A 53,338-nucleotide genomic window follows, 5' to 3' on the forward strand; every position below is an offset into this window, starting at 1 on the left:
TCTGAGGCATGATGGATCACTGGTTAGTCAAGTGATGTGTTTCAGAACAGTTTTTGACAGCAGCATGACTTTCTAGTTTCATTTTTCATATTCCTTTTTGATATTAAGAAATACACAATTCAGTAGTCATTTTTTTACTTGAGTAATATAAAGTTTTATATTTTATTAGGGAAAATCCTTGTAATAGTCGATTAATTAAATACAGTGATGTTTTTAAGATCTTGTTCCCTAGTGGTGTCACTTTATTAATTAGTGATTCTGGAACTTAAATTTCATTACATGGCAAAAAGAGGAATGTTAAAATATTTAATTTAATTACAAAAGTCAATACAAAAAAGTTTTTGATATAGTACTTTTCAGACACAAATATTGGAATTGTATTTTTGAGATACATGAATGGGTCTTCAAAAAATTTATGAAAGTATTATGCAAAAGCTATGCATAGATTATGAAATTCTTGCACCAATGTAAACTTATCTTTTCATCCCATTTTTCCACAAATGTTTGAAATACTCGTATTACATGTAGTGAAAAGGAAAAACAATTCACATTATAAAGCAAATAAATACATGAGTAAATACAAATTCTTCTGTTCACCATTAGAGCCAGCGCCCAAGATGGTCCCAGTAATTCCCATCCCTGATTTCTCAACTTTGTGTGATTCTCTCTGATTTTGCACCACGTTGAGCCTGTGTGACCAACAGCAAGTGGTGGAAGTGACGTCACTCCTTAGGATTAGGATCTAAAAGATGGCAGCTTCTGTTCTAGGTTATTTCTCTCTCTCTTTCTCAATGCCATTACTCTGGAAGAAGCCAGATACCACTTTGTGAAAACTTTATAGCATCCTTTAGAAAGCCCCACATGGTGAGGAGAGAAGCCATCAGCCAACTTCCAGCAAGGAAAAGTGTCCTATCAACAGCTATGTGCATGTGCTCAGAAGCAGATCCCCAGCTGCATCAGAGCCTTGAGGTAACTGCAACCCTGGTGACTGCTTAACTACAGCCTGAAGAGTGACCCTGAACCATAGTGATCCAACTGAGCCACCCTGAGATCCTGACTCTCAGAAACTCTAATAAATTTTTGTTGTGTTAAGACATTAGTTTTGGTATTATTTGTCATACCACATGGATAATTAATACCATTGTCAGTGCTGAACAGAAGAGAAGCATACAGCCTTTTTTCCATCTTCAATATTTCTACTTTAAATTAAAATTATATCACAATATTGAGGCCTGCCTCTGGGATTCCTGTCCCTAAATACATGATGAGAGTTCTTATTTTCAGTTAGATCTTTTTAAAAAAAATTGCTTGATTTCACAAAAGCATAAGATGGTATTTAAATATTTTCCAGGAAAAGTGGCTGTCACAAAAAATGTTTCTTTCAAGATGATGTATTGCTGATGTGGGTCACTGTTTCTGGTAACCTTCTGTCCTTTGTAGAAGGCCATGTTTGGTACAGTATGAGGCTAATGTTAATGATGACTGATAATTCATCAATTGAGAATTATTTTGATTTGGCCTAGGATTTACAATGTCTATATCCATAAAGTGCCTGGGTTCGATTCTTAACTCTGGTTCCTGACTACAGATTCCTATTGCTAATGCATAGGCTGAGAGACAATAGTGATTTTTTTCTTCAAGATTTATTTTTATTTATTTGAAAGACAGAGTTACAGAGACAGGTAGAGACACAGAGAGAGGGAGAGGTCATCCATCCACTGGTTCACTCCCCAAATGGCTGCAGCAGCCGGAGCTGCACCGATCTGAAGCCAGCAGTGAGGAGCTTCTTCTGGGTCACCCACATGGGTGCAGGGGCCCAAGGGCTTGGGCCATCTTCTGCTGCTTTCCTAGGCCATAGCAGAGAGCTGGATTGGAAGAGGAGCAGCTGGGACTAGAACTGGCACCCGTATGGGATACCAACACTTCAGGCCAGAACTTTAAACTGCTGCACCACAGCGCTGGCCCCAGTGAAGATGTCTTGTGTAATTGGGTTCCTGCCACCAACATAGTAGACCTGATTGAGTTTCTGGCTCCCAGCTTCAGCCCAGTGGCCACTGTTGGGCATTTGAAGAGTGAACTAACAATGAAAGCTCTTTGTCTCTTCTCAAAAAAAAGCTACGTTCTCTGTTTCACTAAATCATCAAATGTCAACTAATTTCACTATTTCTGAAAATAATATTTAATGTCAGATAAACATATAACTTTATAAATATATCTTTGTGATATCCTAATTATAGAGGATATTGTAGTATGGTGGTTTCATTATCAAGCTATCGGCAATCCTTCTGTAAGGATGTTTGTTAGAGTCTTGGGAACCCAGACCAGTTGGATATTCTTAGTAAATGACCCATTTTGATTCAAGCTTCCGGTTATGCTGGAAAATGGTGCTGGGAACAGGGAAGAGAGAATTGGAATTTGTATGAGTATCCTCCAGTCTGAGTGTCTTAAACACGGAAATTTTATTATCTAATGATCCTCGAGGCTAGAAGTCCAAGGTCAAGTTGTCAGCATGGTTGGTTTCTTCTGAGGACCCCTCTATAGGACTTGAGGATGGTTTTCTTCCTCTGTGACTGCATATGCTCTCCTCTCTGAGCGAGTCTATTTCCTATATCCTAATCTCTTCTTATAATAACAACTGGATTAGAGTACACCTCATTTCAATTTAATTACCTCTGGAGGTGGTGACTTTAAAATGTAAATTTTGGGGGACACTATTCAGCTCACAGAAGAATTGAAATGTATTATTTAGGTAAGTAACTAAGCACAGCAAACAAATAAAACTCTTTAGAAAATTTAAGCATAATGGAATAAGAGATATGTGTTTTAATAAAAGTGGTAAAGATTACAGACTTGGGAGGCTGACACTGTGTAGCAAGTAAAGACGCCACCTAAAGTGCCAGCATCCCATATGGGTGCCGGTTCGAGTCTTGGCTGCTCCACTTCTTATCTAGCTCTCTGCTATGGCCTAGGAAAGCAGTAGAAGATGGCCCAAGCCCTTGGGCCCCTGCCCCCTGGGTGGGAGACCCAGAAGAAGCTCAGATCCAGAAGAAGCTCCTGGCTCCTGGCTTCAGATCGGCACAGCTCCAGTCATTGTGGTAATTTGGGGAGTGAACCAGCACATGGAAGACCTCTCTCGCTCTTGGCCTCTCCTTCTTTCTCTGTGTAACTCTTTCAAATAAATAAATAAATCTTTAGAAAAAAAGATTTCAGACTTAAGTGTATTTTAGAAGAGATTTGATGTAATTTTTATTTCTTCTGCAGAAAGCATTTGTGAGTCCAATTTGATATAAACAGCCCAATTTCAGGAAAGAACAAAGCTCAAATAGTTTTTTAAATTAATACATATATTGATATGTGTTCTTCTAAACAAAGACAAGTGTATATTTGTAATTTAAAAATACCACAGGGCCGGCGCTGTGGCTCACTTGGCTAATCCTCTGCCTGCAGCACTGGCACTCGGGTTCTAGTCCTGGTTGGGGCGCCGGTTCTGCCCCGGTTGCTCCTCTTCCGGTCCAGCTCTCTGCTGTGGCCCAGGAAGGCAGTGGAGGATGGCCCAAGTCCTTGGGCCCTGCACCCGCATGGGAGACCAGGAGAAGCACCTGGCTCCTGGCTTCGGATCGGCACAGCGTGCCAGCCGTAGCGGCCATTTGGGGGTGAACCAACGGAAAAGGAAGACCTTTCTCTCTGTCTCTCTCTCTCACTGCCTAACTCTGCCTGTCAAAAAAAAAAAAAAAATACCACAGGCCACTATTTGCAAAATCCAAGACAATCCTTTTCTCATCCACCATATTTTTAAATTATCCCAAATAAAAGAGAGGAAATATATAATTATCCTACCAAAATAAAAAGCACACAATATTTATTACAACTGTTAAAATGATTCCCAGGGCTTGTGCTGTGAGGTCTGAGGAAGCATCTGATGCCTGATCCTTCTCATACAACCTTCCAAACAGAGTTACTGTTAAGACAGGTGCAGATGTTGGCTTCAGGCTCATCAGGCGTCCATCACTAGACACCTAGTTAGAACACAGAAAAGTAGACAGGTTTTACCTTTAAAACACATAATGTCATCATACTTTTGAATTCCAGCAGCACTGGATTAACAAACAATAAAAATACTGTTCAAATTCTATTCCATCAAAGATATTTGAGAAATTGGAGCTGCGGAACTGATACTGATTGATTTATTGCTGAAGTGCCTATAATCCATATCATATGCTTTATTTACTCAAGAAAGCATTCCATGAGTTAATAAACATAAAACAATGGAATTGATAGTATATAAAGGAGAAATCTAGTCCTCTCAGGCAGTATAAAGATGCCCTTAAATAATCAGACATTATTGAATAAGGGGAGGTTGAACTTCGTATCTACCACCCCCACCACACACCCACGACAATCTCCCAACAGTCCCATGGTTCTCCCTCACCCAGCAGTTCTTCAAACCAGGAAAGGGCGTATAGTAGACCCTGGAGGGAAAGTTAAGGAGAGAATGTTGCTGGGCAGACATATAGGCTCCAAGGAATTGTTTTGGGGCTTTAAAGTTTTTGCTTCCTTGCCAAAATCAAACCCTATTGCGCTCTCTGTCCTTCAGCTTTCTGCTGTGGTCACACTGAGCTTTGACCCACACAATAAGAGTGATTTCTTCCAACTTCCCTATTCCCCAGTGATCCTATGGGACTTCTGGTGGGACTAGTCCTGAAACTATTCTTGTTAAATCTTCTTCCTACTTAACAGATCTTAAGTACTCCAGCCTCCTTGCATATGAGGCTCATTTCTTAATTCTTAATTAGCTTAAGTAATTTCTTAATCACATTTATTATTATACTAAGAAATTTAGTTTGCTCAATATCCTCACACACCTAAGGATAATCTTACCCTTTCCAAATGGATATTTTTATTGATATTTGTAAGCACATGAATAGGTTTTGATATTAAAAAATTTCCTCTTATGTGAAATTAATTGTTAGTATCTGGCAAAGATTCTTACCTGAAATTCTTCAGGGGCAAGCTTAGTGTCACTCAGCAATACCTCAGGGAAGACATACTGGGTTCCAAAAGTACCACTGAGGGAGAACATCTCAAACCTAGTAGAAGCTGTTTCAACTGAGTGCCCACAAGTGTTTAAGTCAGTCGTTCTACACTTCAGAAGAGTACAGATCTAAGGATATAATGCAAGAAAAGTCACAATTAGTATGTTCATTAGCTTGATTTGATCATTCTCAGTATACAATGTATACATATAACAAAGCATCATGTTGATACCATAAATATACACTTTTTAAATTTTAATTAACCTTAATGAAACTGGGAAATAATATAAAATAAGGTTAATTAAATTAAATAGAAGCTGCTTTTAAAAACAATAAAGTCACAAGAAAGTCAATTGAATACCACTCTCCTGAACTTTAAAAACTCCCATACTCCATTTGGCAAAATATTGTATTTCCTCATAAAATTCATACAGTTAATTGCTGAATAACAAATGCAACTAGTTATTGAAATAAAGAATTTCAGACTCCAGTGTTTCTGCAATTCGTGTCAAACAGATTAACCACATAAAGAGATCATGAGACACTTGACCTGTAGCCATGAAAAACCATATAGTCCTGGTTCTTACATTAGAATGTTTTAACTATCAAAAGTGTTCATTTAAAAGAAAGTTTAATTTAGACACTAGTGAAATCTGTATTGTTGCTTATCTCATAAAATAGAAGAACTTCAGGGTAGTAATGAACATTAGAGTTGACCCAGAGATAATCCTGGTGATCTGATAAAGTCACATCTTTCATATTTGTGTAAGGACTGAACCAGTTCTCCATTAAGTTTTTCTTCCACTATAGTATGGAACTGCTTGAACTTTACATGTAAGTATGAGTCATCTAACTATGCAGATTGAAAGTTCCCAAAAGGAAGACCCATGTTCATTTAGCTTCATGTGTACACACAATCCAAGCCACCCTCATCCTTGCCTGATTAAAGCATGAACCTTTAATTTGTCTCCATGCTTCAACTTTTGCTGGTGAAAAGCCAGCACATTGGAGTATGTGTATTTAAGGTAAAGGTAGAATGAATATGTTTGTATTTTGTTCCCTTGAAATCCTGCAGAAACGAATACAAATTTTTAAAGATCCCATAAGCAGAAGAGAGCAGGAAGACAGACAACAGCCCAATTGTAGAGACTCAGGAGTTGACACAGTATGTGGTAATTGATTTAGTAGACCTATTACCTAAATTGGCAGTGGAACAAGCCATATCCAAGCCTATATACACTGCAGAATACTCAAAACATTCCATCACTACCTTAGAGCTGGGAGTAAAGCTGCAGTGGTTAAAGTTGGGAAAATCGGTTCAAAATTGTGAAGGATGCCTTAAATATGTAGTCTCTAATACAAACTGGCCACTGCCCCCTTTCCTATTCTAGTAAGAGACTGGGTATGGACCGAGATTTTAAAGACTTAGGTAAAGAGGATTACATGAATGAATTGTATTGAATGCTGAAAACAACTCCTGCCATCAGCTCCCCTATACCATGAAAGGCCATTTTCTCTAGTTCATTCCTAAATACCTTCAGCAAGGGATTTATCTTTCAGGAATTGTTTGACCAAATAAAATAAAGGACAGGAGTCCCAGTTAAATTTGAAGTTCAGATAAATAACAATGACTTTTTAACATGAAGTATCCCAAATATTGAAGGAAATATACACTAAATTTTTTGTTGTTTATCTGAGCCTCAAATTTATCTGGGGATTCTGTATTTTTCTTCTTTAAATTAGGCAGTTCTCTTCAAGAAGGAAATTAAATAGGGTCAGCATTGTGTTGTAGCAGGTAAAGCCACCACCTGCGACACCAGCATCTCACACTGGCACTGGTTATTGCCCTGCCTCTGCTCCACTTCCAATCTAACTCCCTGCAAATGGACCTGGGAAAGTACTAGAGGATGGTCCCAGTGCTTAGGCCCCTGCCCCCAAGTGGAAGACCTAGAATCTCTTCACTCCTGGCTTCAGCCTATCCCGGTGCTGGCTTTTGCAACCATCTGGGCAGTGAACCCATGGATGAAAGTTTCTCTCTCTCTCTCTCTCTCTCCCTCTCCCTCTCCCTCTCCCTCTCCCTCTCCCTCTCCCTCTCCCTCTCCCACTGTAATGCTTTCAAAAAAATGTAAATCTTGGAGGAAGGAAGGAAGGAAGGAAGGAAGGAAGGAAGGAAGGAAGGAAGGAAGGAAAGAAGGAAGGAATTTAGAAGAATCTTGAAACCTGACCATCCCAAGAGCAGATCTCTGAAGACAGTTACTTTGGAGGTCTCCCGAATAACAGGTCTATCCAGATAACCTTACTAAAACTTCAAATTGGCAAGTGTCATCCACATGCTCAAAACTTTCAATCAGTTTCTGCTACAATCTCCAGGTTACAAAAATGGTAGGAAAACTTGTAGCACCAAACAATTGGCAAAACAACCAGATAACTGCAACTTGAGGAAACTAACTATTCAGGCAGAAGCATCAAGAAGTCTTTTCTTGGGGCAGGTGCTGTGGCTTAGTGGGTAAAGCCACTGCCCACAACATTGGCAGGTTCCAATACCAGCAGCTCTACTTCCAATCCAGCTCCTTGCTAATGTGCCTGAGAAACCAGTGTAACATGGACCACATGCTTGGGCCCCTGCACCCATGTGGGAGATCTGGAAAAAGCCCCTGACACTTGGCTTAAGTCTGGCCCATCCCCAGCTGTTGTGGCCATCTAGGGAGTGAACCAACGGATGAGATCTCTCTCTCTCTTTCTCTCTCTCTCTCTCTCTCTCTCTCTCTCTCTCTCTCTCTCTCTTTCTGTAACTCTTTCAAATAAATAAATAAATCTTTAAAAAATAATTTTATTTAATAACTTCAGAGAGATAGGAGAAAACACTGCATTCATGAAATCAACAACAAAAATGTTTTTTTTTAAAAATAAAAAACTCAAATAAAAAAGAGCTGTTGAAAATTAAAAACATATTCACAAAAATAAAAGATTCAATGCAAGATTTGGAAGATGAAGTAAGGTGTATTTCTCAGAAAGTAAAGCCCTAAGTGGGGAGCATTCGGCTCAGCAGTTAAGAAGCCATTTGGAACACCCACATGCTTTATCTAAGTGCCTGGTTTGACACCTGCTCTATTTCCCATCTGGCTTTCTTCTGACACACATCCTAGAAGGCAGCAGGTAATGGCCCAAGTACTTGAGTTCCTGCCACCAGTGTGGGAGACTCAAACTGAGTTCTGGGCTCCTGGCTTCAGAATGGCCCTACTCTGGCTGATGTGGTCATTTGGGAAATGAACTGAGAGATAGAAGATCTCTCTCTCTCTCTCTCTCTCTCTCTCTCTCTCTCTCCCCCATCTCTTTAAAATAAATAGATAGATAAATAAATAAATCTTTTTTATAAAAAAAAATAATTTTATAACTCATTTCACATTAAAACCTAACTTAAACTAACACAATTCATAACATATCTATGTGAACTGCTTATGGTATATATTCCCATGTTTTCCAATAGGTGTACAGTATTAACATGTTTGATACTGGGTGTTACTGCAGACTCTGATAGTAATATTAGGTAATATGCATTATTGTCTTTGTAAAACTGGAATCCAACTGTCACCCAATAGGCTCCTCTTCTTTTATCTTCATGTGCCAGAGAGATCTCATCCACTTAAGCTACTCTTGCCAGAAAGCGGACATATTCTAGACTCCTCCTTCCACTTTCCTTTTCCATAACATGAATCTTGAATTTAGTTTCCTAAATATTTCTTGGCTCTGTGCTCTACCATTATCCCTACGTACATAATTTTTGTCTAGATCCTAATAGGACTATTACAATAAACAGTCATTTTTAACTTAATTACATAACCTACAGTGTAACCAAAATGATCTATTTGAAGAAGATCTGACCATATCATTTCCTTGCTGAAAACTTTCCAACAGCTGACCATCACTGAACAAGAAAGTCTCAATCTTAAGCATGTCCAGTAAGATCCTACAGAATGTTGTGCTGCTTCTAGCCTTATCCTTGCACCTCATGTTATACCTTAATATCGAACTTGTTCTTCCCTGTGTACTCTGCTCTTCCACACCCACGCCCTTGCTCATGCTCTCCACTCTACCTGGTATTCCTTCCACGTTTTTTCACCTGGAGAATAGCATCAGCTCAAACATTGTGTCTCTAGAAACTTCCCTGGATCCTAAAATTAGGCTAAATCCAGCACCTTTGTACTCCTATAGCAAAACATGTATTCTACGTTCTATCACATGCCAACCTATACTGAAGCTATCTGTTCAAATGTCTTTCACTTTTACTAAACAATAGAAGAGGGTCTTATTTATTTACCATCATATAATTATCACTGGAATATACACCCAGCATATTTCAAGAACTCAACAATTGTTTATTAAAATGAAAAACCATTAGTACAGCATTTATCAAAAGCAAACAAAAGGTTACACAGTGGGTATTGTCCCTGCACTCAGGGAGTTCCCAGTCTCAAAATTATATATATGATTAATATTATATGATGTATCTTTGATAAAGTAAGCATTGAGTGTTATGGGGACACATAAAAGAGATACTTAATGAAGCTGAAGAAGTAGAAGGAGTTCTGTGGGAAATGTCTGGGAAGCTCTTCTGGTGAACGGTTGCACAGTGTTATGAAAGGTGAGTGGATGGAGGTCACCATAGAAAAAGGAAACAGCCTATGCAAACTTCCAGAACTTCTGCAGATGTTAGTGAATTGCAGGAGGAAAGTGTCTCAGTATAGCAAAAACTTAGGACACAAGCAAACAGAAGTGAGAAAAGAAGACAGAGAGTAGGGGAGGAGCAGTCTTTTATACTCCAGAATTTGATTTGTTAGTAGTTAGTGAGGAATTTTAAGCAATATTGATTTAATCAGAAATGGCTTTTTGTGTGTTTTTTTTAATTATAGAGGAGGGAATGGACTAGATGGAGTTGTGACTGTCAAAAGGAAAGCCTATCAGGAGAATATTACAATAAATAGAGTGAGATAGAATGAGTGCCAGACCAAGGTAGAGAACAGTAGAATGAGAGGTACATGGGGCCACTTGTTCTTAAGAGATCCATCTCAGCATGCTGTAGTAACTCCCTTTTTATGTTAATAACTATGAGATGTCTAATCTTTGTAGCCATAACCCATTTTACTGGACAATCCCAAAGGTCAATGCCATCAGTCTGCAATACATGCTTAGTGTCAAGCTCTGTATAACGTGAGACAGATATTAATGAAAACAGAGGGAAAATAACTCAATTTATAATTTGAACAATTTTAAATACAGGTATTGCAAACAAAATTAAAGCTAGACTGATATCTAAGATTACAAAATTTACCAAATAAAAATACAGTCTACCAGCCATATTTATATTCCAAATAAACAATAACTTTTTAAGTATACATATATTTCCCCAGAGTGGGACATACTTGTACTTAAAAATCATTTATTGTTTATCTGAAGTCAAACTTGATCATATTTAAACTGAAAACTGACACCAACACATTACCTGTAGATAATAGCGCCCTTCAACAGTGTGCAGTCCATCAAATGCCCCTAGGGCATAAACTTCATCTGATCTCTTCTCAGACATCTTGTAGCTTAGGTGACAGCAGAGATCTTTCTGACAAACTGTGTAATTTCCTGTGGCTTCTGTGAGCCCCACGAAAGTGAATTCATCAAAAAAGACAGTGCCCTTAAATTCCTGGTTTCCCTTTGAAAGTGGTTCTATGCTGCTGGCATGAGAAGCCCAATTCACTACTGCGTGGTGTGGGTGGGAATCCAGTTGTGCAAGGAGGAGTTTTCCCTCCTCTGTCTTCATGTCATAATGAAATGCTCTGGGAGAATCAGGTGCATATATGCCACTTCCTGGAAATGCCATCAGAAAAAGGAAATAGGAAGGTGAAAAGGGACTCCTATCTTGTTATTTTAAATCCATACTAGCATTTAATTCCCTTTAAGCTGTATATTTAATTTAGTAAAATTTGTGTATAAGGACAGAGAGGTGAGGGGAAACCCAATAAAATATGACATCAAGGAAGCCAAGAAAGGAAACAGTGTTGTGGCACAGTGGTTTGGGCCACCACCTCACCACCTATGACACCAGCATCAAATATGGATTCTGTTCAAGTCTGAGCTGCTGCTCAGACTTGCATCAGCTCCCTGCTGATGCTTGGGAAAGCAGTGGAAGATGGCTCCTGCTTCCTGTGTGGGAGTCCCAGATGAAGCTTCTGGCTCCTGGCTTCATACTGGCCCAGCCCTGGCCATTGCAGCCATCTGGGGACTGAACCAGCAATGGAAGATCTCCCCCCCACCTCTTCCTCTCTCTGTAAGTCTGCTTTTCAAATAAATAGATAAATCTTTAAAAGGGGAAAAGAAGAAGCCAAGACAGGGGTCCCGTTTTGTGCTACAGTGGGTTAAGGCACTGTCTGCAACACTGGCATCCTGATTGCTCCTCTGATCCAGCTCCAAGCTAATGCATATGAGAAAGGAGAGGAAGATGGCTCAAGATTTGGGCCCCTGCCATCAATGTGGGAGACCAAGATGAAGTTTCAGCCTCCTGGCTTCAATCTGACCCAGCCTTGGGCATTGTGGCCATTTGGAGAGTGAAACAGCTGATAGAAGATCTATGTCTCCTTGTGTTGCCCCTTCTCTCTCTGTAACCCTGCCCTGTAAATAAGTAAATAAATCTTAACAAAAAGAACTCAAAGAAGAAAATTTCACTATATGAATTGGTAAATTTGGGAGGAGGGTAAGACAGAGTAAACGTTCAATTTGAATAAATCAATCTGAAAAACTGTTTGGATTGAAATTGATTCCATAGCACATCACCAGATAGATATACAGTAAATAAGAGTTGTAAAATGTTCTGTTACAGATTACATGTTAATTAGTAACAATTTTTTTGTTTTCATTTGTTCTGACTACATCAAACTCATAAATCTTAAAGATCATACCTTACCTGTCATTTTCTTTGAAGGACAATGTGTATTGGCTGCAAGAAAATTGACTCCCATGCCCATAGCCCAAGCTGAATGGAATTCAATAGCTGATAAATGTGGTAAAACATTCATCCACGCTGTTGGGAAGAGTATGGTGTCCACATGAAGATCTTTCACCAGGGTAACAGCAGGATCATGGAAGAGTATATCAAAGCATGTGAAAATGCCAAACTTTCCAAAAGTGGTGTCAAAGGTCACAACCTCAGGCTCCTTTGGGACATTGAACTGTTCTTCACCCATAAAAAGGTTTTGCTGCAATGTACAGAACATGAAGAAAAAAGAAGGTCTTTTAGCAAGCCTGGACATCACTATGTCTGAACAGTGCAAGCTCTCATCTGTTTGACAGTTCCAATTGCATCTTGATCCCTGTTTCACAGGGATAGAGCAGTGCATTAGGGAATTGGAGGCTACGCCAACTGAAAGGAACTTTTGGTTGAATTTCCATATTTTTACAAGACATATGAGTGAAATAGACAACTATTTGCCAATAACACGTTTAACTGCTGTCTGTGGGTAAAGAACTTTGTTTTCTCCTTTCTTCTCATGACCAATTCTATTAGTAAGGAGAATTTCACTTTAGTCCTTTACCCATTATCAAGTCATGTCTTTAAAAGAACAAAGTTGGGGTAGGCATTTGCCTTAGTGGTAAAGATGCCTGCATCCCATGCCAGAGTACCTAGGTCCCATACTCTGGCTCCAGACTCCAGCTTCCTGCTACTACAGACCTCAAGAGTTAGCAGAAATGGGTCAAGTAGATGGATTCCTGCCACCTATGTGGGAAACCTGGATTTTGGCTTCTAACTTGGCCCAACACTGACCATTTCAGACTTTGGGGAAGTAAACTATCAGATAGGAAGATGGGAGCTTGCTCTCTCTCTTTCCCTCTCTCTCTCTCTCTCAAATAATTAAACTTAATTTTGTTTTTTAAAAGATAAATGATAGATTCCACTAGATGACATTAAATTTCAATGCAGGTAGTTCCTGTTGATTCTCATATACTCTAAGCAACACACTCCTATGTCTAAACACAGAAGGAAGTCCTTGAAAATCTTTGTAGATATTTTTCACACCTAATCATTGCTTTCTGTGCTTTGTATCTGCTCTGATTCTAAAGTACGCTTATTAGTAGTAACAATAATAATATTTTCCCACTTGCCCACTTTATTTCATAAGCATTCGGTAGCTTAACTTGCAATTAACTTGCAAGTTAATTTTACCTTGTGGTAGCGCGCTACTAGTTTTCCCTGAGAATCAAACACCACATCTGTGTTATATTGGTACCAGCCATCAGGAGGACACTGAGGATCACTGGCATTGCAGAGCTTCTTGTCTCCAATATTTGCCACGACATAGATAGAGTTGTCCTTGGCCAGGCAGCTGAGTCTTTCTTGTACTGGAGTTTGGCCAAATCTGGTTCATATTCATTTAAAAATGAAACAAAAAATTTAACTCAAGCTTAACTTTTAACAAAATTCAGGATCATCACTTGAATATATTATTTGATATATACAAAAATAAATTCTAAATAACAGAAGGTAGTAGAGAAGGATAAGGACAGGAAGAGAATTGAGAAGAAGTCCATGTTTTTTGGTTGTCAGAAACTACTTTCAGGTAATATTCCAGGCCATATATTTTTATAGTCTCTATCATAATTTATAAGCATATAGTATATGCTTATATGTATATATACATATTTATCTTGGTCTATAGCATCCTATAAGTATTATGGTCCCATATATCCTAGTCACTGGACCCATGACTGACAGAAAAGAAGCATTAAAAAGTAAATCTAGTGAGTGGGCCAAAATTTGGAATTAGGGTAATCCTGAGAAGATGGCCAAATATAAAGCACCAAGAATCTGTTTCCCCACCTGGGTAACAATTGCATGGGCAGAATCTGTCTGAAGTAACTTAGAAAATTGGAGTCAATTCAAAAGCTTTCAATTTCTAAGGGAAGTCTTGGGAGGTAAATTGTGGTTAATTTGAGTTCATTTCAGCTCCTAGCTCCAAATTATCTACCAATCCCACAGCCCTGCTGCAGGCCACCACAGATATGGAAGCAGGGGAGACAGCAAGCACCCTGCCATCTGAGTAGCAGGGCTCTGTTTACAGATCACTGGTTGCTGCTTCTGAGCACGGCCATGCAGACACAGAATTAGGCAACCCTTATTGCATATGCACCTTCATACACCCATTGTCACAAGTCCTGCCTCTCTGACCATGAATTCCAGGTGATTGAAAGAGCCAGTGTATTTTTTTCCTTTTTCCTTTCTGTGAGACAGTCATTTAAAGACAAAAACATATAGAAGCAATTAGATATCCAGGGGAATTTAGAAAGTCACCACATATGTTCAGGAAAGGGTAAAGACTCAGAAAAGACCTGAGAAGACTTTAAGTTTACACCTCAAGCTGATACCAATATAGAAACAGCCTAAAATAATCAAAAAAGGAAGAACAAACACAATAAATCCCAATGAAGGGAGAGAATCCAGTTATTGAAGTTAATGCATTATAAGATTCAAATGCACAGTTATCAACAACAATGAAAAAAATCATTAAGACACACAAAGAAAATATAGCCCATTCAAAAAGAAAGAAACAGAAGCCATCCCAGACAAAATCCACATGGCAGATATACTAGACAGAGACTTTAAAACAACTGTCTTAAAGATACTCAAAGAAATAATGGAAGATGTGGAGAAAGCTTTTTTAAAAAATGTATGAGGGCATTAGTGTTTAGCACAATGGTTAAGATGCCAACTGGAAAAACTATATCCCATATCCCATATCTGAGATCTGGTTCTGGTTCTGTTTCCCCGTCGCAGCTTCCTGCTAATGGACACCTGAAGGTAGCAGGTGATTACTTAAGTACTTGCGTCCTTGATACCCATGTGGGAGATCCAGACTGAGTGCCAGTTCTTAGCTTTAGCTTGGCCCATTTCCAACTATTGTGATTTGCAGGCATTTGAAGAATTAACCAGCAGATGAACAATATCTATCTATCTATCTATCTATCTATCTATCTATCTATCTCTGTCTATGTGTCTGACTCTCTTTCAAATAAAGATAAATTAATTTAAAAAGCAATTTATCAACAGAGAACTATCAATAAAGACAAAAATGAAAATAAATTCTGTAGCTCAAAATTCTAATAGTTGAAATAAAAGTTCATGAGAGAGATTCAAAGACAGATTGAGCAGCAGAATAAAGAATCAATGAACTCAATAACAAAATGAAATATGATTCAAAAATGAGCAAAAACTTGAATACATATTTCTCCAAAGAATGTACACAAATAAGTAACAAGCACATGAAACTATGCTCAGCAGACTAATTATTAGAGAAATGCAATCAAAACCATGAGATACCACTTTACACCCATTAGGATGGCTACTATTTTTTATTAAACTTTTATTTAATGAATATAAATTTCCAAAGTACAGCTTATGTGTTACAATGGCTTCCCCCCCCATAACTTCCCTCCCACCCACAACCCTCCACTTTCCCGCTCCCTCTCCCCTTCCATTCACATCAAGATTCATTTTCTATTCTCTTTATATACAGAAGATCAGTTTAGTATATATTAGGTAACGATTTCAACAGTTTGCCCCCATATAGCAACACAAAGTGAAAAAAAATACTGTTGGAGTACTAGTTATAGCATTAAATAAGAGTGTACAGCACATTAAAGACAGAGATCCTACATAATATTTTTTTTTAAAATTAATTAATTTTCTATACCATTTCCAATTAACACCAGGGTTTTTTTTTTCATTTCCAATTATCTTTATATACAGAAGATCGATTCAGTATATAATTAGTAAAGATCTCATCAGTTTGTACCCACGCAGAAACACAAAGTGTAAAAATACTGTTTCAGTACTAGTTATAGCATCACTTCACATTGGACAACACATTAAGGATAGATCCCACATGGGATGTAAGTACACAGTGACTCCTGTTGCTGACTTAACAATTTGACACTCCTGTTCATGGCATCAGTAATCTCCCTAGGCTCTAGTCATGAGTTGCCAGGGCTATGGAAGCCTTTAGAGTTTGCTGACTTTGATCTTATCCCAATAGGGTCATAGTCAAAGTGGAAGTTCTCTCCTCCCTTCAGAGAAAGGTACCTCCTTCTTTGATGGCCCCGTTCTTTCCACTGGGATCTCACTCACAGAGATCTTTCATTTAGGTCTTCTTCTTCTTTTTTTTTTTTTTCTTTTCCATAGTATCTTGGCTTTCCATGCCAACAATACTCTCATGGGCTCTTCAGCCAGATCCGAATGCCTTAAGGGCTGATTCTGAGGCCAGAGAGTTGTTTAGGACGTCTGCCATCCTATGAGTCTGCTGTGTATCCCACTTCCCATGTTGGATCTTTCTCTCCCTTTTTCATTCTATCAGTTAGTATTAGCAGACACTTGTCTTGTTTGTGTGATCCCTATGATTCTTTGACCTATCAGAGCCATCGATTGTGAACTGAAATTGATCACTTGGACTAGTGAGATGGCATTGGTACATGCCACCTTGATGGGATTGTATTGGAATCCCCTGGCACATTTCTAACTCCATCATTTGGGGCAAGTCTGATTGTGCATGTCCCAAATTGTACATCTCCTCCCTCTCTTTTTCCACTCTTAAATTTAACAGGGATCATTTTTCAGTTAAAATTTAAACACCTAAGAATAATTGTGTGTTAATTACAGAGTTCAACCACTAGTACTAGAACAACAACAACAACAACAAATACTAAAAAGGATAAAGTATTACATGGTACATCTAGAGTCAGGACAAGAGCTGATCAGATCATTGTTTCTTATAGTGTCCATTTTACTTCAACAGGTTTCCCCTTTGGTGCTCAGTTGTCGCCGATCAGGGAAAACAAATGATATTTGTCTCTTTGGGACTGGCTTAATTCACTCAGCATGATGCTTTCCAGATTCCTCCATCTTGTTGCAAATGACTGGGTTTCATTGCTCCTTACTGCTGTATAGTATTCTATGGAGTACATGTCCCATAATTTCTTTATCCAATCTACTGTTGATGGGCATTTGGGTTGGTTCCAGGTCTTAGCTATTGTGAATTGAGCTGCAATAAACATTAATGTGCAGATGGCTTTTTTATTAGCCAAATTAAGTTCCTTTGGGTAAATTCCAAGGAGTGGGATGGCTGGGTTGTATGGTAGGGTTATGTTCAGGTTTCTGAGGAATCTCCAGACAGACTTCCATAGTGGCTTAACCAGTTTGCATTCCCACCAACCGTGGGTTAGTGTCCCTTTTTCCCCACATCCTCTCCAGCATCTATTGTTGGTAGATTTCTGAATGTGAGCCATTCTCACCGGGGTGAGGTGAAACTTCATTGTGGTTTTGATTTGCATTTCTCTGATTGCTAGTGATCTTGAACATTTTTTCATGTGTCTGTTGGCCATTTGGATTTCTTCTTTCGAAAAATGTCTATTGAGGTCCTTGGCCCATCTCTTAAGTGGGTTGTTTGTTTTGTTGTTGTGGATTTTCTTGATTTCTTTGTAGATTCTGGTTATCAACCCTTTATCTGTTGTATAGTTTGCAAATATTTTTTCCCATTCTGTTGGTGGCCTCTTCACTTTGCTGACTATTTCTTTTGAAGTACAAAAACTTCTCAATTTGATTCAATCCCAAATGTTAATTTTGGTTTTGACTGCCTGTGCTCCTGGGGTCTTTTCCAAGAAGTCTTTGCCTGTACCTATATCTTGCAGGGTTTCTCCAATGCTCTCTAACAATTTGATGGTTTCAGGTCGTAGATTTAAGTCTTTAATCCATGTTGAGTGAATTTTTGTGTAAGGTGAAAGGTATGGGTCTTGCTTCAAGCTTCTGCACGTGGAAATCCAATTTTCCCAGCACCATTTATTGAATAGGCTGTCCTTATTCCAGGGATTAGTTTTGGGTCTTTGATCAAATATAAGTTGGCTGTTGATGTTTGGATTGATTTCTGGTGTTTCTATTCTGTTCCATTGGTCTATCCACCTGTTTCTGTACCAGTACCATGCTACTAAGAGACTACTGGAACTCATCGAAGAGTTTGGCAAAGTAGCAGGATATAAAATCAATGCACAAAAATCAACGGCCTTTGTATACACAGGGAATGCCACGGCTAAGGAAGAACTTCTAAGATCAATCCCATTCACAATAGCTACAAAAACAATCAAATACCTTGGAATAAACTTAACCAAAGACGTTAAAGATCTCTACGATGAAAACTACAAAACCTCACAGAAAGAAATAGAAGAGGATACCAAAAAATGGAGAAATCTTCCATGCTCATGGATTGGAAGAATCAATATCATCAAAATGTCTATTCTCCCAAAAGCAATTTATACATTCAATGCAATACCAATCAAGATACCGAAGACCTTCTTCTCAGATCTGGAAAAAAATGATGCTGAAATTCATATGGAGACACATAAGACCTCGAATAGCCAAAGCAATCTTGTACAACAAAAACAAAGCCGGAGGCATCACAATACCAGATTTCAGGACATACTACAGGGCAGTTATTATCAAAACAGCATGGTACTGGTAGGATGGCTACTCTTAAAAACAAAACAGGGGCCGGCGCCCTGGCTCACTTGGCTAATCCTCCGCCTGCGGTGCCGGCATCCCATATGGGCGCTGGGTTCTAGTCCCGGTTGCCCCTCTTCCAGTCAAGCTCTCTGCTGTGGCCCGAGAGGGCAGTGGAGGATGGCCCAAGTGCTTGGGCCCCTGCACCCACATGGGAGACCAGGAGGAAGCACCTGGCTCCTGGCTTCGGATCGGCGCAGCGGCCATTTGGGGGGTGAACCAATGGAAGGAAGACCTTTCTCTCTCTCTCTCTCTTTCTCTATCTCTCACTCACTTTCTATAACTCTACCTGTCAAATAAATTTAAAAAAAGAAAAAAAATAAGAAAATAACATGAATTTACCAGGATGCAGACATATTGAAATCCTTGTGCACTGTTGTTGGGAAATAAAATGGTACAGCCACTGTGCAAAACAGTTTGATTGCGTTTTAAAATTTAAAAATGGAACTGCCATATGATCCAGCAATTCCTTTCTGGGTATATACACAAAAAGATTGAAAGCAGGGTGTCAAAGTGCTATCTCTATGCCCATGTTCATAGCTGCACTACTCAAAAGAGCTAAAAAGTAGAAACAACCCAAATGATCATCTGTGAATGAGTGGATACCAAGTGTGTGGTATATACACACATGAAACATTATTCAGCATTTAGAAAGAAGGAGATACTCACATATACTATAATATGAACAAAACTTGAGGACATTATTCTAGGAGAAATTAATCATTAAAAACACAAATACTGTTTGGTACTTATATGAAGTACATAGAGCAAATTTATAAAGACAGAAAGTAGAATATGGTTTCCAGGGACTAGGATGGGGAGGGCATGGGGGAGTATTATTTAGATTTGGAGTTTGAGTTTTGTAAAATGGAAGTTTCTGGAGATGGAAGGTGGTTGCAAAACAATATGATGTGCTAAATACCACTAAACTATACCCTTAGAAATGGTTATGATACTAAATTCTATGTTGTATGTGCTTTCCCACAATTAAAAGATTTGGAGAAGAAAAGCTTGGAGGTAAGATGGAAGCCAATGAAACCTTATGAAATCTTCCTGCTACCTAACTGCCTCTGTCTCCTATTCTTCTCCCCCAACACTCACTTCATTTCAACCACACCAATTTTGTTGTTCCTCACAATCTAGACACATACTCTGTTCACAGAATCTTGGAGGCTAGAATTTCCTTGGCCTGGAATACTTAATACTGATATGACCTACTCTCCCTTCCTTCAATTCTTTGCTTAAGCATCACTCTAAAGCACTCTGATGATGTAGTAAAAATTTCAACCCCATGCTTGCCACTGTATTAACCCTTCCTGTGGTATTTTCTCCATGACCTACAATTTACCTCCATCTCATATCATAGATAGGTAGCTAGATGATAGTTACCCGGATAAAGATAGATAGCTGGGTAATTATCTTTTTTCCAGTTATCTACTATCTCTCCACAATAACATATAAACTCAAGAAGGACAGAGTTTTTTTAGTGTTTTGTTCATTCAGTTGCTGAGAACAGTACATGGACGTATTAGATACTCCCCCCAAACTTTTGAATAAAGGATTGAAGGAAAAAATGAAATAAAGAAATGAAGAAAACTATCATTAGTTCATGGAAAATGTGAAGAGGCAACAAGGATCCTTGAGATGAACAAATGGAGCCTCCTAATGGGGATATTGAGGTTTTTGGATATTTGGCACTAGGAAAGGCTGTTCTAAAACAAATCACTTATAATGGAACTGGTTTTTTTGTTTGTTTGTTTGTTTTTTTGACAGGCAGAGTGGACAGTGAGAGAGAGAGAGACAGAGAGAAAGGTCTTCCTTTTCCACTGGTTCACCCTCCAATGGCTGCCGTGGCCAGTGCACTGCAGCCGGCGCACCGCGCTGATCCGAAGGCAGGAGCCAGGTGCTTATCCTAGTCTCCCATGGGATGCAGGGCCCAAGCACTTGGGCCATCCTCCTCTGCACTCCCGGGCCACAGCAGAGAGCTGGCCTGGAAGAGGGGCAACCGGGACAGAATCCGGTGCCCCAACCGGGACTAGAACCTGGTGTGCTGGCGCTGCAAGGCGGAGGATTAGCCTATTGAGCCACGGTGCCAGCCCTAACTTATAATGGAACTGATAATAGAATTCTAGTCTTTTAGACGTGGTAGAGTCATCTTGGGAGAGAGTAAAATAAGAGATAATTAAGACACAATTAAATTTGAAATAAATGAATTATTAAGGTAAACAACATTGAACATTTTCTTTCTTTTTTTAAATATTTATTTAATGAATATAAATTTCCAGTGTACAGCTTATGGACTACAATGGCTTCCCCCCCCATAACTTCCCTCCCACCCGCAACCCTCCCTTTTCCCGCTCCCTCTCCCCTTCCATTCACATCAAGATTCATTTTCAATTCTCTTTATATACAGAAGATCAGTTTAGCATATATTAAGTAAAGGTTTCAACAGTTTGCACCCACATAGAAACACAAAGTGAAAAATACTGTTGGAGTACTAGTTATAGCATTAAATCACAATGTACAGCACATTAGGACAGAGATCCTACATGAGGAGTAAGTATACAGTGACTCCTGTTGTTGACTTAACAAATTGACACTCTTGTTTATGGCATCAGTAATCCCCCTAGGCTCTTATCACGAGTAGCCAAGGCTATGGAAGCCTTTTGAGTTCACCAACTCTGATCATATTTAGACAAGGTCATAGTCAAAGTGGAAGTTCTCTCCTCCCTTCAGAGAAAAGTACCTCCTTCTTTGATGACCTGTTCTTTCCACTGGGATCTCACTCACAGAGATTTTTCATTTAGGTCATTTTTTTTTTTTTTTTGCCAGAGTGTCTTGGCTTTCCATGCCTAAAATGCTCTCATGGGCTTTTCAGCCGGATCCGCATGCCTTAAGGGCTGATTCTGAGGCCAGAGTGCTGTTTAGGACATCTGCCATTCTATGAGTCTGCTGTGTATCTCGCTTCCCCTGTTGGATCATTCTCTCCCTTTTTTATTCTATCCGTTAGTATTTGCAGCCACTAGTCTTGTTTATGTGATCCCTTTGGCTCTTAGTCCTATCATTACGATCAATTGTGAACAGAAATTGATAATTTGGACTAGTGAGATGGCATTGGTACATGCCACTTTGATGGGATTGAATTGGAATTCCCTGGTATGTTTCTAACTCTACCGTTTGGGGCAAGTCAGCTTGAGCATGTCCCAAATTGCACATCTCTTCCCTCTCTTATTCCCAACGATCACTTTTCAGTTAAGTTTCAACACTTAATAATAACTGTGTATTGATTACAGTATTCAACCAAAAGTATTAAGTAGAACAAATAAAAAATACTAAGAGGGATACCGTATTAAGTTGTTCATCAACAGTCAGGACAAGGGCTGATCAAGTCATTGTTTCTCATAGTGTCCATTTCACTTTAACAAGTTTCCTTTTTGGTGCTCGGTTAGTTGTCACTGATCAGGGAGAACATATGATATTTGTCCCTTTGGGACTGGCTTATTTCACTCAGCATAATGTTTTCCAAATTCCTAACAGGGGTCATTTTTCAGTTAAAGTTTAAACACCTAAGAATATTTGTGTGTTAATTACAGAGTTCAACCACTAGCACTAGAACAACAACAACAAAAAATACTAAAATGGATAAAGTATTACATTGTACATCAACAGTCAGGACAAGAGCTGATCAAGTCACTGTTTCTCATAGTGTCCATTTCACTTCAACGGGTTTCCCCTTTTCAAAATCAAGGTGTTTCTATTAGTAGCTACAACAGTTAGTATGTGTGGTTTAGAGAGCAATTTCAAAACAGGAACTGTCAATATAGTCTTAGCCATAGTGAAACAAAGAAGTGTGTTAGGGCCAGCTTTGTGGCATAGCAGGTTAAGCTACAGCCAATGTCCCATATGAGAGCCAGTTTGAGTCCTATGTGCTCCATTTCCAATCCAACTCCCTGCTAATGGACCTGAGAAAACAGCAGAGTATGACCCAAGTGCTTGGGTTCCTGCAGTCATGTGGGAGACGCAGAAGAAGCCATGGCATCTGGCTTCAACCTGGCCTAGTTCCAGCTGTTGCAGTCATTTGGGGAGTGACCCAGCAGATGGAAGATTCTCTCTCACTATCTCTCTCTTTCTCTCTGTAATTCTGAGTTTCAAATAAATCTTAAAAAGAAAGAAAGAGGAAAGAAAGGAAGAAAAAGAAAGAGAGAAAAAGAAAGAGAGAGAGAGAGGGAAAGAAAGAAATGGTGTTAACTGCTTCACTTAAATGTATAAAATATTGGTTTGCTTACATCAGAATGGCTAGTGCTACTTTCATCACATTGCATATTTCTTCATTCTAGATCTGATTTGCACCACTCACTTCCCCGTCATATTACCTCCTAACAATCAATTTAATTTTTTAAAGATTTTTAAATTTTATTTTAAATACAGAGTTTCAGAGAGAAGGAGGAGGAAAGGGAGGAAAGGGGAAGAGGAGAAGGAAAAGAAGACCTTCAGTCTGCTAGTTCAGTCTCCAAGTAGCTGCAACAAGCTGGGGCTATGCCAGGCTGATGCCAGCAGTCTGGAACTTCATCCTGGTCTCCCATGTGAGTGCAGGTGCTCAAGTACTTGGGCCATCTTCTGCAGTCTTTCCAGGCGCATTGTCAGGGAGCTGGATCAGAAGTGGAGCAGCCAGGACACGAACTGGTTCCAATATGGGATGACAGCATTGCAGGTGTTGGCTTAACCTGCTACATCACAATGCTGCCCCAATCAACTTAATCTTTAAGGAGTTTAATATGTTAACCTCATCTCCTATGTTATCAATGAGAAAGGAAAATTATTAGCCCTAAACTGATGTGTGTCTCTATTTCACCCTTTATTGACACAGTTTTCAAATTACAGTCCCACACCGGGAAATGTTTTTCTGCTGACTGGCAAGGAGTCAGAGATGAAGGTCCTGTTTTTCTGTAACTACTCCTATGACCCTAAGCCAAGTTATACCTCTCCTCTTTCCAGCTCTTTCTCTCAATAGAAAGGTATCTACAAAGTTCCTTTTGAGCACTGATTTCTGTGATTTCATGATTCACATTCACTTTCCTAAGAAATACATTCACAGAGAAGGAAAAGAAACTATCCTGAAACTTAGAGTTGATAGTGGATCTAAGCAACAACCATTAAGAAAATGTTCCCAAGTAATACAAGTTGATGTTTGTGATTGAATTTTTCACCATCTTATTTCCTTACCTGTTAGGATTATTACAAGGAATCCAGTTTACCTGAGGGTCTGGGATATCCTCCAAGTATGGGTAGAGAGATGCCCTGTTGAAATTCCAGCCATAAATACCATCTTCTGGGGTCACAATAATATGTGCACCCTGTTAAAAAAAGTAGCTTAATTAAATACTTTTCTTTTCCTTCCTTCCTTCCTTCCTTCCTTCCTTCCTTCCTTCCTTCCTTCCTTCCTTCCTTCTTTCCTCCCTTCCTTCCTTCATTCCTCCCTTCATTCCTTCCTTCCTTTCTTTTTTCTTTTTTCTTTTTGACAGGCAGAGTTAGACAGTGAGAGAGAGAGACAGAGAGAAAGGTCTTCTTTCTGTTGGTTCACCCCCCAAATGGCTGCCACAGCCAGCGCACCGCGCTGATCCAAAGCCAGGAGCCAGGTGCCTCCTCCTGGTCTCCCATGCGGGTGCAGGGCCCAAGCACTTGGGCCATCCTCCACTGCCCTCCCAGGTCACCGGGCCACAGCAGAGAGCTGGACTAGAAGAGGAGCAACCAGGACAGAACCAGCGCCCCAACCGGGACTAGAACCCCGGGGTACCGGCGCCACAGGCAGAGGATTAGCCTAGTGAGACATGGCACCTGACAAATACTTTTAAAATAGGCAAACAGTCAAGAGAGGGTCTGAAAGATGCACAGAGTGAATGAGTGGCTAAAAACTACTGGGGTTTTGTTCTAACCTTCCAATCTTAGTCTTTTCTTATATTTATAATTTATTTTCTTTTCCCAAGAACTTTAGCTTTCCAATTCTTCATCACTGTTCCTGTGTGACTTTTTCATTTTTTGACAGACATTAAAAGTTTTCCAAGCCACTCATGATCTGTCTCCCATTGCAGCCGTTAAATATAAACCTAGTTCATTCCATTTCAAACCCCTCCCTAAACTTTGGCCAGCTTCTGTGTCTGATTTTGCCAGGGTCAGAGCTGACTGATGATTCAACTTCTCTGTTTACTTCCTCTTCTGCTCCAACTGCCCCCTACAACAAGACCTGCAAGCATGAATCCTGTTCCTCAGAAGGAAAGGAGTTGCACACTGGTTACACGCACAGCACTTGGCTTACAGGTGCTTCCTGCACTAACCTGGGCAACTTTGGGATGGAAAGGCACCTTGAAAGTTGCTGTGGCCTTTGGGAAGTACTTGGATTAAGAGTGTAAAAGAATATCAGAACCTTGGGAAGCTTTTTATATTTTAGTATAAATGAAAATATGTTGATTGATGGATATTAAATATGTATGTATTGGTGATTTCTATATATTTCATGTATCTCAGGTCTGCAACTGATCTATGATATCTTAGGTTAACCACATTTGTAAATTATATTCTTACACTGTATGATTTGCTTTAAACTCAATACTTCATTCAATTCAAGGATTACTATGCACTAATAGATATACTCTTATCCTGAATGAACTATGCTGTATATAATACATATTAGTAAGTAAGTAGCTATGTAATTTGAATGGTTTTAGGGTTAAAAACTTAGTTTTAAAAACTGCAAACTCTTAAGAGCACAAGACTACAGCAAAGCCACTAATACTCTAAGAATAACACCACTTCGCTGACCCATTTTGTCTTCCGTCTCCCTCTGGAGTGGCAAACAGGAACAAAGATTCTGAATTTACAACAAGTTCCTTAAAAGTCTGCTACTTCTTAAAGATTATCAACATTTTCTCAACTTTGATCTCACTATTAGGAAAGGGTAATAATGTCCTTCCTCTGAAACTTTTGAGAGGAAAGTATGGTTCTAAGTTATAAAACAAAAATTCTTAGCTATCTTGATACATGCATCAATCCAAAGTATCATTGACTCACAATGAGCCTGTCTCCTGTCACCCTTTGGCACAGAAGGGAGCACATGAGAAAATGGTACCTGCTTGGCTGCTGACGTGATTGCTGCTTCCAGAAGATCCAGATTCCGATTCATTAATGCCAGTGCCTCTTCAGGAGACACGGGTGTTCCTGTGGTATTAGGCAATATCACCGCATGCTCATAAACAGCTGCAATGAAAGTATCCAGGGAGCTGGCCCTTAAGATACAGAGAACCAAAACTGCCACGTAAGTCGGCAACTGAGAGGCAATCATGCTGAAGTCCAGCAACTGCTGACAAGCAGAGCCAGTCCTGATATTTATAGAGAGAGAACACAACAAATCACGTGGTTCCCAGAACTTAGTACCTTACAAATAAGTTGCAAAAGCAACTTGGTGACTTCATACGCTTCTTAAACAAAGGACCCTCCAGTGTTAACAGGGAGGATGTGTGACACTGAACTCAAGAAATGCCTTTCTATTTGGTTTCTTGGGCTGTCTGGCACAGCGCCGCAAACTGGTGGTGTAAACAACAGAAATGTGTTGTCACGGTTCTAAAAGTTAGAAGTCTCAGGGGAGGGGAGCAGCAGAGTTGGTTCCAGAAAACTGTGAGGGCTGGCATGTTCCCAGCTTCTCCCCTTGGCTTGTAGATAGCTATCTTCTCCGTGTGTGTGTCTTCAGATGGCATTCTCCCCATATGCATGTCTGTGTCCAAATTTCTCCCTTTTATAAGATCTCTAGTCATTGGATTTAGTGCCCACCATACTCTAGTATGACCTCTCCTTAACTGATTAGATCTGAAATGACATCACACAATCGTATTTCCAAATAAGGTCACTTTCTGAGTTTCTAGCAGTTGGGATTTCAATATACAAATTGTTGGAATTTGTGTCTTAGAACGTCAATACATAGCAGTGTATGCGATTTGAAGAATATATAGCTTTTGATTTTTTGAATTGTTATCGCTATCTTCATGCAAATACTTGAGCTCCAAGTTTTCATTGTTAGTTTCCTCAAAATGAGGAAACCAAGACCAGGAGGAATACAAAAGGGTTATTCATTCTGAATTGCTACATAACAAAGTATTTCTCAAAAGTTAATGGCTTCAAAACGCAAACCTGCATTGGAACTCCCATTTTCTATGAGTCAGGAATCCAGGAGCTGCTGAGATGGGTGCCTCTGGCTTGGGGTCTTTTTCACTAGGCTAAAATCAAGCTGCTGTCCAGGCCACTGTTATCTAAAGGTTTGAGTTGTTTCTGTGTAGGCTGTGTCCCGAGGGAGATCTCATACTCATCTGGATTTCCTCAGAGCCATGGAGCAAGAGAACCAACCCGAGACGGAAGCCAGAGTTTACATAATCTGACTGGGGAAGTGACACCTCATCACTTTGGCTGGAATCTGTACAACCCCCTCCAATATCTGCAGGAGATTTGTACTAAATCCCACGCCATGTCTGCAGATGTGCAGATGCTCAAGTCCCTTATTAAAAAAAATAGCATATATTTACCTGTAACCTATGCACATCTCCCAGTATAATTTAGATCTACTCTAGCTCACTTATAATACCTAGTTGTTACACTGTACTGTTTAGGGAAATATGACAAGAAATAGAAGTCCACATGTTCAGTTTATTTTTTCTTTTTTCTTTTCTTTTTTTTTTTTTTTTTGACAGGCAGAGTGGACAGTGAGAGAGAGACAGAGAGAAAGGTCTTCCTTTGCCGTTGGTTCACCCTCCAATGGCCGCCGCGGTAGGCGCGCTGCGGCCGGCGCACCGCGCTGATCCAATGGCAGGAGCCAGGTGCTTCTCCTGGTCTCCCATGGGGTGCAGGGCCCAAGGACCTGGGCCATCCTCCACTGCACTCCCTGGCCACAGCAGAGAGCTGGCCTGGAAGAGGGGCAACCGGGACAGGATCGGTGCCCCGACCGGGACTAGAACCCGGTGTGATGGCGCCGCAAGGTGGAGGATTAGCCTAGTGAGCCGCGGCGCCGGCTAGTTTATTTTTTTAAAATATTTTCAATCCACAGTTGGATGAATCCACAGAAGCAGAACCAGCAGAAACAGAGGAGCAATTGTATCTGGAAAGCAAGTCAGGAGATCCAGCCCATGCTCAATGAAAGGGCATTACACAAGGATGCGAATGATCCGGGGACCATGGAGTACCACCGTAGAGGTTGTCTACTACGGGGCAGCAGAGAGCAAGAGTGAGGAGAGGAAAATGACATAACAAAGAAAAGAGTTCATTGATTTTAAAACAGAATAGCGAGATAATTTTTTTCAGCTATACATTCTGGGTCATATTTACAATACAGATGCTTATGATTAGCCATTTTATTTTTAGGTATATTTGATATTGAATGGTGTTTTCATGGTTTAATTGGCAACTTTACATGTCTGACTTTCACATCTATATCTACAATTAATTTCTTTTGGGTTTTCCTGAATAATCCTGTGGTTACGGTTGCCTGGTCCTGCTGAATCACAAAGAGGCAGCAGCTCCCTCTAACTGCTTGCTGACCACCTTTGGAATTCCCATGCCTAGGTGGGTGGAGGTACTACAGATTCTGTGAGGAAATGTAACCGTTACATAACTATTTATAAAAGGAAGCTCACAGTTAAAACTGGAATGAGTTACCATGAAGTTAAAAAATCACTTCTTTAATCTTCTTGGGTTGAAAATATTAAATAAGAACCTCCTATTAGGTTTCCAGTCAAACTTGTAAAAAGCCTGGCAGTGGTCTCTCCCATCCTCACAATCAGAAAAAAATCTTGAACAACTGAAAATCAGCAACTTTTCTTAGCTGCATCAGAGAACTGAAATCACAGGAAAGACTGCTGATTCCAACATTGGACAGGCAGGCAAACATGAGGGCCACCAAAAAGTTAATAGGGAATACATATGATGAAAAATTATGCAGATTTCAAACTTCGGAGACCAAATAAACTCTTTTAATTCCATTTTCCATGAAGTTTTTTGAAGTTCCCTAACACATTGGATAAAAGCAGCACGGTTGGCCCTGGCACCCCTATAGGATCAGAGCAGAGTCAGACCCTGCACTCCTGTAGGATCACTTAAACTGTCAGCTCCAACCCCAGTGCCTCTATCCTTTACCTTGGAGAGGGGGACACCTCCAGTTCCAGATAATCCTCTCGAGCTTAATCTCATCCCACCTTGGGGTGATGCACTTGGGAAGGAAGATCAAGCCCTGAGGTTCAGGCTAATTAAAAAATGGGGACTAAATCATAGGTTTATAGAATGCTCTCCTTGTGCCTATCTGTTAGTACCACATCAGTTTAACATTTCTGACCTACCATGTATGTACTGATTAAGAGCAAGACTTCAGGCAGAATATCACAGTTCCTGCAGTAGAGAATTCATTCACTGAATCTGGAACTGGGAGGCATCAATAGCCTACACTGAATCACTTTTCTTAAGCTGGTTGTAGCCTACCAAACCCCCCTCATGCAGCTCTTCTGCATTTTCAGAGTAGAGGCTAGGGGAATTGACTCTACCCAAAAGACTTCGACTATAGGGAAAGATCGTAATAAATACCTACTCAGAACAAATCCTGCCCCGTACAAGCAGAAAGGAGCAGAAACAAGGGAAAAAGAAGGGAAAGCAAGGACTGAGATGGCATTTCTCCTTGCACTTCACCTGGTCAGCTCTAAACCAGCTATGTGATGACATGCATGCATAGGTGTGAAACCAGGCATCCAGTGTCTTGCACGCTGATACCATCAGACCCTAGTCTCCTAGCCTCCCTCCCTTGGCTTATCTCCCTGAATTGAGGGAGTGGTTCAGCTGGCCCCTACAACAGTCTAATTACCAGACTTAGGGTCCAAACTTGGTGGTCAGTATTGTCTCAAGGGGTTTTCCTTAGGGGATTTCCAGGTCTGGGCAGGGGAATTTGTGGCCCACGGAACAAAACAGCAGCCTATTTGTCCATGATAAATATTTCCTGAAAAATATAGCATTGCTAGGGCCAGTGTTATGACACAGCAGGTTCAGCTGCCGAATATGACACTGGCATCCTATATAAGCACTGGTTCAAGTCCCAGCTGCTTCACTTTCAATCCAGTTCCCTGATGATGTGCCTGGGAAGCAGCAGAAGATGGTACAAGTGTTTGGGCCCCTGCCACCCATGTGGGCCACCCTGATGGAGTTCCTGGGTCCTGGCCCAGCCACAGCCATTGCAGCCATAACTCTTTGTAACTCTAGCTTTCATGTAAGTAAGTAAATCTTAAAAAAAAAAAAAAAAAAAAAAGAAAGAAAAAAAAAAAGCAAGAAAGGAAATGGCATTTCTGATCAGCAAAGAACTTGGACACGAGCTGTACATGTAACCAATGTGACTTTAAACAGCCCCTTACTGCCTGGCTGGAGGCCAACATGCAGCTGCCCCTATCCTTTGCTACCCTTATTCCTGACCCCCGTTTCCTTATAGCCCTCTTAAAAACCCAATACACCCTCATCCAAGAGGGTGGTAGTTCTTGAGACTCAGAGGTCTGTTACCCCCTCATCTGTCCAGAGTTTAAAATTGTCTCTTTCCTTTATCCTCCAACCTTATCCTTGTCATTTTGATTTGGTACTGAGGACAGAGATCAAACTTTTGTGTGCACATAGGTGTGTATGATTTAGATTAGGAGTGTATCTGTGAGTTGCTACTAAGTATACATGCCTATTTATTAATAATTTCCTAACTGTAGCAACATGTCAATCCTCTGACATTAATCTGACTGATAAAATTGTTTACATTGTAAGAATGTATATTTGTGCCATAGAACTTAGGAAAACCGCTTTTGCATTTTAAGAAGTTATTTACCTGAGAGGCAGAGAAAAATGTAACAGAAAAATAGTAAGTTGACATTAGCTTACTTCTTTCCTGTAAAGATTAAAGCAAATGGAATTTTATCATGCCAATTGAAACTGGCCTGTATGGGAAATTTAGCTATTATCTAATCTTGATTGCTTCAATCAGATAAATACTTTTGTTTCAGCTGATGTCATGGCACTGCAGTGTGAGTGATCCTAGTTTCATTTTTAGCCTTATTTTTGGGGCCCAGGTGCAGAAACTTGGTCTAAAACAGCAGTCTTTTGTCATTTTCATCTAACAGCCTGAACTGCCTCTCATAAAAATTTTTTTGCATAGTTCACCAGTGAGTTACACTCGTGGTATCAGAAATACTTGTTGGATCTGTGAGTGGCTTCACTCCCCAAAAATAAATTTTAGATAAAGAAGTCAGACTTCTCTTGTATAAATCATGGTAAATAAAATGAGAAGTAAAATGGGGCAACAGGGGAGTGAGGAAAGGCCAGAGGTCAAACAAAATGAATGTACAAATATTAAAAGATAAAGGATACAACAACTTCAAGAAGGGCAGTTCAGTTACTTTATCATGCAGAGTAAGAACTGATATGTTATCATGAGATTTGATTTTGATGCTTCCTTTAGTACACAGGACAGAAGTCAGCTTACATAAGCGTATATGTGGTGAAGGGTAATGAGGAAATTGAGGTCTCTGGGGTGCATAATACAGCCTCCAGATCACTGTCTGCACAGAGAAGAGAAGTCTAGGAGGAACCAATGTGGGGCCCTAAGAGGGAAGATGTCCTTGCTTAGAAAAACAGAAGAATCTGGGACACAGGCTGGTGCAATCCTAGGGTCCATATGTCAAATCCTGGGGAGAGAATCCAGGAGATATGGAAGTGAGGAGATCCCACCATTTTCTGCTGCCTAAACATCACTGGCTTCCTGGTGCTGGAGTAAATTATGAAGGGTTGGGAGAGAGAAAAGTCTAGGAATGCAGTTGCCATACTTTAAATGGAAATAAGTGGTGTCTTCAAACTCAGCAATCCTCAGCCTACACATCCCAGAGAACCTGCCTGCACTCTTAAGAGTATCTTGCTGGAGTTAATCAGTGATGAATCAGAAAAACTACTCAGATAGCCAGGGTAAATTGAGCAAAGGTAACTGGGGGAAAGGTAACAGGGTGGCCTTCTCTAAGATTGAAGCTAACTCCTGAAAGGGGATTAATTAGATAGATTTTAGGATAGAGTAATTTCAGAAGGAATTAAGATGTGATCTGAAGGAGATGACTCATTTATCTTTGATTTTCACCCTAAGTATCTAATTTCCATGTAAGTAGACCATAGGCAGCAAATATATAATGATTAAAAGATAATGGGACAATTTTAATTAGCTAAAACTTTGTCCATAATTATGTTAAAAGATGCCGGGGCCGACGCCATGGCGCACTATGTTAATCCTCCGCCTGTGGCACTGGCATCCCATATGGGTGCCGGTTCTAGTCCCAGCTGCTCCTCCTCCAATCCAATTCTCTGCTGTGGCCTGGGAAAGCAGTAGAAGATGGCCCAAGTCATTGGGCCCCTGCACCCATGTGAGAGACTAAAAAAAATCACCTGGCTCCTGGCTTCAGATCAGCACAGCTCCAACCGTTGGCGGCCATTGGGGAGTGAACCAACAGACGGAAGACCTTTCTCTCTGTTTCTCCCTCTCACTGTCTGTAACTCTACCTATCAAATAAATAAATTAAATCTTTAAAAAAATTTAAAAATGCCCTATTCTTAATTTTTTAAAGATTTATTTATTTATTCGAAAAGCAGAGTTACAGAGAGAGAGAGAGAGAAAAACAGAAAGAAATATCATCCATCTGCTGATTCACTTCCCAGATGGCCTCAAGAGCCGGGGCTGGTTCAGGCCAAAGTTAGGATCCAGGAGGTTTATCTGGGTTTTCTATGTGGATGGCAGGGGCCCAAGTACTTGGATCGGCTTCCACTACTTTACTCAGGCTATTAGCAAGGAGCTGGATTGGAAATGGATCAGCCAAGTCAAAGACAGGCACCCACCTGGTGCCGACACTGTGGCATATTGGGTAAGGCCCCCATGTGCCGTGCCAGCGTCCCATATGGGTGCCAGCTCAAGTTCCAGCTGCTCCGTTTTGGATCCAACTCTCTGCTGTAACCAGGGAAAGCAGTGGAAGATGGCCAAATCCTTGGGCCCCTGTACTTATGTGGGAGACCTGGAGGAAGCTCCTGGCTCCTGGCTTCCGATTGGTGCAGCTCCTCCTGCCATTGCGGCCATCTAGGTAGTGAACCAGTGGACGGAAGACTTTCTCTCTCTCTGCCTCTGCCTCTCTATAATTCTGCCTTTCAAATAAATAGATAAATCTTTAAAAAAAAAAAAAAAAAAAGAACAGGCACCCTGTTAGGAAACTTGGCACAGTTTTATCTATGGCGCGATCTACACCCTGATTTACATCCCAAGCTCTAGCCCCCACCGCCATTGCTGAAAGCCAGGTAGCCACATGGCCCAAACTACCTGTGCCAAGCTCCACTCCCAATCTGATGGGATTTGCTGCTCCTGCTTCCCTGCCCGCCCTCTGGCAAAGTTTTAAAAGGGCCTGTTCCTGAACACTTGCTCTCTTGGCTTCTCTCTGCTCTCTTGGCTCTCTCTCGGCGCCTCTCCTCCTCTTGTCTCTCTTCTCTTTCCTCTCTGTCTCTCTCTCTTACAGTCTCCTTCTCTCTTTTTCCCTCTTCGCCCCTTCCCTCTGGTCTACTGAGTTTTCCCCAATAAACCCTTTTCCTTACTCCAGTGTTCGGTGTGTTTTGTGATGGCTAATGCACCCATCATTTGAGATCAAGTATTGCAAGCAGTACATTTACCCAGTACATCACAATGCTGGCTCCCTGATCTTTAACTCTTTGTGTCTTAATTAACTGTAAGCAAGTACTCTCTGTATATTCAAAGTTTACCCTGTAAATTTACGAATAATGAATTTGAGGATGACCCAGAAAGAGATAAGATACCTATTTATCCAGATTATGGTGTCTAACATTACCTGTGATCTGCAAGCTGTAGACCTGGAAACACCAACAATGTAGCTTGAAGACCTGAGAGCTGAAGAGATAATGGTGATAATTCCAGTCTGGGTCTGAAGGCTTCAGAACCAGCAGTGCTGAGGGCAGGAAAAGATCTACGTCCTGGCTCAAGCACTTAGGTAACGAGCAAATTCAACCTTACTTTATCTTTTTGTTCTAGTAAGGCCCTCATGGGACTGGTCAATGCCCACTCACATTAGGGAAAGCCATCTGCTTTACTCAAACTACTAGTTCTATTGCTAAATATCCTCCAGTAATACCCACACAGACATACTCAGAAATGATGTTTAACCAGTTAGGTGGGCATCCCGGGGCTCAGTCAAGCTGACATATAAAGTTGAGCATCACATGATGAAAATAAAATTTGCATCCATCATAGCAATTAACACAGATTTTTCCATTCTATTTAAAGATATTTGCACTCTACATGTACACACTTATATATACTTAAGCACACAGCTCCCATGAAAGAGTTTGTGCTATACCGAACGTGCAAAATGAAAAGCTTGCACACATACACCCTATTTTGGTCTGTTTTCTATTAATAACACAGTATCACAGACTTGATAAATTATAAGGAGATTTGTTTTGGCTCATAGTACTGGGCCAAGGCCAATGGCCTGCAATTGCTGATGGTCGTCTTTCTGGGGAGTCCCAAGGTGATGCAGGGCATCAGTGGATGAGACAAGGAACACATGTGGGCGTATTCTGCTCTCTCCCCATCTCCTGTGAAACCCTCCTTCATGGAAGTTCCACCCTCATGGTCTACGTCCTCTGAGTCACCTCCCAAAGGCCCTATCTCTGATTAAATTTCCATCCTGTTATATGTGTCATATTCACCTTAATTGCTAGGCTAATTGCCCACCCCAAATTTTTATCCTCTTAATATCTCCCAATGGAGATTGAATTCCAGAGTGGGTTTCAGAGGGGACAAATCATATACAAAGGCACAAAGCACGTTCAAACTATTGCACACTCATGGCTTTTTCAATCGTCAGTTTATTTGTTGTTTCAGAAATTGATGACTTTTTTTCTAAATTGGAGCTAATAGATCTTTTTCCTCCCTCTCTTTGCCAGACTAATCCTGAAAGAACCTGATGAAGGGATTCATCGTAACTTCCCAGGTCCCTGACCTAAGCGTGGAGGGTCCTTTTCATACACTCTTCCATACAGGGCCATGACTAGGACTGGCAAAGGAACTCCACTTTGGCTTCTCAGACGACCATCTCTTGAAACCTGACCAAAGAAAGCAACAGAGATTAATTCCAACACAGAGCTTGGTACTCAGACCAGAAGCTTTCTCTGGCAACATCCTAAAGCAGCGCAGAGTAGCAAACAGCACAGAACTTGGTGTCAAAAGACCAAGATTCATGTTTCAGGTTTAATATCAGCCGGAATTTGGGTAACAGTGGAGCCAATAAATCTGTGGCAAATGTGCTCAAATAAAATAATATATTAAAAAGTATTATTAAAACTCCCAAAACACTATACAAAGATTAATTTTTACCATCATTTTAACAACTTCTCATAACACACCTATGATCAATATTTAACTTCAATTTCTCTATGACTTCACTGTTGCATTATATCTGTCATATTTATATAAAAAATTAAGTGTGAATTCTCCACCACAACCTAAAAGCAATCTAAAACCACCACTGTGATTTATATCATAGTTTCCACATGTCTTTAAAGTGCCTCTTGTAGGAGTGGGTGTTTAACCTAGCAGTTAAGTCACTTGCATCCCGTATCAGTCACTGGGTTCAATTCCCGGCTCCAAATTCTGTTTCCAGCTTCCTGCTAATGCAGTCCATGGGAGGCAATGGTAATGACACAAGTAACTGAGCTCCTGCCATCCACAGGGGAGATCTGAACTGTGTTCCCAACATCTAGCTCCAGCCCCACCTCAGGTCCAACACCAGCCGTTGCTGACATTTAGGAGTGGATAATCAGATAGTAGCTCTCTGTTTCTGCCTGTTTCAATGATTTCTATTCTGCTGATTACCCTAGCTGCCTGAAGACATTTATCACCTAGAAATCTCTTACCTCATAATGTCTTTCTGGGGCAAGCTGAGTGCCACTTAGAACAAGCTGTGGGAAAACATAACTCGTTCCGAAAGTGCCACTAAGAGAGAATTCTTCAAACTTCGTGAAAGTTGACCCCACGGGCTCTCCGCACGTTCTCAGGTCAGTGGTTTGGCACTTCAGCAATGTACATATCTACACAGGAAAAGAAAACGGAAGAAGTAAGAACACTTGCAAATATTTTCTCATCTAAATAATGCATTCTCAAAGAATAGAGGAACTTTCGATTGCCTCTAAAGCAGCATTTTTCAGACTGCAGGTCACAACTTATTAGTGAACCATAACACTAATTTAGAAGGTCAGGCTTAGCTTTCTTTAGAATATGAAGCCAAATGTAGCTGACAAAGATTTTAAAAGTCATAGTGCATTGCTCATAATCATAGCTAATTCTAATAATTCTTCCATAAGCTATTTTTTCAATTAAGTTTCTTTTAACTTAGTCACATGTCCAGTGGGCTGCACCAAGTCATGCTGTAAAACATTCTTTTTACTCTGGACTCGATTTGGAAAGTTTGGAAATCTCAGCTCCAAAGTTACCCAATGGAAAGAGAATACATGAAAGTGGCAGCTGCTTAAACTTGAACCTCGCAAGCTGAGAACTTATCCATCTGCTATGTTTTTTTTAATTTGCAGCCATAAAAATTAATTCTGTTCTTGCTAATACTGAACAAATAAAGTGTTCTGGGAGAAAAACAATTCAGTGATAAATGTAGCATTACACCAACTAACTGAATCCAGCACAAGCTTAAAGAAAGGCAATGATGAGCTAGAAGAGAAACTAATAGTAAGGACAATTGAATGTGTTTCAGAGTTTCTACCTGTAAGTAGTATTGGCCTTCTACTGTGTGCAGCCCATCAAAGGCACCTAGTGCATAGGCCTCATCAATTCTCTTCTCAGACATCTTGTAGGTTAAGTGACAACACAGGTCTTCCTGGCAAACTGTGTGATTTCCTGTGTCTTTCTTAAGTTCAGTGAAGGTGAACTGGTCGAAGTAAATCATTCCCGGAATATCTGACTGCTCAGATGAAAATGGTTTGATACTTCTGGCATAAGCAGACCAATCAACAGCCACGGGGTAGTCAGGCTCACGGTGAGGCCTTGACTTCAGTTCTGCCAGCATCAGTTGGCCGCTCTCGGTTTCCATGTCATAGTGATACACCTTGACTCCTTCTGGGGCATAGATCCCACTGCCTACAGGCAACATAAAGAAATGCCAGTATTGGCTTCCAAATTTTTGTGGTGATAAACTGATAGACTATTCCTCTGTAGGGGCCAGTGTTGTGGTGTAGGTGGTTAAGCTGCTGTCTGTGATGCCAGCATCCCGTATAAGCACTGGTTCAAGTTCTAGTTGGTGCACTTCTGATCCAGCCTGCAGCTACTGCACCAGGGAAAGCAGTGGAAGATGCTTGAGTCCCTACCACCCACAAGTGCTTGAGTCCCTACCACCCACATGGGATACAGGATGAAGTTCCTGGCTCCTGGCTTAGGCTTGGCCCAGCCTCAGTCTTTGTGGCCATTTGGGGAGTAAACCATCAGATGGAAGATCCCCCCACACCTCTCTTTCTGTCACTCCCTCTTTCTGTAATTTTGCTTTTCAAATAAAATAAACATATCTTTCAAAAAAGAATATTCTTACTAAGAATTAATTGTAAAGTTATTTAAAATAAGCATTTTCAGGATAGGGAAATAGCTGTTACATCACTTTGAATTCAGTTTGATTCTACATCATCCATTAAGTATGATTGGCACTGAAATTACCACTTGATGTATGGGGCTTATCTTCTTTTTAAGTAAGCTGTCCTTTTTAAAGCCAATTTTTAAAAATTTTTAAAATTTATTTGACAGGTAGAGTTACAGACAGTGAGAGAGAGAGAGAGAAAGGTCTTCCTTCCATTGGTTCATTCCCCAGATGGCCACTGCGGCCAGCGCTGTGCTAATCTGAAGCCAGGAGCCAGGTGCTTCTTCCTGGTCTCCCATGTGGGTGAAGAGGCCCAAGCTCCTGAGCCATCCTCCACTGCCTTCCTGGGCCACAGCAGAGAGCGGAACTGGAAGAGGAGCAACCAGGACTAGAATCCAGAGCCCATCTGGGATGTCAGCACCACAGGCAGAGGATTAACCAAGTGAGCCACAGCACCGGCCCATTTAAAGTCAATTTAACATAAACTAGAAAATCTCTCAAACATGAAGAATGATTTTAGCTTTCTGATGATCTAACTAATTTGTGCTTTGAATTCTTCATCCAGATCAATGAGTAACAAAGCAGGCAAGAGGGGAGCTTGCATCACCTTGGATATAGATACTATAAACTCTAAAACCCTGATTAAATTTAAAGTGACTTTATCACTTCAACAAGCAGATATATTTCAATACTACCCATGGATATTTGCTGGGAAATTCCTTAGGTATGCCTTTGTTCTTTTTACATGACTTGACTTCTAACTACAATTTCCCTTCATATAATTTTCAGAAAATCATCTTTGCTTCACTTATTCACAAAGATAATGTTCCTAGGGCCTGGTGTTGTAGCACAGCAGGTTAACCTGCCACCTGCAACACCAGCATCCCATATGAGTCCCAGTTCATGTCCCAACTGCTCCACTTCTAATCCAGCTCCCTGGTAACATGCCTGGGAAAGCCCCTGCCACCCATGCAACAGAAAGATGGAGTTCCATGCTCCTGGCTTCAACCTGATCCAGCCCCAGCCATTATAGCCAATTGGGGACTGAACCAGCCTATGGAAGATCTCTCTCTCTCTCTCTCTCTCTCTCTCTCTCTCTCTCTCTCTCTTTCTCTCCTCTCTCTGCCCCCTTTTCCTCTCTCTTCTTTTCCCTCTCTCTCAACCCTCCCTCTCTGACTATAATTCTGCCTTTCAAATAAAACATTCTTTAGAAAAAAAGATAATATTCCACAAGTAGAAACCCATGCTACTATTAATCTCAAGATATTAGAGTTAATAAGAGAATCAATAAAGAAAAGTATGGAGGCTGCAGTTGTAACGTAGTGGGTTAGTCCACCTCCTGAAACACTGGCATCCCATATTGGCATTGCTTTGAGTCCTGGCTGCTCCGCTTCTGATCTAGCTCTCTGCTAACGCTCCTGGTAAAGCAGTAGAGGATGGCCCGAGTGCTTGGGTCCCTGTACCCACATGAGAGACATGGAAGAAGCTCCTGGCTCCTGGCTTCAGATTGGCCCAGTTCCAGCTATTGCAGCCATTTGGGAAGTGAGTGGCATTTGGAAGATCCTTCTCTCTGTCTTTCCCTCTCTCTGTAACTCTGCCTTTCAAATAAATAAAAATAAACCTAGAAAAGGGAAGGGAAGCCAAGGGAAGGCAAGGGAGAAAAGAAAAAAAGAAAGAAGAAATAAAAGAAAGAAAAGGCTTTCAAATCCATGATGCCCCAACACAGGCACTGCCACTTTGCACAGAGCCGGCATGAGTTACCTGTCATGTGCATGCTGGTGTTGTGGGTATTTGCTGCAAGCAGATTGACTCTCATGGCTCTGGCCCAGGCCGAATGGAAAGGAACTGCTGAGAGCAGGGGCAGCGTGTTGTACCACGCAGTAGGGTAGAGAATGCTGTCAACCTGAAACTCATCCACCACTACCACAGCTGGGTCATGAGAAAAAATGTCGAAGCAGGTGAAAATCCCAAACTTCCCAAAGGGAGTGTCAAAAGTCACAAATTCTGAATCCTTGGGGAAATCAAATTGAATTTCAGGTGCAAAAAGATTGTACTGTTAACAAAGCAAAGAAGGGAAAAACAAGTTAAAAAACCGCTAAATAAGTGTAATCAATATTCATAAAATCTTTCCTCCTATGAGATTTGATGTGCATTATTTAAATTTGTTATACATGAATTTGGATGTCATGCTGTTATATAATTGCCTGTGAGTTTTCTTAATGTGACATTAATCAAAAAAACTTCATTTTTCTATAATGAATGAAATAATCTTTATAAATAATATCTAAAATGTAACTCTGTCTTAAGTCACACATTGAAATCTCAAATCTTACAATTTTAAGTTTATCTTCCATTGTACTCTTTACATTTCAGCGGCACTATCTGCGTGAAATCTAACACACATTAAAATAAAATGTATTATGTCTCCCTATAATGCTAGGTTAGTATTAGCAAAGTAAAATAGATTTAAAATTAACTTAGACAATGCAATAGTTAGATCTTGTTCATTAGTGAGCCACTATCATTTTATTTTTTCAGTCTGGTTGTTATTCCAGAATTTCATTGAACTTAGGCTCATGAGTCCAGCATCTGCTTTGCTCAGGTTTTATCTGGCCTCAAATGTGCATGCAGGTACCCCAGCATCAGCTGCATCCTGCACCCATCTGCCTCCATCCCCCGCAGTTCACTGAGGATCTCTTGTTCCTCCATTTCCTTCCCATGTGCTAGCCCAGCCTGCCTCCTTCAGTCTTTAGCTCGGGAAAGGCATATGACCTGTTTGGAATCCAGGAGTGTTAAGAACTTTACAGGCTTTTAAGAAAAAGAAATGTTGGCCGGCGCCGTGGCTTAACAGGCTAATCCTCCGCCTTGCAGTGCTGGTACACCGGGTTCTAGTCCCGGTCGGGGCGCCGGATTCTGTCCCGGTTGCCCTCTTCCAGGCCAGCTCTCTGCTATGGCCCGGGAGTGCAGTGGAGGATGGCCCAAGTCCTTGGGCCCTGCACCCGCATGGGAGACCAGGAGAAGCACCTGGCTCCTGGCTTCGGATCAGCGAGATGCGCCGGCCGCAGCAGCCATTGGAGGGTGAACCAACGGCAAAGAGGAAGAACGTTCTCTCTGTCTCTCTCTCTCACTATCCACTCTGCCTGTCAAAGAAAAAGAAAAAGAAATATCTTCTTCCTCTGGATTTTATTCATTAAGATACGGACATTGTGTTGCTGTAGCCATGTAGCTCTTATAGAAGTCACCTTGAGAAAAAACTGAATTAACAGGCTAAGAGAGCTGGAGGATAGAGGGTATCTCCTGAGCCTCGTGAGGAGAGGCTGCCCCTGAAAAGAGACCTAGTTCTGTGATACCTTTATTTTTCAGGAATATATTTAGGAGTTTTCTTCCACAGTAATCAAAACAGCCCTGATGGAATAAATGATAACTTCACATGAAATATTAACAACTTGAACCCCAAAACTAATTCTGATACTAAACCATGAGTGAAACAGCATTCCTCATTTTTCAGAGACTATGCAAATCATGAAATTATTGCCACATCTGTTTTAAAACTCTGTCACTTGCCATTTTGTGACACATTCAAACTCAGAATTCTTCTACCACTATATAAAAAAAGGTTTATGGAAAAATAAAATTGAGAAGTTTATTTTGCTGCAAAAAATTTTAAATCATGTTTAGTTTTTCCATAATAAGCATTTTCCATAAACTTTTAAGAGACTCCCTTTCAAATAGAATGCAATAATTAAAAGAGGCATCCATAACAGTTCTCTCCCCAGCATTCAACAAATAAACTTACACCCATATCACAGGGAAATAAATCATATTTAGTTAAGACATAAAAGTAAGTCTCACCTTGTGGTAGCGTGCTACCAGTTTGCCCTCAGAATCGAACACCACATCCGTGTTGTATTGGTAACGGCCATCAGAGGGGCACTGAGGGTCACTGGTGTTGCATGGCTTCTTATCTCCAATATTTGCCACAACATAGATAGAGTTGTCCCTGGCCAGACAGCTGAGTCTTTCTTGCACTGGTGAGTAGCCAAACCTAATTCAATAGGCATTGCCTCAAAATTATTGTATTTAATGATTTCTGAAATGTCAAAATGAGACCTGATTTACCCGTTGCACAACATCTCTAGATGGAGAACCAAGAGAATAGATGTAAAAATCCACATGTGGGACAGACATTTGCCCTAGTGGTTAAAATGCTGACTAGGTCACCCCATCCCACATGGAAGTACCTGGATTTGATTCTTGGCTCTGATTCCTGACTACAGCTTCCTGCTAAAACATGCCCTGGCTGGAGCAATGGTAGCTCAAATAGTTGGGTACCTTCCATCCATGTGGGAGACCTGGATTGAGTCCTTGGCTACTGGTTTTGGCCTGGCCCAGACCCAGTCATTTTGTACCTTTGGGTACAGCAGGAAGCTGTACCACATGTGCTGGCATCATATAAGGGTGTGTCCCAGCTGCTTCACTTCCAGTCCAGCTCCTTGTTAATGGCCTGGGAAAGCAGCTGAGGATGGCTCAAATACTTGGGCCCCTGCTACCCATGTGGGAGACCCAGGAGAAGCTCCTATCTCCTGGCTTCAGGCTGGCTCAGTCATGGCTGTAGCAACCAACTGGGGAGTGAACCAGTGGATAAAAGTTCTCTCTCTCTCTCTCTCTCTCTCTCTGTAACTCTCACTTTTAAATTTTAAAAAACTGGAGGTTCTGGGGCTGGTGCTGCGGCATAGCAGGTGAAGCTGCTGCCTGCAGTGCTGGCGTCCCATATGGGCGCCAGTTCAAGTCTCAGCTGCTCCACTTCTGATCCAGCTCTCTGCTATGGCCTGGGAAAGCAGTGGAAGATGGCCCAAGTCCTTGGACCCCTGTACCTGCATAGGAAACCCGGAAGAAGTTCCTGGCTCCTGGCTTTGAATAAGCCCCGCTCCAACTGTTGCAGCCATTGGGGAGTGAACCAGTGGATAGAAGACCAACCCAAGGATGGTCATGTGTCTTCTATTGTCTTTTTTGAGGATAAATATTACTAACGAAGAAACTGTGGCTTCTTTTTCTGTTACCATTATATTAATACTAGTTTTCTCCCTTTGATGATGCAGAGCTGAAAACTTCCTGTTTGAATGAGTGTCTGCAAGTCCCACAATGGTGAAGTTTTACCAGTCACTTATCTTCCCAATTTTAAACAAGCTATCTAAAGTTAAGTATCAGGTTTACAGAACTCTTTCACTCACAAAGCTCAGTTTTATCAGTCCAGTCAAATAGAGTATAGTTTAGGAGAAGCTGGTAAAATTACAGCAAATATCTATTCCTTCTTGTTTTGGAAAGAGACTCATAAGCAAGTAGGCATTGAGTCATAGCTTCATGGTTTCCGTTAACACAGATCAAGCAATACTCAAAAAATATTTTTCCAAGGGTGAAAATCCCCGGGTGAGGTTTGACTCACATAGAAAAACTGGTATGTTGTAGCACTGAACTTGACTTTCCAGTTGACTTCATGCAGTCAAATTTATTAAAATTCCTTTTGTGCAATAGATGTCATTCTAAACAGGTGCATGTAATTTAAAATTAGCAAATGAAATGGCTTTCCAAGGCATCAATTTCACCATTTGAAGGAATTACACATAAACCATTTTAAAAGCAACTATATCTATTCTATTTCAAAGATATTTCTTATTTATTTTACATATTTTCTTTAAGAAAATTATGTCTTATTTATAATCATTAATAATTACTAAAATCTCTCAAGGCACAAGAACACAAAGAAATTCAGGCTCAGCTCTTTCTTTTACAAATAATAATAATATTAATAGCAACAGCTAACATTGGAGACAGCACTAGAGTGCTTCATGTGTAATACTTCATTTGATAACTCCTGTTCACTCTGTAAGGGAAATAGGAGAGTGAATTTTATATCTGCGTTTTATGGATAAAGGGACAGGGGTGTCAAGCAGGTTATATGCCTCACATTCCTCTGCTAACAGATGGTAGAAATGTGGTGACAGAAGCAGTGCTTTCTTTCTCAAGCCCCATTGATTGCATTGTAAATGATGAGGATAGTAAAGCTCTTGGGAAACATTGACTCATTCATACTTTTACATTCTTACAAAGAAGGCAGGTAGTCCTGAATGAATTATCATGTGTTTGGGAGCACCAGGTCCCAGTTATTACAACCTTTTCACTTTGTTGAAGCACAAAGGCATTTATTATAAACATTGTATATACGCATACCATTCTTTAAAGAAAACTGTTGCAAATCACCAACCAAGCATTGTTATCTCAAGTCATTTACCAAGCAGAAGACATCCCAGATCATACACATTATGAGGGATTAGAACATTTAAGTCCAGTGTTATGGATTGGTTATTTGTCAGCAAAAATACTAGTAAACATCATGAATTTGCTATTGATATTTTATATCACCACCACTTTTTGTTCAAAAATCAAAGGACAATGACATGATGTTACCTCTTTGGGTCTCTACATGGAATCCAGTTCACTTTAGGGTCTGGTATATCCTCCAGATAGGGGTAAATACTCTCCCTGGTGAAAATCCAACCATAGATTCCATCTTCTGGGGTCACAATAATATGTGCACCCTGCTCAAAACCAATGAGAACAAAAAGGTTTCTCATAAATTCCAAATACCCACATTCTCATCAAGTTGCAAGTCTACTTTACAACATCCCAGCCAGTATAAAAAGGACAATACCTGCTTGGCTGCCAACTTAACTACTTTCTCCAAGACATCTATGTTCTTGTTCATCAGGAGCAAAGCTTCTTCTTTTGAAACAGGTGTTTCTGTTCTGTTTGGTAGTATAACAGCGTGTTCATACACCGCAGCAGTAAAAGTGTCCAGTGCGCCAACACGCAGAACAAAGAAGGAAAAAATTACAACGCAATTTGGAAAATGTGAAGTGATCATAACTAAGATTTAGTTAGGTTATTATGTTTTGCATTGCTGGAAAACTTTTTGTGTTAAATCCCCGCCAGTGACTAGCTACTTATATTTTCTCACAAATGTGTTACGCAACTCCACACTGAGAACGGATGTTGTGTAAGAAAACTGACAGCCAGAAGTACAAAACTGGATTTACTCAAGTGTTCAGTGCTGTCGTTGACATTATCCAGAAGTTAATCCAACTCTAAATGCAGAATTAATGAGACAACCACATGAGTTTTCCCGAGCCCAAAACACACTGGAAATTGAACTGTTTCTTTTAGAAAACATAATTTCCTGATAAAACAATCTTTCCAATGATATAGCCAATATTAGAATATTCTAGAAGGTAGCCATCACAGCAACAATTTGTTGAGAATTTTATGCATATGGCCATGACCAACACAAAACAGTGTTTTAAAAAGCACAATTTTGGGGCCAGCACTGTGGTGTAGCAGGTGGGGCCGCTGCCTGCATTGCTAGCATTCCCTATGGACACTGGTCAGTGCTCCACTTCTGATTCAGCTCTCTTCTACAGCCTGGGAAAGCAGTGGAGGATGGGCCAAATGCTTGGGCCCCTTCACCCATGTGGGAGACCTGAGGAAGACTCTCTCTCTCTCTCTCTCTGCCTCTGCCTCTGCCTCTGCCTCTCTGTAACTCTGCCTTTCAAGTAAATAAATAAATCTTTTAAAAAAAGTGAGAGAAAAAAAAAGGCCCAATTTTAGCTGACCTCACAAAATGGTAAAGGAGAACAGACATATCCAATAGTTAGTTGCTAAAGACTGGTCTCATTCTGAAAGACAAATATACACAAAAGTTGGCATGACTTTTGTATTTATTAGAGAATATTGGCAGAAACTATGGTTGCTGATTTCTTTTGGAAAATCTGCCTAATAGTCTGAAATAATGGAACTATATAGCTTAACACTTTAACTATAACTTAACACATAGACAGATTAGAACATTGTCAGTGATGGCGATGGTGACTGCCAATTGAGTTGCATTTCTGAATTTCCCTTGGATCTGCTGGCACTGCCAGATTCACATGACGAAAACCAAAGAGTGGAGGCTTTGGATCCACACAGCACATTAGCAGGGAGCTGAGTCAGAAGTGGGGCATCTATGATTGGAACTGGCATTCCAAAATGGGATGCCAGTGTCCTAGGCAGAGGCTTAACTCGCTCTGCCAGAATGGCTGCCCTAGTTGTTTTATTTTAACAGGTACATTTAAAGATAGTACATCCCAGGGGTGAGGCCCTGGTAGTATATAAAGTATCCTGTTGACTATTGTACCTCATCGCCCAATATGGGTGAATATTATATATGGGTGAACAAATGAATATTTAATGAAAAAGATCATTACCTGCCAGGCCAGGATATTCTGTATTTGAACATAGCAAATTTTTGAACACTCTTTTTTCTTTTGAAATGAAATTTATTTTAGTATCTTCTACATTTTAAAACAATAACTCCAGTTTTATTTCCATATGTCAAATTATAAAATGTCTTCTAAAAGTTCACAAAAAATGCATATTATGGAAGAAGTATGATGGATTTCCAACATTTTGCACCTAAATAAATTTATATTTAATTGCATCTTTTGACATTTATTTATTTATTTGAAATGCAGAGTTACAGACAGAGAGAGGTATTCCATCCACAGGTTCACTCCCCAAATGGCCACAACAACCTGAGCTGGGCCAATGAGAAGGCAGGGGCCAGGAGCTTCTTCTGAGTCTCCCACGTGGATGCAGGCGCTCAAGCACTTGGGTCATCTTCCACTGCTTTCCCAGGCCATCAGCATAAAGCTCGATCAGAAGAGGAGCAGCTGGGACATGAACCAGCGCTCATATGGGATACTAGCACCACAGGCAGAGGTTTAACCTCCTATGTCACAGTGCCTGCCTAAATTGCATTTTTCAACAAACTTTCTGAAGTCCTCTCAGATTTTCCAAGAGTTCCTAAATTATTTCTTAATTCTTATATTTTTACATATATCATACTTACAAGTTTCTTAAAGCCATATTACAATGCTCTGATGATCTTATGGAATTTTATACAGTTCATATGTTGTCTGACTGATAAATTTCCTGGCCTACTTTTGGATTGGATCACCTTGATTGAATGTGAATTGGTTTGAAATATGAAGAGAGTTTCTATTAAGCTTTAAATATCTGATTCTAGAGCCATTTACTGATTCTTTCTCTCTCTTTCACTTTCGCTCTTGCTGTCACTCTCACTCTCTCCACCCACTGTGTGTGTTTGTGTGTGTATGTGTGTGTGCTTTGATTTTTCTAATCCTCATTTTTCTAGGATAACTTATAGGTTTTGGATACTGGAGTCTTTTTTTTGTTTGGTTTCATTCTATAATTCAAATTATCTCAATTCTAATATACTTTTCGGTCATCTAAATATGCCTTTTCCCTTGCTCTTGCTGTTTTTCTTTGTGTTCCTGTGTCCTGAAATGACATCGATCAGATGTAAATTCATTATAAAAAATATGAGAAGAAGGAAGTATTGCAAGATAGGTGGATTGCTTTGTTCTAAGATGAAAGATATTTTCATACTTCAAGTTGAAATTCCAGTTCTCATCTTGGTCTGCCCGACGTTCTGAATAGAACCCAAAGAAAACACATGGGAATTTCCCTTCACTTCCCAGTCCTTTATTCCAGGAAATGCACCACCTTCATATCATGCTAATCAACAAACACTTGAGTTAAACATTCATGACCAAATGTCATATGCGTATAGGGGATAGAGATTACAGATACAACATTTATTTGAAACAAGATATTTGTATATAATCTGAATGACAGTTTGGAGCTATTGTGGGATCAGGAAGTTTAGAGTCTGAAGCCTTATATTAATATAAATATAACTCTTTCATTTATTTTTCTCTAAAGTTTTAATGTGATTAAATTAAAATTTAATATCAGTGTGGAGGGACTTTTGAAATAAGGTACATAATGTAACAAAGAAATTGAAATAAATTTTTACCTTTTTTAAAAAGATTTATTTATTTATTTGAAAGTTAGAGTTACACAGAGAGAGAAGGAGAGGCAGAGAGAGAGAGGTCTTTCATCCACTGGTTCTCTCCCCCAACTTGACCACAACGGCCAGAGCTGTGCCAATCTGAAGCCAGGACCTGGGTCTTCCACACGGGTGCAGGGGCCCAAGGACTTGGGCCACCTTCCACTGCTTTCCCAGGCCATACTAGAGAGCTGGATGGCAAGTGGAGCAGCCAGGACTAGAACTGGCACCCAAAATGGATGCCAGCACTGCAGGCGGTGGTTTTACCTGCTATGCCACAGGCCCGGCCCCAAATTTCTACCTTTTAATTCAACATAAGCTGAGAAATGATGTTAAGGAGAAAATAAAAAGTGACTCTTCATTTATCTCAGGCACAAGATTTTTATTGTTGATATTAAGACAAAAAAGTTGAAATGTATTTATAAAATTTTTTTATTTACTTGAGAGCCACTAAAATAGAAAGCTCTTATCTCTGGGTCACTCCCCAAATGCCCACAACTGCCAAAACTGAACTTCAGGATGGAGCCAGAAGCCAAGAACTCATTTCAGGTCTCCCATGTGGTTAGCAGGAACCCAGTTACTTGAACTGTCACCACTGCCTTCTTGGAAACTGGAATCAGAATCTTCAGACAAGAATCAAAGCCAAGTATTCCAATGTAGCATGTAGGCTACTTAATCAGCATCTTAACTGCTAGGTTAAACACTCACTCTTTTAAAGCATCTTCAATGTTGCGTTCAGCATAATTTTCCCAAAGGAAAAGTTATGGTAGTTGTTAGAAGTAACAGGAAATCAGATAATAGTGGGCCTTGTAGGCACTATGTGCAGTTGTTTTTCTTTGGGTGAAGTTGGATGCTACTGAAAAATTCTGGGCAGTTTGTAAAAAAAAATTAGCAGCAAACTCTCTCTCTCTCTCTCTCTCTCTCTCTCTCTCTCTCTCTCTCATAAATATATATATACACACATATACATATATATACACACACATATATATAATACTATATATATATATACTATATATATTGTAGAAATCATTAAAACAACAAGAAGTAGATGAATAAAGCACATTTCCATTGTGTCTTTAAACCTTGTGACAATTGTTCATGGCAATTTTAGAAGAGCCAGTTTCAAGGCTTGTACTAATTTGTTCTCTGGTTTTATTGCATCATGCCAAGAAACTCCTCTAAATAAACAAAGGCTGCACCTGTGGAACATCTGGTGGTAGTATTCCTTACCCAGTCAATAAAGTGTTTCTGAAAGTGTACTCTCATTAAACTTTGCTTTGGATTGAATTAAAACTTGGAGCTGAGAAAAAGCACTTGAGCAGAGACCACTGTAAAGCAGAGAGTGTTAATGCCAAACCACTGATGTGGGCCCCAGTGGTTGTAAGAGACAAAAGAGAGAGGCAATTCTTCTTTTAAATATGTAAGGGAAAAATTTGGAGGGGAATTTTTTTTTAATTTCTAAATTATGGTAAGAATTATGGTCTTGGCTAACAACAAGAAAGATAAGATGGAACTAAATGGAAGATGGCTCTGATTGTCTATCTTGAGCTGATACTCACATATTGAAAGCAATGGTTAAGGAAACTAAATGGTTAATGGGACTTAAAAACACTTAAAATTTCATTGGTCCTCCCCTAAATGTTTAATTCCAATATTTGTTGTAAAACCTCTTCTCCATTTCCTTTACCATGAACTTGACTCTGTGAGCAAGAATTATACTCTCCTTCCACCTCATACTACACTCCTCCCACCTCAACACTGAATCCATGCTATAAACCACTTGTGTTCCCTTAACCATTGCTTTCATTAAGATCCTTCCCATGTGTACGTAAACTCGAGATAGTCAAGAAGGACCTTCTTTCACTTAGTTCTATCTTGTCTTTGTGTACTGGATCCCATGGATATTGCTTTAGAAGGTCTCTGTTATTACTACCGTTAATTTCTCTATTAGATATAAAAAGAAAATACAAACATCTTGTTATATTTCCTTCTTTAAAAACAGAAAATGTTCTCTTTATCTGACATTCTTTCCCACCCTATGTCTTAGCTTTGTTTTACAACAAAACTCCTTTACAGGATTGTCTGCTTCAATTTCCTCCCCTCCCCAATGGATTTCATCCCTTGACTTCATTGCCTCATCAAGGTCACCACTAATCTCCACATCACTAAAACCAATGGTCAGGTCTCAGTCCCATCTTACTTGATGTTATGGTAGCTTTTGACATGGATGCCATTGTCCCATTCTGGACGTGCTTTCTTCTCCAAAATTTCCTGGTTTCCCTCTTTCCTTTTGTATCTGCTTACTTTTTTGTGTCTGTGGACTTCTGTTTGCTAGTAGCTTCTCATCATCTTGACTTCACAGCATTGGTGTGCCTAGAGGCCCAATTCTTGCAAGTTTCTATGTGCACTCACTCTCCAGGTGATTTCAAATATTTTCTGACTTTAAATATCATCTATATATTTGTGACTCACAGATTTACAAGTATGTCTCTAGTTCAGATTTTTCTCTTGAACTCCAGACTCCTGTGTCCAACAACAGTCTATTCAAAATCTCCACTTGGATGTATAAAGGAATACCAAGTAACATAATGAAACCTATTCCCAAACTTCTAAGTTAATGACTTTTTTAATCTTCCAGTTGTTGAGGTCAAAACTTTTGGAGCTATCCTTAGTTCCCTCTTTCTCTCTTACACATCTACCAGGTCACCTTTCAATACTGCAATTCTGGTCCAAGATGTCAGCATTTCTGGCCTGGATTATTCCAATATCCCCCTCTGTGGTTTCTTAATCAGTTTATTTTTTTAAAAGATTTATTTTATTTATTTGAAAGGCAGAGTTAGAAAGGAGAGAGGGAGAGACAGAGAAAGAGAAATCTTTCACGTACTGATTCACACCCCAAATGACTATAACAGTTGGGGCTGCGCCAGGTCAAAGCAAGGAACTTCTTCTGGATCTCCCATGTGGTACAGGGGCCCATGCACTTGCATCACCTTCCACTGCTTTCCCAGGAACATCAGCAGGGATCCGGATGAGAAATGGATCAGCCAGGATTTAAACCAGCATCTAAATGGGATGCCGGCTCTGCAAGCTGAGGCTTAATCCACTACTCCATGTGGGCCCCCTTAATCAACTTCTACTTTCTACTTTTGCACAGCAGCTTTCAGATGTAAGACCCATTGTGTCACTCCTCTGCCCAGAATTTTTCAGTAGCATCCAACTTCACCCAAAGAAAAACAACTGCACAGTGCCTACAAGGCCCACTGTTATCTGATTTCATGTTACATCTAACAACTACCATTACTTTTCCCTGGGGAAAATTATGATGAATGCAACATTGAAGATGCTTTACAAAGTGAAGTCAAGTGATCACTAAGGAAACAGGACTTGTGCATTATTCCAGCTACTGCCTAGAGAATGAACTTTGGTCACCTCCACACTTCAACCACATGCATCTGGAAGAATTAACTAGATAATTGCATTGTGCCAAGAGGCTCAGGATGCTTATCAGTAGGTTATCAGACCCTTGTTTTATGGATATTTCCATTATGTTTATGCAATCTTTTCTATATCTTCTATCAATCACTGTAGCCTCTGTTTTTTCTCAACATTCAATAGCCCTTCAGAATTTCCATTCTTTTTTGTTGTTGTTGTTGTTGGTTCTTTTTTTTTAAAGATTTTTATTTATTTATTTGACAGGTAGAGTTACAAACAGTGAGAGAGACAGAGAGAAAGGTCTTCCTTGTGTTGGTTCACCCTCTAAATGGTCGCAATGGCTGGAGCTGCGCTGTTCTGAAGCCAGAAGCCAGGTGCTTCTTCCTGGTCTCCCATGCGGGTGCAGGGGCCCAAGCACTTGGGCCATCCTCCACTGCTTTCCCAGGCCACAGCAGAGAGCTGGACTGGAAGAGAAGCAGCCAGGACTAGAACCAGTGCCCATATGGGATGCCCAAGAATTCCCATTCTTACTTCCTCCCTTGGACCACCAATTCATAGCTATCTGAATCCATCTCTCCTATACTGTAACTCCTATGAGTCCAGATAAAGTTCTTTTTGCTTGTAGTTTCTGAGTTTGGATTGATCAACATCCTTGGCTCCAGATGTGTTGAACGCCTTGCTTTTCCCCAAGGATGTTTCTTGGTGCTCTCCTGTCTCCACTACCCTGTGTGGACTAAGACGATTGTCTCCTCTCTGGCATTCCTACCTCTAAAACGTCCTCTTCCACTCCCTCCTCCAGATCACAAGTTGTACTCAAGTACTCGGGGTCCCTGCCACCCATGTGGGAGTTCCAGACTGAGTTCCTGGCTCATTCAGAATTGGCCAGCCCTGCTGTCATGCGGTTTGGGAATGAATCAGATGATAAGAAGTCTCCTTCTGTCTCTCTTTCACAAATAAAATAAATAAAAAGTTGTTTAAAAATATATAAATGTTGAGGGGAGAATGGTGAGGACTCTTGGGGTACTAGTTATGCTTTTTTTTTTGACAAGCAGAGTGGACAGTGAGAGAGAGAGACAGAGAGAAAGGTCTTCCTTTTTCCGTTGGTTCACCCCCCAATGGCCGCTGCGGCTGGCATGCTGCGTTGATCCGATGGCAGGAGCCAGGTGCTTCTCCTGGTCTCCAATGCGGGTGCAGGGCCCAAGTACTTGGGCCATCCTCCACCGCACTCCCGGGCATCAGCAGAGAGCTGGACTGAAAGAGGAGCAACTGGGACAGAATCTGGTGCCTCGACTGGGACCAGAACCCGGGATGCCAGCACCGAAGGCAGACGATTAGCCTATTGAGCTGTGGCGCTGGCCCATGCTTTGTTCTTAATTTGGGTGTTGGTTATGAGTGTGATCAGATGACAAAAAACTCACTTATCTGTACACTTAGTGCATTTTTGATATCTAAAAATGAAGCTACTAATACCAATACCATGAGGTTTGTAAAATTTTATAATAAAGTCTTGTAGAAATAATATATTTTTGGCTTCACACTCATTAAAACTTATCATTTACTGAGTGTATACAAAAATGATCTTCTGTATATAAGGATAGTTGAAGATGAATCTTGATGAAGAATGGAATGAGAGAGGGAGTGGGAGATGGGATGGTTGTGGGTGGGAGGGAGGTTATGGGGGAAAAGCCGCTATAATCCAAAAGTTGTACTTTGGAAATTTATATTTATTAAATAAAAGTTGAAAAAAAATCAAAAAAACTTATCGTTTCCTCTTTTTAATCAAGTCTTGGGTGTCCCTAGCTCTGTTTCTTCTGGTTCAGTTCTAGAAAATGAACATTATTTGGAACACAGAAGTGGTGATAGCTAATTATAGATAAGAGCAGGTAAAAACACAGGTAAATAATATTATGAAAAAGCACAACAAAGCCATCTAAAATGTATCTTATATAATGTAGGGTGCTGAAAAACTTACAGAAAAATTCTGTACATTAATTGGTAACTATGTAAAAGCCCTTATAAAATTACCTATGAAAGCCTCATATTTAACCTAAATGAAAAATCTCTGTGAGTGAGATCCCAGTGGAAAGAACAGGCCATTAAAGAAGGAGGTACCTTTCTCTGAAGGGAGGAGAGAACATCCACTTGACTATGGCCTTGTCTAAATAAGATCGGAGTTGGCATAGCCTTGACAGCTCATGACAAGAACCTTGGGTGATTACTGACGTCATAAATAAAAGTGCCAATGGTTAAATCAACAACAGGAGTCACTGTGCACTTACTCCCCATGTAGGATCTCTGTCCTTAATGTGTTGTACTATGTGAATTAATCAGGAGTCACTGTGCACTTACTCCCCATGTAGGATCTCTGTCCTTAATGTGTTGTACTATGTGAATTAATGGTATAACTAGTACTCAAACAGTATTTTACACTTTGTGTTTCTGTGTGGGTGCAAACTGTTGAAATCTTTACTTAGTATATACTAAATTGATCTTCTGTACATAAAGATAATTGAAAATGAATCTTGATGTGAATGGGATGGGAGAGAGAGTAGGAGATGGGATGGTTGCCGGTGGGAGGGTGGTTATGGGGAGGGGGAGC

General features: G+C 40.3%; 2 protein-coding genes across 3 annotated transcripts; both read right to left on the bottom strand.

Moving 5' to 3' along the window:
- Positions 1 to 292: 292 nt before the first annotated feature.
- Positions 293 to 26,060, bottom strand: VNN1 (vanin 1). Of its 2 annotated transcripts, none has more exons than XM_062186774.1 (7): positions 25,742 to 26,060; positions 23,842 to 23,972; positions 13,243 to 13,435; positions 11,986 to 12,277; positions 10,534 to 10,892; positions 4,991 to 5,161; positions 293 to 4,016 (listed from the first exon to the last, which is right to left on the bottom strand). In XM_062186774.1, exons 1-7 carry the CDS (start codon positions 25,952 to 25,954, stop codon positions 3,834 to 3,836), a joined length of 1,542 nt encoding a protein of 513 aa, XP_062042758.1. In that variant the 5' UTR covers positions 25,955 to 26,060; the 3' UTR covers positions 293 to 3,833. The 2 variants fall into 2 exon arrangements, with proteins under 2 accessions (XP_062042758.1, XP_062042759.1); XM_062186775.1 differs by having other exon boundaries at positions 23,874 to 23,972; positions 25,742 to 25,831.
- Positions 26,061 to 34,552: 8,492 nt separating this feature from the next.
- LOC133756199 (vascular non-inflammatory molecule 3-like) lies at positions 34,553 to 44,317 on the bottom strand. Its single transcript, XM_062186776.1, has 7 exons — positions 44,047 to 44,317; positions 43,803 to 43,933; positions 41,190 to 41,382; positions 39,099 to 39,390; positions 36,477 to 36,850; positions 35,620 to 35,793; positions 34,553 to 34,809 (listed from the first exon to the last, which is right to left on the bottom strand). The coding sequence occupies exons 1-7, from the start codon at positions 44,257 to 44,259 to the stop codon at positions 34,681 to 34,683; spliced, it is 1,506 nt and encodes a 501-aa protein (XP_062042760.1). The 5' UTR covers positions 44,260 to 44,317; the 3' UTR covers positions 34,553 to 34,680.
- Between the last annotated feature and the right edge of the window lie 9,021 nt (positions 44,318 to 53,338).

This window comes from Lepus europaeus, chromosome 3, assembly GCF_033115175.1.
Source record: "Lepus europaeus isolate LE1 chromosome 3, mLepTim1.pri, whole genome shotgun sequence".
NCBI lineage: Eukaryota > Metazoa > Chordata > Mammalia > Lagomorpha > Leporidae > Lepus > Lepus europaeus.

Coding starts and splice junctions, on each gene's coding strand:
- VNN1 (XM_062186774.1), bottom strand. CDS start 25,954: ATGATTGCCTCTCAGTTGCCGACTTACGTGGCAGTTTTGGTTCTCTGT. Junction 23,973..25,741: donor TCACGTCAGCAGCCAAGCAG/GTACCATTTTCT, acceptor TTTTTTTAACAG/GGTGCACATATTATTGTGAC. Junction 10,893..11,985: donor TCCTTCAAAGAAAATGACAG/GTAAGGTATGAT, acceptor TGGCATTTCCAG/GAAGTGGCATATATGCACCT.
- LOC133756199 (XM_062186776.1), bottom strand. CDS start 44,259: ATGATCACTTCACATTTTCCAAATTGCGTTGTAATTTTTTCCTTCTTT. Junction 36,851..39,098: donor CACCAGCATGCACATGACAG/GTAACTCATGCC, acceptor TGTTGCCTGTAG/GCAGTGGGATCTATGCCCCA. Junction 34,810..35,619: donor CCCCAGAAAGACATTATGAG/GTAAGAGATTTC, acceptor TTCTTTGGTCAG/GTTTCAAGAGATGGTCGTCT.